Source organism: Bubalus kerabau, chromosome 14 (assembly GCF_029407905.1).
Source record: "Bubalus kerabau isolate K-KA32 ecotype Philippines breed swamp buffalo chromosome 14, PCC_UOA_SB_1v2, whole genome shotgun sequence".
Taxonomy (NCBI): Eukaryota; Metazoa; Chordata; class Mammalia; order Artiodactyla; family Bovidae; genus Bubalus; species Bubalus kerabau.
Window position 1 is genome coordinate 8458292 of NC_073637.1, and position 60948 is coordinate 8519239.

Here is a 60948-nt window from a genome sequence, read left to right on the forward strand (position 1 = left end):
TCCTTCAGGGCACAGTCCGGGCATCACTTCCTCCAAGAAGTCTTCCTCAAGCACAGTATTAGCTATCTATTGCTACATAATGGTATTACCACAAACTTAAGGGTAAACCAATATACACTGTATTGTCTGACAGCTCCTATGGGTCAGGAGCCCAACCATAGCTTAGCTGTGTTTTATATGAGGTTATCATTGAAGTATCTGCCAGGGCTGAGTTGTCATTCCAGCCACTGATGTGGTGGCTGGAAAAAATTCCTTACTGTATGCATCTCTCCAAAGGGCAGTTAACATGACCACTTCCTTCATCAAAGCCAGGCAGGTAGCAAGATGGGCATTCTACTCTTATTTAACGTAATTGAGTGTTATCGGTTACCTCTGATGTTTTCTACTGGAGAGACAGAAATCACAGGTCCTTTGTGGGGAGGTCATTACTCAAGGACATGAGCGCCAGACAGTGGGGAAAAGGAGAGGGACATCTCAGAGTTTATCTACTATAGCCAACAGGACTGAATTATGGATCCTCCTTGGCGTATGCACTGCCTCAGGCGTGCCTATACCTTTAGCTTTGCTATATAAACCTAATGATTTTCCGCTTATGTGCCTCCACTCCCCCAGTAACTTGTGAGATTTTTGCTGGATGGAAAAACTACCGTAAGTATCACAATGCCTGGCACATAGCAGACACTAAGTACACACTTGACAAACTCACTAATTGATGGCATGGATGCTAAATGGACAAGTCACAGGACAACCCGGACCAAAAGTATCTCCTAGGCTGCATCCATGTTCAGTCAAGCCTGGGAATACTAAACCCAGTTGTTACATTCCACAGTTAAACTACCAAATTGAAATTAGATGAATGAAATAATTAGAGGAAATTTCACTGCACTAAAGAGCACAGGCACTAATTGAGATTTTGTGACACCCCATCAAAGATTGGTTCTGGATGCAGCTGAGGTGAGCATTCTGATTGCAGAATTAAATGACCCAGCAACAAGCCCCTCCTCAGATGTGAGTTCTGGGGTCAGTATTGCTATATCATGATCATTAAAACAGAGAAAAAGCAAACACGAGAATAAAGAGGGGCTGGAAAGGAAGAGAGGGCAAAATTACTGGCAAGAACAAGGGAATGAATGTAAAAATATTAAAATTAAGATATTTAGGGTGCAGTAGCCAAAGACACTCCAAAGAAATGGATGGGGCTTATGGAGATAAAAAGATGCTGGAGGGTCAAACCCAACTTTTAAAAAAAAAGTGACTAAACCAGGGAGAACCTCAAACTCACATCTCTGCCTGGATTTAGGGTGTTTAGTCCTATGATACTCAAAACTTCCTGTTTATGAAATACCTATGATAGGGCAGGCTTGATGCTAGGAGCTATGGACACAGTGGTATCAAGACATACCTGGCCCCTGCACTCATAGAGTGTACACCCCACCATGGAGAAGACTGATTATAAAAAACATGTGAGTAAGTGACCACAACAATTTCAGCCTGGGACTGTCTACCCAGTAAATGGCTTTGGTGGCAATGGTAAAGGTTGTTCTCCATAATCACTAGTTTTACTAGCTCAGTTACTTAATCTGTGTGACCATCAGTGTCTTCATCTGTAAATTGTGGCTAACAATCTCTATCTGCCAAATCAGCACTGGTATTAAGTCAGTGGTTCAGATGGTAAAGAAGCCACCTGCAATGCAGGAGACCTGGATTGGGAAGACCCTGTGGAGAAGGGGAATGGCAACCCACTGCAGTATTCTTGCCTGGAAAATCCCACAAAGAGAGGAGCCTGGGGGGCTACAGTCTATAGCAGGTTGCAAAGAGTCAGACACATCCAAGCGACTAACACACACACACACACACACACACACACAGTCAGTTAATGAAAATATAAACCACATAGTACATGGCATTGAGAAGACCTTTAATGTCACTGCTATTACTATACAATTTAATTGTCCAGTTGCATTTCCAATTTAAGTCCTACCACTATGCTGGACTACTAGGAGATGCTTGGTTTATGTGGGTTGAGCTCTGAGACTGGGCTTTTTGACAGAGCACGCAGGCAGCATTGCTGTTTAGATACAGATGCGTGTTTTCATAAAGAAAACCATCATATTTCTTATTTTATGAGCCCAGGGAAGTTATTAAATTAAATAGTTCCCTTCCTGATTGTCAACCATACTATCACTACCCCCCAGCCAGTCATGCTAAAATTAGTAACAACCTTACTGATTCAGAAACCCAAACAGGTATACAGATAAATCAACAAAATAACATGTCTACATGATATTATGGTCCAAAAAGGAAAAAAAAACACCTGTCAGCAGACCTGGTTTCCAGTAATAATAATGTGCCATTGGCTCATCTATGATATTGAGAAAATCACTTTCCCTCTTTACGTCAAAGCACACTCCCTTCAAATTTAAATTAAGTAAATTAGAAGTCAGGCTCAGATATTTTCCTTTCTTTTTTTTTAACAGATAGTGTACAGAATTTTCAGAAAGATAGCTGGTAAGGTAAGAATCTCTAGGGTCTCTTGGCTCTTTGCTTGTAGACGTATGACGGGCTTGTTATCCCCATTCCTGATACAGTTAGATACCTTCTATGTGACTTGTTCTGACCTATGGATGTGAGTAGAAGTGACTTGTGTCACCACCAGTCATAAGGTTCAAGGTCTCACATGATTCACCCCAGTCTTTTTCTCCCTATGACATGGGTGATTTCCAACATTTGAGATGGTATTGTTCCATCAGCCTGGTCTCTGAATGCCCTCCATGCTGACCAATGAGATCACAGATGTGTTGTTACTGCACCATGACCCATCCTATCCCAATAGAGGGAACTGTGATGAGGGAGGGAAGGATAATCCAAGTCCAAAGAGAAGGAGTCTGGTCAGAGGAAGAACTAACAAAATCAAGAGCTGAAACTGTCCTTGAATGGCATTCAGGCCCAGCTATCAGAGCAGGTCACCTGAGAATTATCACTAGAACACACACAAACACCCTCTTTCCCCAGGGACTTTCAGACCTGGAATCATTGGTGATGTGGCTGGTGTTTGGGTGGGATCTGGGAAGAGCTGGTAGGTTATCAAGGTCAGCGGCTGTGGAGTGTCTAAATCATGTGTGTCTCCAGTCTACAGGGCGGCTGCCATTCTCCTGGCCATGCCAGGCAAAGGACAGACAGAGCTGACTGGTGACATCCTGGTGCGTTAAACAGAGAGCAGGACCATCTGGATTGGAGGTCTTGGTACACTTTTCTAATTCTGGCAGCTCATGAATCTGAGAGTCGTTTGTGCTGGAAAAATACAATGCAACCAAAGCTGCCTGTCCGGAGAACCCTCTAAATTATTGGTCCCCAACAGTTTTGGCATCAGGGATCAGCTTTATGGAAGACAATTCTTTCATGGAACCAGGGGGCAGGGTGGTGGTGGTTTTGGGATGATTCGAGTACATTACATTTATGTGCATTTCATTTCTATTATCATTACATCAGCTCCACCTCAGATCATCAGGCATCAGATCCTGGAGGCTGGGGACCACTGCTCTAAATAACAAACAACGCCAGTTAGAGAGGTGACTTTGCAACAAAGTAGGGAGTGACTGGGTGAGTTATTCATCTTTTCGTGAATAAGGCCGGTGCTGTGAGCCTGAAGGGGGTGGGCTTAATAAATGGCAGTGGGAGAAATGTAGGTTAACCCCAGAAGGAGGGCACGTCGGCGAGGGTTATGAAATACCAGGAGGAGTGACGGATGAGGTTGTGTCATCTGCTCTCCCTGAAGGTCCCCAGCAAGGAGATGGAAAGTTCTCCTCAAAGTCAGATGTTGAAGGACAAGTCCAGGCCCTGTCTAGTGGGAGGTGGGGTTGGGGTCTCGAATAAGGGGTAGGTTGCATTGTGGGGAAGTGATGATAATAAATTCCATTCCTATTTCCTACTCAGGCTCTCAACAGACTGAGAAATCAGATGACTAGCAAGGCAGAGGGAGGTCAGCCTATAACCTGGGAGTGAGGGTCACAGAGGTCTGTGCAATGCCCTGCATGAGCAGACCAACCAGCAGCGGCCCAGCAGCCCTCCAGCCACACACAGGGACAGAGGCCTGGAAGGGCCCCTTCCAAGGGTGTCTCTGCATGCACCCTGCTCTCTAAAGCAGAGTAAGGGCCGGACTGAGCTGAGCATGCCCCATGTGACCTTGTCCACTCTCCACTCCTGTGCCTGGGACAGAGGAAGAGGACAAGCAACGGGATCGTGTCCAGTGGGATCACTACTAGGGAAGGGGCTCCCAGGGGAACAGGAATACCCCCTCCCCAGTTCCAGTCACTTCCTGCCTCTCTCCACTGTATGATGTCCACGTGTTGTCCAGGACCTTCAAGTTCATTATTGCATTTAATCTCTTGACAACCCTGGGAGAAAGGTATCAACACCACACACAGCTCACAGACGAGCAGACTGAAGTGCTGAGAGGGTATCAGCCAGTGGAGACGGGCCAGGCTTCTGATCCCATTTTATCTGTCCCTTGTATTTTTTGTAATGCCTAAGAATGAAAGTGAAGTCGCTCAGGCGTGTCTGACTCTTTGCAACCCGATGGACTATAGCCTACCAGGCTTGTCCATCCATGGGATTTTCCAGGCACGGGCACTGGAGTGGGTTGCCATTTCCTTCTCCAGGGAAGTCCTGGCAAAGAGCAATCCTTTACTTTGGGAAAATCTTACCAATACCGCAGGCAGAAGTTAGATATCCATACCAATATTAAATTACTCTCCATCCCTAAAAGCCATTCTACCCATAAGACCAAAATGGTTTTATGGTTTTACAGGGAATGTTACCCAAAAGTGTCTGAGAGACACAAGAGGGGAAGAGAGGAAAGAATCTCTGATGCCCAGAGTTCAGATCCCATCATTTGAAAGACCAAAGACCTGCTGGGGAGAAAGGGGAGGTGGGTCAGGGAATCCAGCTGCTGAGTCTCAGAGCTGGGAGCTAAACGCCGTAACTGTGAATCCCAGTCTTTAATCCTCGCTGGCTTCCTCCACCAGGACACGGGCACCTGTGGACCCATATACACTCAAATCCACAAGGACATGGTCTGAGCCACAGCTTTATGGACCCGTCACTCTGTAACTTTAGGGAGGTCACCTAGACACTTGATTCTCAGTCCTTAGACCCAAGGAAGAAACCATCCTAATATCAGGTCCACCTGCTCACAAATTCTCTTGTGAGAGAATAACCAGGAGGAGTTATACAAGTAACTAAGATGGAAAATAAAAATTTTAAGTTGGGGCTGCTTCTGCAGAGGGCGGCACTTCCAAGGAAGGGAATGGTACTGATTCTGCGTAGTTACATCACCTCCTTTGCTCCGGACCAGGGCTGAAGGGACTTTCCCTCGACCCCCTGTGGCTTTGTCCAGGTTTAAGGCTTGAAAATTTCTTCTTAGTTCCTTATACTTACAATCTTTTCTATTTTGTGACCAAGATAACTCAAGCTTTAAATTCAGGCTGAGAGCTCTGGAAAGCACCTCCTCCCGCTGCCCATGGGAACAGCCCCAAGGCCTAGGATAACCCTAGAGACAGGATAAGGACTGGTTAGGACTGACCTACACTCTGTACCCACTTATTTTGAAAACTCATTTAAATCCATTTTAAGTTTAAAAAAAAATCCCCTCAAGGAAAGAAAGGTAGTGAAGCAAAGCATCCAAACAGCTCACAACTGAAACATTTTGTTGCAGAAAAATTTTCCCCCCAAATGTGGTGATAATGCAGCAAGAGGAAAGGAATATTCTTAAAGGTTATGTCACTTCTGTGAGCAGAAGTCGGGGTCATCCATCAGTGCTTGAAAATTATATAGATTCCCCTGCAAGCCAACAAATGTCAACCTACTGTGGGTGGAAACGGACATTGGGAGGCACAGGAATGGATAAGTGGGAGGGAGGTCAGCGATGCTTCCTGGTTGACAGCCTGGGTATCGAACAGAAGAAATCAACCAACTGTATGTATTTATAAAGACCCGTGAAAGGAAATGATCTCATCCAAGAGCTCACACATGACCCAGAGAACAAGCCCCACCTCACAAAGCACATCCTGTGGAATGAGATGGACCTCCACCAAGTGAGCAAATAATTTTGGTGAGTAACCAGTGCTAGGGCTTCCCTGGTTGCTCAGTGGTAAAAAAAAAAAAAAAAAAAATCCACCTGCCAGTGCAGGAGATGCAGGAGCCAGGAGTTCGATCCTGGGTGGGGAAGATTCCCCTGGAAAAGGGAACAGCAACCCACTCCAGTATTCTTGCCTGGGAAATCCCATGGACAGAAGAGCCTGGAGGGCTACAGTCCATGAGGTTGCAAAGAGTTGGACACGACTTAGCTGCTGAACAACAACAGTAGCAGCCAGTGCTATTGTAAAAATAAATCAAGTGAGTCTTTGAGGTACATGGGCTGAGAGGCTAGTGCTACGTAAAGTTAGCTTATTATCAGCATCCCTGGGCCTCAGTTTCCCCATTTGTCAAATGAGATACTGGACCAATTTCTGAGGGTGCTTTCAGTTCTGAGACTGTCAAACTAAAGAGGGGTCAAGGCAGCCCGCTTATTTTATAGGGTGTGTGCAATGGCACCTACAACTGGGAATGCATTAAACTGAGAAGACTAACATTCTCTTCTTGGCGATGGTTTAGTCACCGGGTCATGTCTGACTCTTGTGACCCCATGGACTATATATAGCCCGCCGATCTTCCTTTCTCAGGGATCGAACCCGGGTCTCCTGCATTGCAGGCAGATTCTTTACCACTGAGCCACCAGGAAAGCCAACTTTATATAGGGCTTTGCTATCTGTATGTTCACACACATTTTCCTATTGATTATTCATGCCTCACCCTCACCCTCAGGGCGACAAGGCTCCTCTCATTATCCTCATGTATGAACAAGGAAAACTGAGGATCAAGTAAGTCAATCAACTCGCCTAACAGCTTATAAGAAAGGGAGCCAGGACCTAACCCAGACAGTCTGACAAAATCGCCCCTCTTCCGGCTGCACAAGGCCCCCGACGCTTTGACTGGACCCCCAGGTCCATACCCTCAAAGTTAGAAATTGTTTCTTAGCCTTAGGCCAGATCACTTCTCTTAATAAAACAAAACCAGGTTCTTCGGTCTCTACAAATCAAGTTAATCTCTCATCACACAACATTGTTCTAAAGAGATTTCAAGGGGCTCGTGGAATTAAAAACAAACAAGCAAAAAAAAAAAAAATCAAACTTGTAGAAAAGTGGTTGGTTGCCAGGAGCTGAGGGGTGGGAAAACAAGGAGAGGTTGGTAAAAGGGTACACCTTCCAGCTATAAGACGAATAAAGTCTGAGGCTCTAACATATAATGTGGGGGTTAGGGTTGCTATACAACATGGTATTGTCTAGCTGAGACCTGCTAGGAGAGTAGAACTTAAATTTTCTCACTAAAAATAATACTAATAACAATAGAACACAGATTCACAGACATAGAGAACAAGCTTATGGTTGCCATAGGAAAAGATGGGGGGAAGGGACAGGCAGGGAGTTTGGGATGGACATGTACACACGGCTGTATCCGAAATGGATAACCAACAAGGACTTACTGTACAGCACAGGGAACTCTATTCCATGTTACACGCCTGCCTGGATGGGAAGGGAGTTTGGGAAAGACTGGATACATGTATATATACGGCCGAGGCGCTTTGATGTGCGCCTGAAACTATCGCACCGTTGTTAACTGGCTCTACTTTAATATAAAATAAAAAGTTTAAATAATAAACAAAAAAATCAATATGTGATGTGATGGATGTGAAAATTAACTAGATGAAAGGAACCCTGTCCTAATGTATATGAATACCAAATCATCATGATAAACATTTTAAATATCCTCCAATTTTGTCAATTATGTACCTCAATAAAACTGAAAAAAAAAAAAAGGCCAAGCAAACCTTGGGGAATAGTATCTGGGGGAAAAAATGAAGTCAACCGCTGGGAACCCACATTTTTCCCTCTGTGTCAGCATCTCAACAGTCCTAACACATCTGCAGGGCAGAGCTGATTAACCGAGCTCGGAGATGAGCACTCCTGGCACGGAGCATAATTTATTTCACTTCGGTTTCTTGTCTCCTGCAGATTGAGGCCTTCTTTGCATATTATATTTTGCACTTAAAAAAAAAATACACAGTGCGATGATATCTTTGGTAGAGACTTTTTCTTTTTTTCCATCAGGCTGATGTTGAGAAAACCAATCTGACTCCCTGCCCCTCTCCTCCTCGGCTGTGAAATCACAAATCAGGCATAATAATAGTGTTCTCCTTAAGGATGCACCCGAGCGTTGCCGCCAGCTTGGTGTACCAATAATGAAATTTGCATTGTGCTTACAGGACTGTTTTATTGATATAAATGGACTTTTGTACCCAAATGACCGAGCAGCTGGTTCCTCTGCCTTGGTGTGTATGGGGCCTCTTGTTCTCTTCCTGGGTCCCTGGAAAAGGCCAGTTGTGCGTGACCACAATAGCGTGAGTGGACGGAGACCACTGGTGATGCTGTCTGTTCCAGGGAGAGAGTCATCTGGCTCTGGCCATGTCCTTCTTCTGTCCCTCTCCTCAGAGTCCACATGCCTTGAGAACTGCACTTACTCGTGCTTCCCTGAGGACTGCCATGGGTGAGCAAGTGCAGAGATGGACTCCGGGGCCCGGGGCCAGCCACGGGGGATGGATGGGGATACAGTGTAGCCACAGTGCGTGTGCTAAGTTGCTCAGTCGTTCATTCAACCCTATGGACTACAGCTATAATCTGTCCAAGGGATTCTCCAGGCAAGAAGACTCGAGTGGGTTGCCATGCCCTCCTCCAGGGGATCCTCCCAATCCAGGGATCAAACCCATGTTTCTTATGTCTCCTGCATTGGCAGGTGGGTTCCTTACCACTAGTGCCATCTGGGGAGCCCAGCATAAGTGAAAGTGTTAGTCATTCGGTTGTGTCTGACTCTTTGAGACCCCAAGGACTGTAGCCCGCCAGGCTCCTCTGTCTATGGGATTCTCCAGGCAAGAATACTGGAGTGGGTTGCCATTTCCTTCTCCAGGGGATCTTTCCAACCCAGGGATTGCACCTGGGTCCTCCTGCATTGCAGGCAGATTCTTTACCATCTGAGCCACCAGGGAAGCCCAAGCATATGTCGTCAAATATTCAGATGCTTCAGTCAACAGGAAGCTCACAACTGTGAAGTCTAAAATGTCATGTGTGGCTGCCTTGACATCTTTGAGTCCCATGGAACTCCAAAGATGCAACCAGCTGTGCCCCCACCTGGCAGAACAGCTCCCCACCCAGCTTGTTCCCTTATTGGCTAGACCAACTGCTCACTACCCCGTCTTCCACCTAACAGCTTTCCCTCCTTGCCAGCTCAGGAAATCATTCCACCATGCCGGCCACATACTTCCGCAGGAACCAGTGGTCAACCCCACTCTTGTCACTAGAAAGTCTGCCTCCCACCACCCCTGCTGGCTCACTTTGTTCCCAAGGACAACCTCTGCGTGTCCCTGCCTGGCTCAAGGTATTCTCCCCTGGGCTCTGAGTACACATGATTCATAAATTGCTGCCAGTCTTCTCTATCTGGCATCCTGTGTTTGACCATCATGTATTGTTTAGGGCAGGAAATCCCTCCCTCTCCAGTGGTGTGAATAGGAGACAACAAAAACAACTTTTTCCAAGGACTTCCCTGGTGGCTCAGAGGCAAATTTGCCTGCCAATGCAGGAGACACAGGTTTGATCCTTGATCCGGGAAGATCCCACATGCTGCGGAGCAACTGAGCCCCTGTGCCACAACAGTTGAGCCTCTGATCCAGAGCCCAGGAGCCACAGCTACTGAGACCACATGCCCTAGAGCCTGTGCTCTGCAACAAGAGAGGCCACTGCGATGAGAAGCCCGCACACCACATCAAAGAGTACCCCCTGCTCTCTGCAACTAGCAAGCCAAAAATAAACAAAATTATTTTTAAAAACATCTTTTTCCAAATTAAAAAAAAAAATCCACAATTCCATTTTAGTTGCATTAATGGATGGAGAGGAAATGGGTAATCTGCCCTGCACTCCTCTCATCAGTGGACATCTGGAGCCCAGGTCAGCCCTAGGAAGCGCGTTTTTAGGCAAAAGAAAGAAAAGTGAAGTCACTCAGTCGTGTCCGACTCTGCGACCCCATGGACTGTAGCCTACCAGCATCCTCTGCCCATTGGATTTTCCAGGCAAGAGTACTGGAATGGGTTGCCATTTCCTTCTCCAGGGGATCTTCCTGAGCCAGGGACCGAACCCTGGTCTTCCGCATTGCAGGCAGACACTTTACCTTCTGAGCCACCAGGGAAGCCATTAGCAAACTGGAGCGTGCTCGGAAAACCCTGCTCAGCCGGACCACAGGGGACCAGGGCCCAGACCCAGATGGGACTCCTTCACTCAGCAGTGAGATGGGAGGGATGAAGCAAGACTGCAGATGAGCAAACTGAGACCCGTCCCACAGAGCACTGGGAGCAGAGGTTGGCAGTGCTCTGCCTGGTCCCTCCTGCCTCTGACACTCCTGCCCCAGCCCCCAGCCTCAGTGTGCTTCTTTCTAAACATCTCACTGTGAAACCTCATTGAAAAGATGACCCTTGTGGTCCTGGAACTACTTTCTTTAGGCACACTGGGAACCAAAGCTTATGACCACAGAGCCGTCCATCACCAGTGACTGGCTGGTACGAGGTTGTGGAGGAACCCCTGCCTCAAGGAGATGAACGATGCACAGTGTAACTTACACTCTAGAGCACCTCCCCTCAGGCCCAGCCCCGGTCAGGGACTCGCGGAAGCTGTACTGCTGTCCCGTCACCCGGCTTCTATACAGATGCTCCCAAAGCACTTCCCTCATAAATCACCTTTGCACAAGGCTTCATCTCACAGAGCCTGGGGGACCTGAATGAAGTCAGTATCCAAGGGTCAGACCTCAATCAGGTAAATAAATGATGCATCAGAGACTGCAGGTGGGTGTGGGTGGACAGAGAGGCAGAAATCAGGCAAAGTATGCCAGACAGGAAGAACGGACATGAGACAGTTCAAACGGGTCCATCACCAAGGATGTGTGGCCCAAGGAGCTGATGCATCGTCATCACAGAGAATTGGGGTATTGCAGGGCCACCAGGACCCCGGGCTAGGAAACAGGCAATGGCAAACAATGAGCCATCAAAATGAGAAGGTCATCGACTTGACTGGGTCAAATGTATTTCCTGGGAATCCAAGCTGAATATCTTAGAAAAGAAGCATGATAACCAACTTCAGATACTTGAATAACATCCATGATGAAGAAATCTGTATTGTTCTCTGGGATTCCATAGTGGTAATTTGGATCCATATATGGAATGAAGTAGAGATAGATTTGGGCTCAGTTTTAGGAAGATCATTCTAGGAGCCTAAAGGAAATCCTAAAAGAAATCAACCCTGAATATACACTGGAAGGACTGGTGCTGAAGCTCCAATACTTTGGCCGCCTGATGTCAAGAGCCAATTCACTGAAAAAGACCCTGATGCTGGGAAAGATTGAGGGGAAGAGGAGAAAGGAACAATAGAGGGTGAGATGGTTGGCTGGCATCACCGACTCAATAGACCTGAGTTTGAGCAAACTCTGAGAGACAGGTAAGCCTGGTGTGCTGCAGTTCACGGGGTCGCAAAGAGTCAGACACAACTCAGCGACTGAACAACAGCAGCAAATTCTAAAAGCCATAACTGTTCAAGGGTGGCATGGTCCTCCCAGGAGTTAGTGAGTATTTGGTCACTGGAAATGGACCACATTTTCTATGCACACAACTGAGCATGTGAAAGCATCTCTGAGAGAGGCTATGGAATTAGAGAACTCGTAAGGTCCAGCCAGAGCCCAATAAATTGCAGTTTCTTTCTCTACTCTCAGCCCCACAACAAGCTGGAACAAACAGACCAGGGCTTCCAGCTCCATTTATTTCCCTCTGCGTTTCTTCAGCACTTAGCAAAATTTCAGCAAGTTAAAAAAGAAAAAAAATCTCCAAAATGAACAATCAGTTCAGTTCAGTCCCTCAGTCACGTCCGACTCTTTGCGACCCCATGAATCGCAGCACACCAGGCCTCCCTGTCCATCACCAGCTCCCGGAGTTCACTCAGACTCACGTCCATCGAGTCAGTGATGCCATCCAGCCATCTCATCCTCTGTCGTCCCCTTCTCCTCCTGCCCCCAATCCCTCCCAGCATCAGAGTCTTTTCCAATGAGTCAACTCTTCGCATGAGGTGGCCAAAGTACTGGAGTTTCAGCTTTAGCATCATTCCTTCCAAAGAAATCCCAGGGCTGATCTCCTTCCTGAAAATGAACAATACCCTAAAACAATGGATATAACTACTATATATTTCAGATTTCTAACAAAAAATAATAGAATGATCAAGGTACAACAACTCATTATTTTGCTAGTACTTATCATTAAAAATAAAACCTAAAATCTATTTTTTTTAAAGTACTGCTTTTCCCCAAATAGGTAAGCTGGCAATATTACACTGGCCTATAGATGGTGAACAGGTGAAAACTTCATTACATACTAGTCTTGGTCCACAGGCCAGTATTTGGAACCTTTGCCCTGAAAATACATGTCCATTCGAGTCTCACCATATCTCTGTTTCTGGTTTTCATGATTTAGAGGATATATTTAGGTAATAAAAGATCTCTTTCAAGCTTCCATAACTGAATTCAACATTCCAGCAATAAGAGTTAAGACTGTTAGGATTCTTTGCTGTTTCATGTGACACCTCACAAATCACTAGAGCCTTGAGTTTGTAAAACAGTTTCACATCGTGATTTCATGCAGCAAGCAGCCCTATACTGGTGGGTAGCCCCATGCTGGTGTCCTTCCTGCTGGGAAACAGGCGCCTGGGGTCCAGGGTGGCTGTGAGCTGGGCACAGATGTGGGGCTGTGAGGAGGTGAGCCCCTCTGTTCTTACTCAGCTCCCTGAGCTGGAGCGTGGGGTGCACGCACCCTCAAGAAGTGCCTGGGGAGTGGGGGAGGGGAGAGGATGCTGGGGGTGGCGGGGAGGGGGTGCACTCCTGCTGTTCTAGGCAGAGGAAGGAGGGTTAAACCAGGTTAGCAACTGAGTAACTCCACCCTGATAGCTCCGTTGGTAAAGAATCCTCCTGCAAAGCGTGAAACCTGGGTTCGATCCCTGGGTCAGGAAGATGCCCTGGAGAAGGGAAAGGCTACCCACTCCAGTATTCTGGCCTGGAGAATTCCATGGTCTGTATAGTCCATGGGGTCACAAAGAGTCGGACACGACTGAGCGACTCTCACTTTCACCCTCCCATTGGTCGCTCTCGAAACACCACCACCTCTCACCCCTCACTTCTCTCTGTTGGGATTCGATCGCTCTCTGTGTCCTTCCTCCAGCTCCGGCACAAGCTCGGTTTGTTTGTCTGTGTATTCCCAGGGCTAAGCACAAACACTGGTACACTGTAGGAGTATAATTAAATGATTTTAATTAATCATAAAAATAAATAGAAAAATTAAGAAACGGATGATCAAGAAAGACAGGGACACTAAAGAGTTTGAAGGGTTCATGACTGAGGAGGAAGTGATGTAGAGTTTCAAGGGGGATCTGGTCAGCTTCGAAGTTGAGAATAGCAGGACCGGGGGTACACTGGCTTGGTGTGGAGAAAGGAGTCAGGGCTGTCAAGCTGCTACAGTGAACCAGGTGTTCACGACAGGGCAGCAGGCAGCCATTCCCTTCTCCAGGGGATCTCCCCGACCCAGGGATGGAACCTGAGTCTCCTGAATTAGCAGGCAGATTCTTCAGCCTTGGACCACCAGGGAGGCCATTCTAAGTATAACATAAATAGACTTATTATGAAGAATTGTCTCAGGTGATTATGGAGGCTGAGAAGTTCTACACTCTCCCATCTGCAAGCTGGAGGCCCAAGAAAGCCAGTGATATCAGTCAATCCTAGTCCAAAGGCCCGAGAACCAGGGGGAATAAGTCTCTGTTCCAGGGCAGGAGAAAGCCACTGTCAGGTTCCCACAGTCAGGCAGAAGGAGTAAATCTCCCTTCCTTCTGCCTTTTGTTCTCTGCAGACCCTCCGTGGACTGGCCAGGGCCCACCCACACTGGGGAAGGCCATATGCTTTTCTGAGTCACTTCTCTAAGAAACACTCTCACAGACACACCCATCAGTTCAATTCAATTCAGTTCAGTCACTCAGTCATGTCCAACTCTTTGCAACCCCATGAATCGCAGCACCCCAGGCCTCCCTGTCCATCACCAACACCCGGAGTTCACCCAAACTCATGTCCATCGAGTCGGTGATGCCATCCAGCCATCTCATCCTCTGTCGTCCCCTTCTCCTCCTGCCCCCAATCCCTCCCAGCATCAGAGTCTTTTCCAATGAGTCAACTCTTCACATGAGGTGGCCAAAGTATTGGAGTTTCATCTTTAGCATCAGTCCTTCCAAAGAACACCCAGGACTGATCTCCTTTAGAATGGACTGGTTGGATCTCCTTGCAGTCCAAGGGACTCTCAAGAGTCTTCTCCAACACCACAGTTCAAAAGCATCAATTCTGTGCTCAGCTTTCTTGATGTTTAACCAGATACTCAGGAAGTCCATAGCCTAAATCAATATGACATGAAATCCACCATCTCATGCCATAACAATCTCCTGGTTTCTGGCGGCTCCTGGCGATTCTCGGCATTTCAGGCCCTGCACACACACATCTCGAGTCACTGCCTCCACTCTCCTCCTGGTCTCTCTCCATTGTGTCTCTACATCCCAAACTTCCCTCTACCTTTCTCGTGTTACACACCACGTCACTGGACTTTGCACGAATGCCCATTCAGTAGTGTCCAACTCATGGCGACTCTGCACTGTAGCCCGCCAGGCTCCTCTGTCCACAGGGTTTCCCAGGCAAGAATACTGGAGTGGATTTCCATCCCCAGTCCAAGGGATCTTCCCAAACCAGGGATCAAACAGGAGTCTCTTGCATCTCCTGCATTGGCACATAGATTCTCTACCTCTAGCGCCTCCTAGGATCCAGTCACTGGACTTTGGGTCACCCTAAACCTAGAAAGCTCTTATCTCCAGATTCCTAACTTAATAACATTTGCAAAGACCTTTTTTTCAAATAAGATCACAGTCACAGTTACTGGGAGGCTAGGGCTTAGCATTGACTCATTGGAAAAGACCCTGACGCTGGGAAAGATTGAAGGCAGGAGGAGAAGGGGATGACAGAGGTTGAGATGGTTGGATGGCATCACCGACTCAACGGACAAGAGTTTGAGCAATGGTGAAGGACAGGGAAGTCTGGCGTGCTGCAGTCCATGGGGTCACAAAGATTCAGACACGACTGAGCAACTGAACAACAAAGTCTTAGGTGGATCTTTTGGGGCGGGGGGGGAGCACTGTTTAACTCACTACACAGGCAATATGGAAAGTGGGCTCTCATAGTCTGTTCTGCCACATCTTAAAGACACGAGAGGAAGAGCAAATGAATGGAGACACGTGGTTAGAACACCTCAGACGTCCTTAGCGACAGACGGGGTTCAGCAAAACCATCTCAGCGCCATTTAAAACACACGGATCTGCACTGGGCCCATCTCTTTCCCCTTTTCATTTCCCTCAACCACTTGATTTAAATACCCAGCTTTGGCATTAACTCACCAGAATAATTGACATCTCAATGTCTTCCTCTCTTTGTCACCTGTTACTAAATATATTCTCTTCACCAAAGTTTTCAGATTGACTGCTCCTGACAGACAACACAGATTTCAACATTTACACAGAAGTTGTCTGTCAAAAAAAAAAAAAAAAAAAGAAGAGGAAAAAAAATGCCCTATTTTAGGATGTCTCTTTGCTTAAAACGCAGGAGAGATGGGAGGGAGAAATCTCTCCTGGTGCAGAACAGCAATTTATGCCGGGATGCTCAGTCTGGCTGGAGAGGTTGCTAGGCAACTGCTTGGCAGCATGTCAGGGGGCAGAGGGAAATGGAAGGTAGAAAGGTACCCAGGTCTGGGCGCTGCAGGACACCGCCCAGGACACCCCCCTCGCCCCCTTCCCCAATGGCTTGGGTGATTGGAGGGGCGAATTTGAAGCTCTCTCTGTGGCCTTGAAGCCAATAAGATAGATTCCTCTCTCAAAGCCCAGCTTGAAACACAGCCATTGTTGCTGGCATGGTGTCTGCCATCTTTTGTGCAATGGAACAAGCTTGGGAGTCCAGCAAAGCTTGGTTTCTCCATCTGTGAGGTGGTGATTATAACTGTGCTACATCACAGTTTAGTGCTGAGAATTTACTGCACTTTCCAGGTGCCCAGACTTACCTTTCTGGCGAGTTACCGTCCACTGAGTTACGCTGAAAGCCTCTGTTCCTGTCTGTCTGTTACCTGTGGGACTGTGGAGACTGCGTTTTCCTCATCCATCATTGCCTGGTGACAAGGACACTGCCTGGAACACAACAAGGTGTCATTAAATAATTTTATTTTCTCTGATCTGAATCAGGGCCTCCTAGAGCATCTTATAAGACCATTCATGCTCCAGCTTCACTGACATCTCTGCCCGCATCACCAACTATCCCTGTGTCTTCAACCCATCCTCCCAACACCAGCTCAACCTTCATTTTATCAGCACACATACTTCTTGAATGAGCCAGGGCTTCTGAACCATAGTTCCCTCTCCCCTATTACCTTCTAGTCAACTCCTACCCGGGCTTCCCTTGTGGCTCAGCTGGTAAAGAATCCGTCTGCAAGGCGGAAGACCTGGGTTCGATACCTGGGTTGGAAAGAGCCCTTGGAGAAGGGAAAGGCCACCCTTTCGGTATTCTGGCCTGGAGAATTCCATGGACTATAGAGTCCATGGGGTTGCAAAGAGTCGGACAGGACTGAGCCACTTTCACTTTCACTTTCAACTCCTACTCATCCTCTGAAACCCAATTCAAGCATGGCCTCCTCCACGAAGGCCACATGAATTGACTTAAGCGTCTAAGCTACAGGTGGAGAATACAACGATATGGACAGAAGGGACTGTGGCATACCAGAAACCCATTCTGAGTTATTTATATGCAGATAGAGGAGAGAAGGGCTTCCCAGGTGAAGCAATGGTAAAGAATCTGCCTGCCAATGTGAGAGACTCAGGTTCGATCCCTAGGTCAGGAAGATCCCCTGGAGGAGGAAATGGCAACCCAATCTAGTATTCTTGCCTGAAGAATCCCATGGACAGAGATGCCAGGCCAGCCACAGTCCATAGGGTCACAAAGAGTTGGACACAACTGAGCAACTGAGCATGCAAGCACACATACACACACACAGACACACACACACACACACAGAGAAAGAGACAGAGAGAGAGAGCTGTCCTTTTATGACCTCTGCTTTTCCAAGTCTTGGGGTTGTTATCAATATCTGGCTTCCTGAAGATCATACAGAGAGTAACTGGTGGTCAGATCTAAGACAAAACCCAGTTCTATCTGGTCCCAAATATCCGGCTGCTGCTGCTGCTGCTGCTGCTAAGTCGCTTCAGTTGTGTCTGACTCTGTGCGACCCCATAGACGGCAGCCCACCAGGCTCCCCCATCCCTGGGATTCTCCAGGCAAGAACACTGGAGTGGGTTGTCATTTCCTTCTCCAATGCATGAAAGTGAAAGGTGAAAGTGAAGTTGCTCAGTCGTGTCCGACTCTTAGCGACCCCCTGGACTGCACATCCCTTTAAATAATAAACTGCCTGGTAGATGTAATGTAAACTATTCCTTCACTAATTCCAACATGTAATCATCATTTACTAAGCACATACTTTGGACTAGTTGTGCAGGCTGCCAAAATACTGAGTATCCATTTATTCATTCAATTCCATCATTCATGCTTTCATTCAGTACAAGGCACCACACTAGTCTCTGGACATTCAAAAATTAATTCCTCTGCTCCCAAGCTGCTCAAGCAAATGTGCATGTACGCTCAGTTGCTAAGCCATATCCGACTCTTTGTGACCCCATGGACTGCAGCCCCCTAGACTCCTCTCTCCATGAGATTTCCCAACCAAGAATATTGAAGTGCTTTGCCTTTTCCTTCTCCAGGACATCTTCTTGACCCAGGGATTGAGCCCAAGTCTCCTGCATCTCCTGTACCAGCAGGCAGATTCTTTACCACTGAGCCACCTAGGAAGCACTCAGGTGAACACTATAACACAATTCCAGGCTGGTTTGTTTCACGTATGTGATGGGTCTTATCTCCACACCTGGACGGTCAGCACCTTAATGGACTCCCAGGTCCATTATCCTGCCTTTGGGCAGCTGCTGACTTGGGGCTTAGGACAACAGGAGATGGTTAATATCTTCTTGTTGGTAGCAGTGGAGCTGCAGGTAGGTTTCCTTAATCTAATTTGTGAGACTTGATTCCACAAAGGCAGGGGTAAGGAAGTAGCAAGTATGAAGAACCCAACATGCACCTCATCCTGTGAGTCCCCTACATTTAATCCCTCAACAGCTCTTTGAAGTGGGGATCAGGATTCCTGTCTTCATCCACGAGAAAGCTGAGCTGGGGAGGTGGGGAATAAACAATGTGCCCACAGCAGGTCACTGGCAGAGCCAATGCTGAAGCCAGGACTCATCTCAAAAATCTCTGTCCCTTTGGTGACAACCATGCTGCGTCCCACAGGCCTCAGAAGATGGGTCAGATTTCCAGACATAGGCTAGGAACAGGGAGATGTCAGTGGAAGAACCAAGGGCAGAAGCATGAAGGTTCATCACATTAGGGAAATGTGGAGATCAGGAAGTGCCCAAAGATGGACACGGAGAAAGTGGCTGAGATGCAGGATGGAATGTGAAATGCCTTGAGAATCCTTGGTGTCTCATGGTTCATCCCCCCATGAGTCTTCACTGATCACAATTGTGTCTTTTCCCTGCGAAGGCCACAGGTGGATCTAGGAAAGCACATTTATTCTGCTGTGTTCATGAATGTTACCCTTATCTGGCCCACAGCAGAAGCTGCTTGGTTCTTACAGCCGTGATCTCACCACACCCTGATTGCTTTTCAATCCATCTCCCCTGATTGGTTGTGAGCTCTTGGAATGGAGATTTTATTTTGGATGTGTCTCTGTGAAGCCACTTCCTGGCAAGATGCTCACCCCATGACACAGGCTAACCTCGTGCTCTATTTTTTTATGAGAGAAACCATGCTTTATTTCCTTTTTACTGTGATGAAATAGACGTTAAAAATTTTGACATAGCATAAAATGTAACACTGTAAACATTTTTAAGTGTCATTGCCAGACCCTGTGCTATATTTTTTTTTGTCAGTTTTATATTTATTAAAAGGAATTTGTGCAGGAAGACATTTTCTTTTACTGTTTCCCATACCTCAGAGCTTCTCAGGTGGCTCAGTGGTAAAGAATCCACCTGCCATTCAAGAGACGCAGGTTCAATCCCTGGGTAGGGAAGATCCCCTGGAGAAGGAAATGACAACCCACTCCAGTATTCTTGCCTGGGAAATCCCATGGACAGAGGAGCCTGGAGGGCTACAGTCCATGGGGTCACAAAAGAGTCAGACACGACTGAATGACTCAACAACAAATACCTCAGAAAGAGCTTAGGTTTTATTTATCAAAGTTAAAACCAAAGTTATCCTTTTTTTTTTTTTCCTACCATTTGAGAATCTTAGAGCATATCCAATATTATAAGTCACCAAGAAGGAGAGAGTCAGGCTGTGTTCCGAATGGCAGAATCATCCTTTTACATGCCTCGGACACAATTTGTCTTTCTCAATGATCAAGGAATACGAGATCATAATGTGACGGATTGAATATTTCAATATGTCTGTCAACTTTCAGTTTGTACAACTAAAATACGATGATTGAGTCGATGAGACCTTTGAGTTGGGGGCACCGTGAAGTTTTATCTGTAGACACTATCTCTGGACCTGTGAGAGGGATCACAAAGATCCTTGCCAATGCAGTGACGCAATGATTTGAGACTCTGTACTCTTGTGCTGTTGTTTAGACACTAAGTCATGTCCAACTCCTTACAACCCCACGAACTGTAGTCTGCCAGGCTCCTCTGTCCATGGGACTTCCCATGGCAAGAATACTGGAGTGGGTAGCCATTTATTAATAAGCAAGACCCAGAATCAGTGACCAAGTGAAACAAACCATTTTTTTATTTGTGTGTAAATATGAGCAACTCAGGGCTTCCCAGGTGGTGCTAGTGGTAGGAAACATGAGAAATGTGGTTCAATCCCTGGGTCAGGGAGATACCCTGGAGGAGGGAAACCCACTCCAGTATGCTTGCCTAGAAAATCCCATGGACAGAGGAGCCTGGTGGGTTATAGTCCATAGGGTTGCAAAGAGTTGGACACCACTGACGTGGGTTAGTACGGACACACCAGCAACTCAGAATCTTGTGAGAAGGCTATCTTACACTTGAGGAAGTACTTAGTACATGGAACCCCCTTCGTACATGATGAACCCCCTTTGCAAATACATGACAGGGGATGTGGCAATAAAGTCCCGCTGAGCCTGCAGTGCGGTCTGATCTGGCTGCTCTGATGTGATGTCCACTCCAGACCTCAAGGCAGAGGGGTACCTTTGCCGGGCCTGGGGAGGGACAGACTCTGAGATCTGACTGCTAATCAGGCTGGTCTTAATTATAGCCATTCTTCATGCTGCAGAGTGGGAAGGGGAGGTAGGGAAATCGAGGGTTTTATTTTTAACAACTGCACTTTTTGTGAGAAGCGTGGCCCCCATTTACAGCAGCGCGTGGAAGCCATGCCAAGGAGATGGGCCTGAATTATTAAGTGCAAATAATTAGGCCCTTAGTTACTGGACTTGGGAAGAGGAACAGCACAGGGGTGGGGAGAGGACCATCCATTCTGAGTCTCTCATCATTTAGGATGATAATTAGTGAGAGATAATGTGCCTCTGTAGCCAATTTCGCCTCTGATTATTTACTTGAATATGGTAATTGTGTGGTTTTGTTTTGCACTCTCTCCGACAGGCTTCCTAAAGTCCTTGTGATGTTTTCGGGGCTGTGGGACTCATTATGATCTCTGAGAGTAACCATGGAAATATATAATTAGACATTATTCAGGGTAGAACGACCCAGGTAGCAGGAGTCTCCGCGGAACTGTGGATTTAACCGTGCGAGGACATGCCTGAGAGCAGCTGGGGTTTAATTTCCCGCCGACTCAACAGTCCCAGCGTGGAAGGCTAGAGAGGAGCCCACATCCAGGCCACGGGAGACTTGCTTTCTGGTCCCAGCTCTGCCCCTTTCGGCAAATGGTTTTAACCTCTCTGGAAACTGGGGCGAAGGGGCCCCTGAGTGATTTCAAATTCAGCACCAAGTACCTGCACATGTGCTGTTTTGTACTCTGTTTACTTCTTTCAAGCGGCGGGCCCTTGTCAAATTTCTTCTTCCCATTAGTACGGCTGAGTGCACCAAGAATAGGGGGAGGGGAAATTCTGTGTTTGTTAAAAGATAAATATTTATTCTGTGCATCATGGATACAGAAGGAGATGAAGAGGCACTTTAAAATGTGCTCTAGGGGCTTCCCCAGGGGCTAAGACTCAAGTTCCCAGTGCAGGGGGTCCAGGTTCAATCCCTGGTCAGGGAACCATATCCACATGCCCCAGCTACAAGATCCCCCATGACACAACTAAGAGCCAACGTGGCCAAATAAAGAAACACTTTTTTGTTGTTCAGTCACTCAGTCGTGTTGAACTCTTTGCAACCCCATGGATTATAGCACACCAGGCTTTCCTGTCCCTCACTGTCTCCTGGAGTTTGCTCCAACTCATGTCCGTTGAATCAATGATATCATCCAACCATCTCATCCTCTATCATCTTCTTCTCCTGCCCTCAATCTTTCCCAGCATCAGGGTCTTTTCCAATGAGTCAGTTCTTCACATCAGGTGGCCAAAGTATTGGAACTTCAGCTTCAGCATCAGTCTTTCCAATGAATATTCAGGACTGATTTCCTCTAGGATTGACTGGTTTGATCTCCTTGCAGTCCAAGGGATTCCCAAGAGTCTTGTCCAACACCACAGTTCAAAAGCATCAATTCTTCAGCACATAGCCTTCTTCATGGTACAGCTCTCACATCCGTATACAACTGCTAGAAAAACCATAACTTTGACTACATAGACCTTTATCAACAAAATGATGCCTTTGCTTTTTAATATGCTATCTAGGTTTGTCATAGTTTTTCTTCCAAGGAGCAAGTCTTTTAAGTTCATGGCTGCAGTCACTGTCTGCGGTGATTTTTGGACACCAAGAAAATAAAGTCTCTTGTGGAGGAGCCTGGTAGGCTGCAGTCCGGGGGGTCGCTAAGAGTCAGACATGACTGAGCAACTTCACTTTCACTTTTCACTTTCATGCCTTAGAGAAGGAAATGGCAACCCACTCCAGTGTTCTTGCCTGGAGAATCCCAGGGACGGTGGAGCCTGATGGGCTGCCGCCTATGGGGTCACACAGAGTTGGACACGACTGAAGCAACTTAGCAGCAGCAGCAGCAGCCAATGAGACTGGAAGCCATGATCTTAGTTTTCTGAATGCTGAGTTTTAAGCCAGCTTTTTCACTCTCCTCATTCACCTTCATCAAGAGGCTCTTTGGTTCCTCTTTGCTTTCAGCCATTAGTGTGGTATCATCTGCGTAGCTGAGGTTACTGATATTTCTCCTGGCAATCTTGATTGCAGCTTGTGCTTCATCCAGCCCAACATTTCTCATGATATACTCTGCGTGTAAGTTAAATAAGCAGGGTGGCAATACACAGCCTTGACATACTGTATTCCCAATTTGGAACCAGCCTGTTGTTCCATGCCTGGTTCTAACTGTTGCTTCTTGACCTGCATACAGGTTTCTCAGGAGGCAGGTCAGGCATTTCCATCTCTTTAAGAATTTTCCACAGTTTCATGCCAAAAGGAAAAATAAAAATGTTTTCTTGAATGTGGATGAAGTAAATTCAGAGACTCAGGTTTTAACAAAACTGCCTAGGTGTCTTTACTTCCCAGAATACTCCAAATACTAAGTGATGTGGTGGTTCCCAAGATGGGAACACAGTAAGAAAAATTCCCCAGCCTGTCTTCTCTGGCCCCACCAACCCAGCAGTGTGTGCGCCCCAGTGTCTGTATCACCTGTCAGAGGGCCTCCTGCAGCAGAGTGTGCGCAGGGGATATTCAAGTGCCCGTGGGAACAGGAAGCCTGGGAACAGGCAGGGTTGACACTTTGCCAAACCAAAAGCTTATACGATTTGAGAAATTACTTTAAGAATAGTACAGAAAAGTCCTGTGTGCATTTTACAAAAATATATGATTATGCGAATACATAAATAAAGACCCACTTTGAAATCAGGCCCAGGCTGCCCGACCACTTCTGTGTTCTCTGGAAAGACATTCCCACAGAAGTGCTCCCGATTTACTCAAGTTCAAGAGCTTCTGGAGGTAAGAACTATGCTTTTTTTTTTCAGCTCTCTGTAGCCACTGCTCTCTTCAGTAACCACTGTTTGTATCTGAGAAACATGCCAATATATACTAGGCACTCAATTAATGGCTGATTGATGAAACACTGGAAGGAATGGAAATCCCAGGGACAGAGGAGCCTGGTGGGCTACAGTCCATGGGGTTGTAAAGAGCTGGATATGACTTATTGGCTAAACAACAACGAGGTTGTAAGGATGGATGGATGGAAGAAAGGAACGGAACGAGGGAGGGAGGGAGGGAGGGGGGAACCTGACTTGGTTTATTCTCGAAGCAGTAGAATCTTTAGAGTTTCTCATCACAGGAAGTTCACTTAATGGCAGCACAGAAGATTTATGAAGAATTTCTCTTTTTAAATTAACCAGAGCACAGCATAAAGGTCAGGAGTGAGTTACGTTCTTCAAAACACTCTGATGTGCAACAGAGAATCCAGCTTCTCGTCTTGGATCTGTCAAATCCACTCTTTTCTGCCTGGACCTTCAGGAACCCATCACCTCCCAGGTTCCTGCCCTGTCACAGGAAGCTGGGGTGACTCCACGCTGGGGACTCACATCAGAGCCTGAAACAACACTACCCTGAATGTGAGTTACATCCGTGGATAATCCAACCCACGGGAGCCTAGCAGGGAAAACGTGGGACACAGAGTCAGTAGCTGCATACAGCTGAGTCACCTGGGACACTCATTAAAAACACGTCCTCAAGTCCCACTCCAGACCAATGAAATCATATTACCTGGCAGAGAGGCCCCAGCACAAGTGTGTTTTAAAAGCTCCTTATGAGAGTACAGTGTGCATCCATGTTGGAAAATTGCTGGGCTACAGAAGTGAACGCTGCTTCCAAGCTGCTGTGGTGGTTTAGTCACTCAGTCGTATCTACCTTTTTGTAATGCCACGTAGCCCACCAGGCTTCTCCGGGCATGGGATTTCCCAGGAAAAGATACCAGAGTGGGTTACCATTTCCTTCTCCAGGGGATCTTCCCAACCCAGGGACAGAGCCTGTGTCTCCTGCCTTGGCAGGTGGACCCTTTACCACTGAGCCCCCAGGGAAGCCCTTTCAAGAGCTGCCCTTAATTCCTTAGGCAAGCACAAGTAGGTTCATGACATTGTCTGGACCTCAGTTTTCTCATCTGTGAAATATGTGGGATGAACAACATCATTCCTAATGCCCTATTTAGAGAGAAAACGGTTAAATCTCCATACTTGGTGTATAACAGACACTTCTGTAGCTACCACAAAGGCAAGACTCTGGGGACTGCAAAGACACAGGTGTGGCAGTTTAGAAACAGTTCCAAATCCATTGGAGTAACAGGCAGAATGGCATCTGTTGGCTTGATGGATGGGTGGATAGATAGATAAAAGAGAGAGAAGAAGAGGAAGGAAGAGGAGAATAAAGGGAGGAGGAGGAAGACGAAGGAAGGAAGGAATAGATGTTTTCCTTCTGAAATACCCCACATATTATTGTGATTCCTTACCCCCTTCTAAATTGTAGCACTATCCTTATGTGAATCAGGAGAAAATAAAACACACTGTCATGGAGGTTACAGGAAGATGTAAATCAAAATTTTAGTCTTGTGTTGTTTACTTTATGGAACTAAAGCACACAAAAGTCATAATTCTTGGCTCAAGAAACGTGATCATCCATGGCCCAGTGAAGTGAAGTCGCTCAGTCACATCCAACTCTTTGCAACCCCACGGACTGTAGCCCACCAGGCTCCTCCATCCATGGAATTTTCCAGGCAAGAGTACTGGGGTGGGTTGCCATTTCCTTCTCCAGAGGATCTTCCTGACCCAGGGATCGAACCCAGGCCTCCCTCATTGCAGACAGATGCTTTACCATCTGAGCAACCAGGGAAGCCCCATACCTATGACCCATGCCTTCTATTATTTCATAGGATTTAGATAAAATCCTACCTACCTAATAGGTAAAGAGCATCCATCACCTAACCCATGAGTAAGTACATGACCATTTACTTGACCTATGACTCTTCTCATCCCATTCCCTTGCCTTCCCAAGTCCACTCACCCAGGTCCAGGAATGAAAATGACTTTAAGCTTTGTGTCTTCCAAACTTTCATTTTAGAAAAAAGGTTTCATCATAACACTAATGATTGCCAGGAAGAAGTCTAGAAGGGTCCATTGGAATTACCAAGGAAGCCCGTGTTGGAGCCCTTGGGATACGCCATGGCAGTGGAGCAGTGAGGGCCAGAGTCTGAACATCCCAGGTTGTACAGGGCACATTAGGTGAGGACGAGAAAAGAACGGCTGATAGAGACAGACACGCGAAAGAGGGGTAAGTAGAAGAAACGTGGGCTTATATAAATCATCTGTTTTAGAGATGCAGAGGCTAAGACTCTGTGCTCCCAACACAGGGGGCCTGGGTTCAATCCCTGGTCAGGGAACTAGATTCCACCTCCCACATGTGACAATTAAGATGGAAGATTCCACGTGCCAGAGGAGCCAAGTAAATAAATAAACATTAGAAATACTAACGATGCAGAGACTTAAACATATGAAGAGGCTGAAGAGAAGACGTTGGTGGAAAGAAATTTGAAAATATAAGAACTGCCTTTCCTTGACAGAATAAAACCCTTCTGAATGGGGAGAATTTACACCCTCTCCCCTTAAGCTGGAAGTTGGATAATCTTTTCTTGGAGTTCATTGGAAGTATCCTCAAGTCATCAGCCTATTCAAAGGAGTTATTCTAAATAATCAAGTATGATTTCTGAGCTTTTCAGATCCAATATTTGTAAGTTTTATTAATACAGTATCACCCATTATTTCATAGAGTCTGAGAATTAGAATCATATGGTGTCTGACCATCTCATTTTACTAAAGAGAAAACTGTCATCCTAGAACTTTATTCCACTTAGTCAAGGTGATAATAAATACTATAATAAATTAGTGATGGAAATAAACATGATTCCCAGACTTGTGAATTCCAGTTTAAAAACAGTCCATTCAGGGAGTTCATTGGTGGCCCTAACCACTTAACTGGTGGTTAGGATTCCAGGCTTTCACTGTCATGGCCCAGGTTCAAATCCTGGTTGGGAAACTGAGATCCCACAAGCCACATGGTATGGTCAATAAATAAGTAAAAATAAAAATAGTTCATTCACTCATTCAACATACACTGACCATACAAAACTCACACAAAATCCCTGTCTTTGTGGCTAACACAGGATGATTTCCACTAAACCAATCTGTCCTTACATGTTGATTTCAATGTCTCTTCGAAAAATAAAACAACAAATTCCCTGGACATTTTTAATAATGACTAGAGTCAATTCTTACCTCATTATGGCAGTGAAGTCTTTCAGCCTCCTTCGACTTCAGCAGTCTTAGCTTCCCAGGTGATGCTAGTCGTAAAGAATCTGCCTGCCAATGCAGGAGACAGAAGAAACTCGGGTTTGATCCCTGGGTTGGGAACATCCCCTGAATGAGGAAATGGCAACCCACTCCAATATTCTTGCCTGGAGAATCCCATGGACAGAGGAGCCTGTAGGGCTACAGTCCATGGGTTGCAAAGAGTTGGACACGACTTAGCGATGAAGCCACACATGAAGTAATCTAGGTTTTGTCCTGCCGACAATGGAAAGTTATCAAAGTTTTTCAAGAAGTGACATGATGAATCAGGGTTGGCACCAAATATGTGTAATAATTGGCAGGGACCAGGACTGGGGAAAGAGTTCGTGCCCTCCAGATGAGAGTCTCCATTTATCTGGTGAGCTCTATTTCTGAATTTAATAAACCTTGAAAATGTTAACTTTCAATAGACATGTTAAAATGATCAGAGTCCACCAAAAAGGCCAAGAGATGTATAAATTCAGTTTTCACAGTCCTGCCCCGGCTTCAGCAGGATCCTGAGTCCTTGAAAGCACTTGGTATGCATTGAGTTGATCAAAAAACATCAGGGAAAACATATTTCATCTGTGGACATCATTTTTCTTTGGTACAGAGTGACTTTCACTCCTAACCAAAAAAAAGGAAAAAATGAAAAGCAAAGTCTTCATATCAAAGCCTTATTGATTCTTTTCATTTACAAAAAAACTCAGTCATGCCTGTCTATTAAAAATAGAATGTCTAAGGGCCTGAACTTAATGTCGTGCCAAGAACCCAACTTTTCGCTGACTTCAAGGAGATTTTTTGGGTTGGAACAAAGCAGAAGAGGCCAAAAGAGGACTCAAAAGTCAAATCCCAGACCCAGGTCTTCTAAACCTTATTTTCTTATTCTCTCCCTACACTCCACACAGTGTGGAGTTGAAATATCACACAGGAGGTATCAAAGGGCTTCAAAAGAGATGCTGTGTTGTGAGTGACAGCAAGACAGTCAACAGATATTTGAGGACCTGTACTGTGCCGCATAACCCATGACTTTCAAACTACCTTTCCAGACTCATTGCCCATCACTCCCCCTACCTACACTATATGCCATCCAAAGTGCAACCTGCAGCCCAAACACAAACATGGCATTGACCGTAATATCATCAAACCTTTGCCTATTTACCACCTTGTCCTACCATGTCCAGCCCAAACCACCTGAGATCAGTCTGTGCACACAGAAATTATGTATACATGTCAGCTTTACCGTTTGAGCCACCAAGGAAGCCCTTCTTCCATAATAATGGAAACTAACTCCACAAAGACACCAGGCCTTATTCACTTTGTACTTCCAGTACTCATCAATTTCCTTGAAAAAAAAAATATATAATAGGTGTTTCAAAAAGAATGCAGATAAAGAAAGGATGAGGTAAGCACTTCCCTGGTAGTCCAGTGGCTAAGACTCTGTGCTTCCAATGCAGAAGCTGGGTTTGATGCCTGGCCAGGGAATTAGATCTCATATGCTGCAATGAAGATGGAAGATTCCTCAAGCAGCAACTAACACCCTGTGTGGCCAAATAAATACATTAAAAAAAAAAGAAAGGATGAGTTAAACATAGATTCTTCTATCAACAAAGTCTCAAAGAAGAAGTAGTAACAGAATAATATACACAGAAATCTTAAGCAAAGTGATAAGTGTGATGAGAGATGCTTAGAGAAAGTCTTTAGAAGCAGGGACTAAAAAGTAGCTACTGAGGGAGAAGAAGAGAAGTGTGGTCATGGAAAGCTTCATGGAGAAAGTGGCATGTGAACCAAAGCTTGGAGAATGTCTGGGGACTGAACCAATTAAACCAAGCAGGGCACCTGTAAGAGCTAAAGGCAGCATAAGCAAAACACCAGGTCCTTAGTGAGAGCTAAATAAATGGCAGCTAATGAAATAATAGCAGTATATGTGCTCAGTCACTAAGTCATGTCCGAAAATTTGTGACCGCATGGACCATAGCCTGCCTGGCTCCTCTGTCTATGGGATTCTCCAGGCAAGAATACTGGAGTGGGTTGTCACTTCCTGCTCCAGGGGATCTTCCCAACCCAGGGATTGAACCTGTGTCTCTTGCATTTGCAGACAGGTTCTTTACCACTTAGGCACCCGGGAAGCCAAGAATAGTCTAGCTAGTCTCAAATGGATATGTCAATGGTTAGTGCTTCCATTTCATTTCTTCTATACTTTATCTTGACTGGAGTCTCAGGCTGTATGAGTCTGAAATTGGTATGTCTCAACAGTGAAGAAGTCAACATGTTAACAGTTTTTGTACAGACAGTCATGTAGGATACTGAGCTCCTGGTTTGTTCAGCCTTGAGCTTTGCCTAGTTCCTAGAAGCTGGTTGAACTGGCAAGGCCATTGCTGTGCTCATACTCTACTCTTTACAGCCAATAGTCAGCTCAGATATTTATTCTCCCACCAAGGGGGCAGACATTCCTCCTTTCAACCAAATGCTCCTACCTCTAAATGAGGACCCCAAGACTCCCTTGCACTTTCATTTTGATGATCTTGATAATTAGCCAACAGGGACGCAGGGCTCTTGCTCTTCATATGAGATACACAACAGGGGTTCCACCTACTCCTAAAACGGCTGTGGCCTTTTTTCAACCCACATATGTTTACAAGGGAGCTGTATCTTTCTCAGCTGTGAATGCAGTTCCAGCAAACATGGACGCAGTTCTCCTGAAGGCTCCCTGCTCCTCCCTACAGTCCAGCCTCACGACACCGGCATGGTCTTGCTGACACCCAGACATCCTCAGGCCACTCCTCCGTTTCAAAGCCCTCTGGCATCCTGTCCTTTGCCGCAGCGGTGGGATCTACGGAGTCTTGGAAATCCCTTAGCCTATGAATAACTTCTTAGGGGGAGAAAAATGGAGGACAGAGCAGAGATACGGACTCTGAAATGACAGGTTTGCAGTTTAAAACCAGTTCAGTTCAGTTCAGTGGCTCAGTCGTGTCTCACTCTTTGCAACCCCATAGACTGCAGCACACCAGGCTTCCCTGTCCTTCACCAACTCCTGAAAACCAGTAGCCCACTGCTTAAAAAAAAAAAAAAAAAAAAAAGTCAATAAAACTCACTGAAGATCACTCAAGCCCTTTGCAACCTTGCTGCTCTTCCCTCACCCCCCTAACTCATGGCCATGCCCGTGTATGCACTTAATGCTTCTACGATCTATCCTATGTCTTAGAAGTACTTGCCCAGGCGCACATCAGTGACATCTGCTACATACACCCACCCGTACCCGACCCCACCCCTCCCCGGGACACTGATGTTCACGCTCTAACCCCCAGGCCACATGCCTTGTGCTCAGTCCATCATTCCTCAGCTCTCCCAGCAGAAATCCCCTGCTCCCTCCTCTCGACCTTCCCATTGACCTTCATACTCAGACAAGACAGAGCCTCCTCTGAGAACTTGATAGCTATTCTCCACAGTTACAAAGCTGAATAGAGAAGCCCAACGATCTTACAGAAATAATCATTATCAACTGTTTAAAAGAAAACAGTTCTTGTCACAACACGCGGCTCTATTCCTACCATCAGCTCTGGGTTCTTGTTGATTATCCCATGCCTGGCAGGCATCTCAAAAGGAAACTGTTTGCAAAATTAAATTGTAATTCTTACAAAGATACAGAATTCTGTGAGCTTAAAAAAAGTGATGTTAGGGAACTACTCAAAAGAATAGGATACCCATTGACAAACGATGATCTATTAATAACAGAGACAGTTGTCAAGCAAAAGGATAAAATCTGTAGCTAAAAAACAAGGGTTTACTGTATAGCACAGGTAACTACATTAAATATCTTGTAATAACCTAAAATGGAAAGGAATCTGAAACAGAATAGACATGTGTATGCATAACTAAATCACTTTTGCTATACACCGGAAGCCAATACAATATTGTATATCAACTATACATCACTTGAAAAAAATAAGAGGAAATCTGCAAACTCAACGGGCAGTTCACAAGAGATTTATATGAATACTGTAGAGTTAAAAGTAGCCATTGTTAAAATTGGGATTCCCTGGTAGCTCAGCTGGTAAAGAATCCGCCTGCAAGGCAGGAGACCCTGGTTTGATTCCTGGGTCAGGAAGATTCCCCTGGAGAAGAGACAGGCTACCCACTCCAGTATTCTTGGGTTTCCCTGGTAGCTCAGCTGGTAAAGAATCCACCTGCAATGCAGGAGACCTGGGTTTGATCCCTGGGTTGGGAAGATCCCCTGGAGAAGTGAAAGGCTTCCCACTCCATTATTCTGGCCTGGAGAATTCCATGGACTGTATAGTCTTGTGGGCTCACAAAGAGTCGGACATGACTGAGCAACTTTCACTTTCACTTTCCTTGTTAAAACTGGCAAATCACTTAGAAAGTGAGACACTTTAAATCCATAAAGATAGGCTAACTATTGTAACCTCATGCGAAGAGTTGACTCATTGGAAAGGACTCTGATGCTGGGAGGGATTGGGGGCAGGAGGAGAAGGGAACGACAGAGGATGAGATGGCTGGATGGCATCACCAACTCAATAGATGTGAGTCTGAGTGAACTCTGGGAGTTGGTGATGGACAGGGAGGCCTGGCGTGCTGCGATTCATGGGGTTGCAAAGAGTCGGACCTGACTGAGCAACTGAACTGAACTGAACTGAACTATTATAACAAACAACCTCAAGATTCTCAGGAGCTTTACATGAACACAAGTATGTTTCTCACTCAAGAGGTAGTCTAAGGTGAGAGGCCAGGGGTGAGATGGGATGGGAAGGAAGTCCTCCTCCAATCTGTTTCCATACATGTCTCCTAAGACCAGAGGTTGGCAAACTTTTCCTGTAAAAACTAGATAGTAAATCTTTTCAGCTTGCAGGTCACCTGGTCTCTGTCACAACTATTTAACTCTGCCATTGTAGCATAAGCATGGCCATAGACAATGCATAAATGAATGTATTTGGCTGTGTTCCAGCAAAACGAAATTTACAAAAATAAGCAGCGGGGGACTTCTGTGGTCGTCCAGTGGCTAAGATTCCACACTCCCAATTCAGGGAGCCTGGATTTGATTCGTGGTTGGAAAACTAGATCTCACATGCCACAACTAAGACCCAGTTCAGCCAAATAAATAAACAAATAAGTAAATGAACATGTTTTTAAAAAGCAGTAAGTCAGTTATGGACAACTGGCTATGGTTTACCGACTTCTGTTGTAGATCTTCTCTTTATTCAAAAGGTAGAGAGGAAAGACAAGACACATCTTATAAGGTTACTAGCACTTATACAGTCCATGCTAGAACATTAGCTCTAGAGATTTTTCCTGTCTTCATCACTGATCTAAAATACACAGAGGAATCCATGCAGGTAATTAATAAATATCTATTCAATGAAATTACTGAATATGTTTATGATAATAAGATTTTGAAAAGCAAAATGAAGATTTGATAATTTTGCTCATTCTAAAAATTAAAAATAGTAGCTAATGTTTATTGACTGTTTAACATATACCAGGTACTGTTCTAAATCAATTATGTGTAATATGCCATTAAGTTTCTCACCACCCTGAGAAGGAAGTTTCATTATTTTAACCTTTTTCTTTTTTTCAGATGAGAGAACTAAGTCACAGGAACAGTGGTCATAATTTCAATTATAACATAACTGAATCATTATAAGTAAAATGTACTTACTTTCAAAATTTTGAATTTTATGTTGCTAAATCAAAATAGCATTGAAAGCCTTTTTCTACCCAACTTACATTTTCTTCTAAAAGTAAATTCTCCTTGGGTGTCTTTCTCTTGGTACTAATTATTCTCCCTTACTGAATGCCTTCTATGATGGTTTATAAGTGTGTCTGCTATCAATTGATTGCCTCTTGAGTGCAAATTAATTCTTCAGTACCAATTCTGAAAAAAAAAAAAAAAAAAAGGAGGGGGCGGAGCTGAGCTCTTTTAACTATTTTTTCCCCCATTGTGAACTTGCCAACAGAGGGCGCTGAAGAGACCTTGCAGGAGGAAGGAACTCCTAAGCCAGCTCCATCTGCAAGGTGGCTTCCAGGCACCTCCCAGGGCTGTTCAAGGATGACTTAAAAGAAAAATGGAATGTAAAATACTGACATACAGTTCATGCACAAGCAACCTCGTATCCCTCTCTTAATAAGTAATTATTTCAATACTGATTTCAATACTGTGGAGGATTAGCAACAGAATGTGGGGATGAAAAGGACGTAGAAAGATTTTTTTTCTCTCCCCTCTGTTATTTTAGAAGGAAAAATACCATTGCCCCACAAAACAAATATTTATCTCCTTTACTAGGATCATAAATTTACAGGTCAATGAACAAACATTCCCTATGTAGTCCTTTTGTCTCCAGAGACAAATAGAATCAGAATCACGTATTCGAAACATTTTGTCCTGTAACCTTACTTTGCCAGACTTCCATTCATCTGGGAAAGAAGATTTGGAGGTTGAATGTTGTCTCATTTTTATCAGGAGACTGCTTTTATGGAATAAGAAAAACTAACGAGGTATTCAAAATGTGTGGCAATTATTTATCAAACTTGCAAAGCAAATCATTTCTGATCATCAAAGTAACAACAAAAGTTAAGAGGTATAATTCACACACGACAATGAGGAAATGTAGCTCAAAGAGTTTATGAAATTTACCCTATAGCACAAAGATTAACAGGGACACATCCAGGATTTGAACCCCAGATGCAATCGGCCCAGAACAGGCATTTTGCTCTCACACTGTCATACTTCTCTCACAAACTGTCAGTGACAATAACACTTGATGAAACCGGATTATAAACCCGGGTCTACCTGACTCCATAGCAAACACCTTCTCCATTATAAGCGGCAGAGGATGGGAGGTGGGGTGGGCAGGAAGTCAGAACCAAGCACAGACATTTATCAGGCACTAAGTCAAGAAGTTTGGCCACAAGTGACAGGATTCTAAGACCAATGAGCTCAGCAAGTTGCAATGAAGAGAATTTATTGACTCATGGCACTGGCAAGCCCTGGGACAAAGCTGCCTTCAGGCACAGCCCTGGATAAGGGTTCAGGAATGACCATAGCTCCCTTTCTGTCCACTCATGCCCATCCCTGCTTCCCTTTGGTGACTGGCTTTATTTTCTAATTATAGTCATGTTTTCTCCATGCAGTAGTCAAAACAGCCACCACCAGCCCCACGCCTCCATGTTTACTGCCCTTGATTCAAAAGAGAAAACTTCTCATCTACTGCCAATATGGAAAATTCCAGGAAGGTCCTCAACTGCTGAAAATCACTAGACTCTTCTAATCACTTGGGAGTAGAGGGAGGAGGGGTACCCTAAACCATGAAATGTTGACTAGAAGTTGTCACTACATCCCTAATACCCCCTGCGTCTGAGCCAGAATTACACCATAATTCTAATGTCCCAGAAATTGAATATTCTAAGTGATAAAACATGGAACATTTTAATAGAGCCAACAGACAAAATCAGCTAAATGACAATCACATTGTTTTGTTGTAGAAGTGACATCATAAATGTTTCATCCAATGAGAAATCAAACAAAATATGAAGTATTAACTGTGTCTCACTGAGAGTTCTACCATTTCTATATCAGGTTGAGCCTTGCCAATTGTGACTCCTTGGCTTGTTGTGTGAGCTTCAATATTATAAAGTGTGTGCAATATTGTGTGATGCTATTTTTGCCCAACTGTGATCATTTTGATCTTTTTTTTTTTTTTTACTGCCTCTGATGCATCATGAAATATTCCACTGTGAAATAGCAAACACAGACTCCCTCTTGGAGAAAATTCTTGAGAGTCCCTTGGACAGCAAGGAGATCAAACCAGTCAATTCTAAAGGAAATCAGTCCTGGATACTCATTGGAAGGACTGATGCTGAAGCTGAAACTCCAATACTTCGGCCACCTGATGGAAAGAACTGACTCATTGGGAAAAAACCCTGATGCTAAGAAAGATTGAAGACAGGAGGAGAAGGGGACAACAGAGGATGAGATGGTTCGATGGCATCACCGACTCGATGGGCATGAGTTTGAGCAAGCTCCAGGAGTTGGTGATGGACAGGGAAGCCTGGAGTGGACACAACTGAGTCGGACAAAGAGTCGGACATGACTGAGCGACTGAACTGAACTGACTGAAGCAAACACATGTGGACCATCAGTTCAGTTCAGTTCAGTCACTCAGTAATGGATATGGACCATAATAGATGCATATCAAGTTTAAATGGCCAAATTGCTATATTTAAGAATTACCTGAGCACAAGGACTTCCCAGGTGTCGCAGTGGTAAAGAGTCTGCCTGCCAATGCAGGAGACACAGGAAGTGGGAGTTTGATCCCTGAGTTGGGAAGATCCTCTGGAGTAGGAAATGGCAACCCATTCCAGTATTCTCGCCTGGAAAAGCCCATGGACAGAGGAGCCTGGCGAGCTATAGTCCATGAGGTCACAAAGAGTTGGACATGACTGAGCAACTAACACACAGCACATTTGGCTAATTCATCCAGGGGAGTAGTTAACGATACATGTCCTTTGAGGACTGATGTTCCTTTCCTCTGCACTTCTAATCCTCTGATTCTGTTACTATTAGATAATGCAGTACAGCATGGGGCTCGGGCTTCTCTGGTGGCTCTGACAGTAAAGAATCCTCCTGAAATGAGGGAGACCTGGGTTCAATCCCTGGGTTGGGAAGATCCCCTGGAGGAGGGCATGGCAACCCACTCCAACATTCTTGCCTGGAGAATCCCCATGGACAGAAGAGCCTGGCAGCTACAGTCCATGGGGCCACAAAGAGTCAGACTCGACTGAGCACTCACGCACACTCAGAGGACTTTGTTCCCATCCTGGGAAGCCAGTATGCCTTTAATGCTGGATGATTCTCACCTCACACGAACTGACATCTAAAAGGATATCCTAAGCTTGGATACATGCTTGTTTACATTAAACCAACACTTCCAAAAGCATGTTCATATTCTGTGGGGGCACACGCCCTCAAGATGATAAATCTAAAAAAGGTTCAACGACTAAAAGCATACCATAACCTTCTCTGAGATAATGATAACGTGAAATAGTAGATAAAAACTCTCTGAGAACTGTAATTAAGAGGAACTATTTAGCTTTTCTGAAACCATGTGTCTTCATTTGGATGTCCCCACAGGCAAAGTCTGAGACATAGATTTGCACAAAGAGTTAGAAAGGTGACCATAGGAATTGGGGTAGACAGAAAAGTAAGATTTGGATGGAGGCAAAGGTGATAAATGTTACATTATGGAAGTGGTTCCCACTACAGTTACCTGGGGGTTGGCCTCCGGAGGGCCCCCTACAAGGGATGGTGGGAAATGCCCTCAGAGTTTTCCATCCAAATTCAGGAAGCCAGTGTTTAACCACCACCTCCGATCCTCTATTGCTGAGGGTTGATGCCGTAAGCACTAACCCTCTTACACGCCTGGTGACCTTCACACAGGACAAGGGACCTGGGGCAGCGTGGTGGCGACCATGGGACCAAACCACAGAGGAGAAGCACAGCGCTCTACTCTACGGGCTGAAGGTCGGGCCCCAGGCATGGAACTGTGTACCGAGGCTGTGCTGAAACCAAAGGTGGAAAAGAGAAAAAACACAGATTTTTTTTAAAATCTGCTTACATATTATATTTCCCCAAATTTTTTGAGAGTAGAGTCCTTGCTGTATGAAGCATCTTTTAACATCACACACAGTTTGGAAAATGTTCATATCGACCATTATGTAGAAAAGAACCAATAAGGGTAGATTTCCAGAAGAGCAGAGAAAGAACCTCTGAAGATGTCCTCTTCCACAAAGCCAACAAGAGCACTGGCAAAAAAAAAAAAAAAAGGTCAAATCATAGGTTTCAAAATTCTTTAAATTAACAAATTTCTTATAATAATCCAAGGAGCATTTACTCAAGAAAAAAAACAGCTGAATCTTGGGAAGAATCGGGAATTTTGTGAGATTTTAACTTGCTCTATTTCCATCCTTTCTTCTCCGCTCCATAGGGACCTTGAAAACCAGCTGAGCAGTCTTGACAGCTGGGCAGACAAGCAGCCTCGCAGACACTGAGGGTCTGGGGCTCTTTGGCAGTCCCACCCCCATCACATTGCACGATTTCTCTTGTCCAGCAACTCCCTGGAAAAGCCCCATTATTTGACCTGAATCAGAGCTCATATAATGAGAAAAGTTCTATCCCCAGGGTATTTGTCAAAAACAATCAGTGGTCAAGAGGATGAGAAAACAAGCCAGACTCAGAGAAAATATTTGCCAAAAACATATCTGAAAAAGGACTGTTATTCAAAATATAAGAAGAATACTTAAAACACAACAATAAAAAATGAGTAACTGAATTAAAAATGGGCAAAATATTTGAGCCATCCAATAGCAAAGAATATGTACAGGTGGAACATGGAACTCTGCTCAATGTTATGTGGTAACCTGGATGGGAGGGGAGTTTGAGGGAGAACGGATACATGTGTATGTATAGCTGAGTCTCTGTGCTGTCCACCTGAAACTATCACGCTGTTCATCGGCTCTACTCCAACATGAAATAAAAAGTTTAAAATAAAATAAAATGGATAGCTTTTAACAAAAATTATTGCACCTCCAAAGAAAAGTGTCTCATACCCAGGAAAGAAAACAACCAATAGAAACTGTCCACCAAGCAGCATGGATATGCTTACTAGATCTTCCCGTCAGCTGTTTAAATCAGTTATTACAGTGTATTCAGTGTGCAGTGACGAGAAGCAGATCTGTGATTACTGGTGGAGGGGGAGGTGATGAAGAAGAACTCCAAGGGGCAGGAAGATGCTTGGGAAGTGGCGAATGTCTTCACATTGCTGATTGAGGTGGTAGACTCATGGACATCTATGTGCAATAGATTTTATGCATGGTAGGTCACTTCAGTCGTCAGACATGTGCAATAGATTTTATGTGTGCTAGATCACCTGATCGTGTCCGACTCTATGCAACTCCATGGACTATAGCCCACCAGGCTCCTCTGTCCATGACATTCTCCAGGCAAAAATATTGGAGTGGTTGCCATGCCCTCTTCCAGGAGATCTTTCTGACCCAGGGATCAAGCCCAGGTCTTATCTGTCTCCTACACTGGCAGGTATTTTATGTCTCCTACATTGAGAGCTCCAGGAAAACATCTGTTTCTGCTTTACTGACTATGCCAAAGCCTTTGACTATGTGGATCACAACAAACTGTGGAAAATTCTTAAAGAGATGGGAATACAAGGCCACCTGACTTGCCTCCTGAGAAATCTGTATTCAGGTCAGGAAACAACAGTTAGAACTGGACATGGAACAACAAACTGGTTCCAAATTGGGAAAGGAATACATCAAGGCTGTATGAGAAATACCGGGCTGGATGAAGCACAAGCTGGAATTAAGACTGCCGGGAGAAATATCAATTACCTCTAATATACAGATGACACCACCCTGAGGGCAGACAGCAAAGAAGGACTAAAAAGCCTCTTGATGAAAGTGAAAGAGGAGAGTGAAAAAGTTGGCTTAAAACTCAATATTCAGAAAACTAAGATCATGGCATCTGCTCCCATCACTTCATGGCAAATAGATGGAGAAACAGTGGAAACAGTGGCTGACTTTATTTTGGGGGGGTCTCCAAAATCACTGAAGATGATGACTGCAGCCATGAAATTAAAAGATGCTTACTCCTTGGAAGAAAAGCTAGGACCAACCTAGACAGCATACTAAAAAGCAGAGACATTACTTTGCCAACAAAGGTCCGTCTAGTCAAGGCTGTGGTTTTTCTGGTAGTCATGTATGGATGTTAGAATTGGACTATAAAGAAAGCTGAGCACCAAAGAATTGATGCTTTTGAACTGTGGTGTTGGAGAAGACTCTTGAGAGTCCTTTGGACTGCAAGGAGATCCAATCAGTCAATCCTAAAGGAAATCAGTCCTGAATATTCATTGGAAGGACTGATGCTGAAGCTGAAACTCTAATAATTTGGCCACCTGATGCGAAGAACTGACTCACTGGAAAAGACCCTGATGCTGGGAAAGACTGAAGGCAGGAGAAGGGGATGAAAGAGGATGAGATGGTTAGATGGCATCACCAACTCAATGGACATGAGTTTGAGTTAGCTCTGGAAGGTGGTGATGGACAGGAAAGCCTGGCATGCTACAGTCCATGGGGTCACAAAGAGTCAGACATGACTGAGTGACTGAACTGAACTGATATGGGAGCTGGTTTGGGCGGATACTACAGGATTTTTTTAATTATGAAAGTATGATAACACATTTACAGAAGTCCTGGAAAATACCGAATAAGGTTACATATAGTTCCACTGTATATTACAATTATTTTTTAGTATTAATAGATAAATTGAAATTTCTAGCTGGAGTTTCAATATCAAACTCTTCTATATTAATAGAATGAATATACAGAGAAGTAGAAGGATATAGTAGATCTGAAAGGCACTATGAATCAAATCAACAAAACTAAGATTTACACAATTGTTCACACAACAGTAGGATACAAAGTCTATTCAAGTTCCCATAGACTTATAAACCAGGAGGCACTGGAACATATCCAGGGACATAAAACAAGGTGCAAAAATGCTATGGTCTAAAGGATTAAGTCAAGATTCCGAGCCCCCAGAATGGATGAATCCAGGTAAGGAGTCCCCTGCAGAGCCCTGAGACACGGCCCTGTTTTGCCCTTTGTTGCCCTGCACGTGTGAACTTTCACTGGAAGGACTGATGCTGAAGGTGAAGCTCCAATACTTTGGCCTGTGATGCGAAGAACCGACTCATTGGAAAAGACCCTGATGCTGGGAAAGATTGAAGGCAGGAGGTGAAGGGGACAACAGAGTTGTTTGGCATCACCATGGTTGGATGGCATCACCGACTTGATGGACATGAGTTTGAGCAAACTCTGGGATACGGAGAAGGACAGGGAAGCCTGGTATGCTGCAGTCCACGGGGTCCCAAAGAGTCAGATAAGACTGAGGGACTGAACAGCAACACAGCTGGTTGCTGGACTGTTCAGATGAGTCTGAGATTCTGATACACTGCTCCTTCCTCCTGCCAATGGAGAACCAGCTGCTTTTGCAGCTCCAGGAGCTCCTGGGATACAGAGCCATGCCGCCTCCTGCCCACCCCACTGCCCTCCCCTTGATTCCCTGCAGCCAAGAATCCACTCTGCTGCCTCAGAAGCTCGAACTAAACATACCCCACGGCCTGGCTCTGGACTGTGAAACCCTGCCCCCAGGAGCTTCTATTACTTTCCTTGCTTTCTCTTGAAAAATAGGATTTGCCATTTTTCAGTTCTGCAGAGGCAGAAACGAGAAGACACTGGTGGAAGCTGTCACCTGGAGGATCTGAATAAGATGTAAGGTTTTGTCTCCCCGAGAGTGGCTAGATTCAGCACCTGTGTTCTCTGCTCCTGCGGTGAGCCAGGCTCTGGGAGGGACAGAGAGGTGAGCAGGGAGCCTTCCGGCCCCCAGGGAATGTGTAAAGTCGTGTCTGGAAAAATGTGTTGTTAAAAATGAAGGACAGAGGGGCTATATGTATACTGATGGCTGATTCACTGTTGTCGTACAGCACAAACTAACACAACATTGTAAAGCAATTATACTCCAATTAAAAAAGAAAAAACTGGGGGCAGAAGTAGTGCTTTGATGACCCAGAACAAGTCTGGAATATATTCGGGCCTTGCAGTCAAAAGCAGCCACTTCCTGAAACCCTGCAAGAATGGCAGGGAATTTTTTCTCTCTCGGTTTTTAGTTGGAGTATGGTTGCTTTACAATGCTGTGCTGGTTTCTGCTGTACAACAACGTGCATCAGCCATAAGGATACATGTATCCCCTCCCTCCTGAGCCTGCCTCCCACCCCCATCCCACCCACTAGGTCATCACAGAGCCCTGGGCAGAGTTCCCTGTGCTCCACGACTTCTTCCCACCAGCTGTCTATTTTAAACATGATGGTGTATACGTGTCAACGCTGCTCTCTCAATTCATCCCACCCACTCCTTCCCCTGTTTTGTCCACAAGTCCAGCCTTATGTCTACGTCTCGATTCCCACCCTGCAAATAGGTTCGTCAGTACCACCTTTCTAGATTCCATATATATGCATTACTGTATGATACTTCTGACTTCAGTCTGTAACAGGCTCTAGGTTCATCCACCTCAGTTCAATGTATTCAATGAAAACTTACGAAGACAAGGAGGTGAGAGGAGAGGACAGCAATGAGCGGGCGGACTAAACTTTAGACGATGGAAAGTCTTTTTACTAACCCACCCGGAGGGGCACCAGCGGGAAACATGCTGTGCTAACTGGGCATCCAAATTCTAGCCCCTTCTTTGCTTGATAAAGAAGCCAGTTTGGTTTGGAGCAGCAAAACGCAAGTCAAGGAATAATACTGGAGTGGGTTGCCCTTTCCTCCTCCAGGGGATCTTCTTAACTGAGGGATCGAACCCACGTCTCTTGCATCCTCTACACTGGCAGGCAAATTTTTTGTACTGAATCCCCAGAAAGCCCTAAACCCGTGATATGTGATTCCAATATTGCTTTCAAAATTTTGCATTTTCTAACATATATGCACATGCATAAACTTATACAAAGGTATGTATGTAATTATAGAAAGAAAATCTCAGAAAGTTCTATAGAGTTAAACACCCAACTGCTAACAATGGATATCTTTCAGCAGTTCTTGCAAGAAAAATTTTAGGCCATTATTTGTGTTTTCAAATATATCCTAAATTTCACTTTTATACTACTTTAATCATAATGAATCTTGTTATATAATCAAAAATAATACCTAAAAGTGGAAACAAACAATACATTTAAAACACTTACTACAGTGCTTAGGTGATAATGGGTATTCCTTGAAGGTCTGATCCTCTTATAGACATTTGAAGCAAGAACAGAGAACAAAATTAAGTGATTCATCTTCAGATCAAAGTTATGAACTTACTCCTATTCTCTCCATTCTCTGATTAACTTAACTTGAACCTACTGAAGAAAATACGTATTTTACTGACCTTTGAATCTCACGTAGCCCAGTATCTGGCCCACAGTCAGTACTGCATAAACACAGCAAGGAAAATGAATAAGTAAAGAAGTATCCGCATGTAGAAAGTAGTCTTCAGAGGAATCTGGAAAGCAAGGAAGGAAGGGCACCACTGTGCCCAGTGCTATTTCAAGGTGCTTCATTTACGTGTCCCATTTATCTCACATTTGCTGTCGTTACGTCCCTCTTACAGATGAGGAAATGGAGATCCAAGGTTAAGCTGCTTGCAGAAGTTCGTACAGACAGCCAGGGGTGGAGAAGAATGGACAGCAGCTCTGTCCAACTTTCACATCTGTTCTTTCCTCCACCCCCGAAACCTGGCCTGCAAATGCATGCAACTGCTGCTGCTGCTGTTTAGACACTAAGTCGTGTCTGACTCTTTTGTGACCCCATGGACTGTAGCCCACCAGGCTCCTCTATCCATGGGATTTCCCAGGCAAGAACACTGGAGTGAGTAGTCATTTCCTCCTCTAGGGAATGTTCCTGGCCCAGAGATCGAATCCGGATCTCCTGCATTAGCAGGCACATTTTTCACTACTAAGCCAACAGGGAAGCCAACGCATGCACTCATGGGGGTTAAAAGCCAGCCTAATCATTCAGTCTCTACTGTGGTCACAATACCAAGCAGTACAGATGTGGGTCCTGATGGTCCAGAGGCTCCCTGATCAGGAAGGAGCTTGCAGAGACACAACCTGCTCCCCCAGGAAATGGGGTGGAGCGGCAGCTCTGCTCCACTGAAGAAATTCAGTGAATTTCCATCCAATCCCTTAAAGTATCCTTTTCTCCTCTCAGAAAACTTGGCAATCAAAGAGACAATGCCAAGAGAAGCGATGGGCTTGGGAAGGTCAGTGGTGCTAAAAAGCCCAGAACCTTCCTCCATTAATGCCCTAATTGTTTTTATCACCTAGTTTTCACTCAAACATCAAACTTAATCTCTGCCTTTCTCCTCTCCCAGGTCACAGATGTTTAATATTCCTAACCAAGGCATAATGAAGCTTTTTATGTCACTGCAATATTTAGTCTCTTTGAAACATGATTAGCTCCATCCATTGTGCAATGCAAGGATGACCAGAAATTCTGGAGATGGGATTCTATTAGGCGGATATTATTACCAAGTCGAGCCGAAAGGGGAATTAAGCCAGGTGGCAAAGTTCAGTGGTGATAAACCGCCCTGCCAGCTTGAGGCTGACTGTCTGTGAAACTTGGGGGAAAAAAATAAGTAGAGGATTGGGGTATTAAGAACTTTGGGAAGTTATGATTTTACAATTTTTTGAAAGTCTGCTTCCCAAATGAATAAATACATATATATTCTTTAATGTTCTAGTCCGTCTGTGTTCTTCTGAACTGTAGTGTCCATTTTGAGTGGTTCATTTGGTAAAAATAAGTTCACAAATCAATGGATAGGCAATTGCTCATAAAACATCACTGAAAAATGTAAAGTGCATTCTTGCTTTTGTGCAAAAAAAGCATGAGGCTGCACCTACCATTTCTTTTTCTTATTTCTCAAAATAACATGCAGCCCCATGACCATGATAAAACACAGAATATCTTTAAAGCATATCAACAGACCATGCAAGGAAGAACTGATAAAACTGAGCTGAACACACTCCAGGGTTCTTTGTGGCAATTACTCCAATTTTAAACATTTCATCCCAGACTTGTCACTTCAGTCTTTACCTAGGAATTCACTTCTTTATTTTTGTCTCCCAGTTGTCCATTCCATCGATGACTTTAAGCTTGAAATAACCCCATGAAGAAGAATTAGGACTATATCTGACGTTTCTTCTGAATTACAAGTCAAAGGAAATGCTACAGAAATAAGGGGGCATACAGGGTCCATGAAGCATTTTTATAATTATCAAGGTGAAAACACTGGCTTCTGATTTTTGTCAACTTGCTAAAATAATAATTAAAATTCTAATAATTATATGAGCGTTGCTCAGCATCTACGATGATTATTTTAAGTTGTTTTCATTAGATATGTCAATATGTGAATTAAACATATTGCCTTATAGCATACCACTCTTGATTACTGGAATAAATGCCATATAGTCACGCTGTGATTTTTTTTTAATGTTTTGCTGAATGGTTTCTTAAAATTTTATTTAGGATTTTCTATTATCATGCATATGACTTCCCAGGTGGTACAGTGGTAGTAAAAAATCTGCCTGCCAATGCAGGAGACTCAGGTTCAATCCCTGGGTCGGGAAGGTCCCCTCGAGGAGGTAATGAAAACCCACTCCAGTATTCTTGCCTAGGAAATCCCATGGACAGAGGATCCTGGCGGGCTACAGTCCATGGGGTCACAATGAGTCATACATGACCGGGCAACTAAGCATGCACACATTATCATGTATGGCATAATTCATTGCTGGAGGATATAGGCACAGCTTGTGTGACACCACAGGAAAGGATTTTTGGACCTTTGCCCCTGGTTCCCTCTGAATTTTCCCTGAGTATCTTTTTCCTTTGCTGATTTTGCCTTGTGTCATTTTGCTGAGATCAATTACCCCAAGTACTTTGGAGGACTGGCTAAAGAGAGGTTAGCTGGGGATGTACTTAGTGGGGATTTGTTGAGATACATTTATTTGATTTGTTGTGCTGCCATTTATAGTTGAGTTATTGCTAACCATCCTGGTAGGGGAATAGCTCTCAGAAATCTTCACTGTGCCAATTACCCCACACAGCTGAAGATGCAGAGTGTGACCTGGAAGGAATCCATCCTCTAGTCCCTGGAACTGGATCTATGTGGCTGGTGGGAAAGAAACAAGGTTTGAAAAGTATACAGCCAGAAGCCAGAAGGTTCCAAGAGCTGAAGATATTTCCAGTCTTCAACTAAGTTTGTTTCTCCTTCTCAAGTCAAAACAGAAGTTCTCTCCATCAGCAATATGCCCAAAATCAGAGTAGTTATAATTATAAATGTACTCTACCTGTTTTTCTTTTGTGATGGGAATTGTACAAAATAGAATTTATCAAAATTCTTGTGTGTGTAATGTAGAAACCAGAATCAGAACCAGAAACAGAATAACAACCAGAACAAATCTGTCTGTATGAGAAGTTGTGTGTTTTGTGCATCCTAACATATTGGATTGTGTCTACCACATCCAATACATCTCGTCCTGAGGAAGTCTGCTGGTTCTAGATGAAAGAGAAGACAAAACTGTCAGTGACACAGCAGAGCAGCCTGGGGAAACAAGTGACGCTTCCCTACACGTTCATCAGTATGTCTGCTACTGGATGTCGCAGAAAGAATAATTGGATTACACTATTAAGTAGCTCAGTACAAAGTAAGAGGCAATTTTTAAAAGCATTTGAATTCCTCTTGTGTATGCTTTAATTTCAGATTAATTTTATACATTTTAAGAAGTATTGATCAAAGCAAAATGAAAATGTGATGGAAAATATCTTAGTAGAAGTAAAAAAAAATTAAACAAGCCAAGATGGGCAGAATCTTTATGTCAAAAACTCTATTATTATATCACAACAGAAATTAAAAATTCTGATGGACAGAGTCAGAAAGATGAAGAAAAGAATCCTAGTAACCAAAGGATAAAAATAAAATGACAACGGAAAAAATAACAAAAGTGTGAAAATCAGGACACCTCCAAAGAGAAAATTAGAAGGGAGAAGAAAATAAAAGTGAAATAAGACACAAGTTGTACAAGTGACAAAGCTGACATGAAGGTCACCCTGTCCTGTGAGCGTGCCCTTGTCTTGTTGGTCATACATCACGGTCCATTAAGAGAGGGAGTCAATGTTGTGCTTTTTTCATTTTTCATTTTTATATTTCACATATGAGTGGGAAAAAAATAAGTGAACAAATCAAACCAAAGATAAAGCCTTAGATACAAAAGGCATAGTGGTTACCAGAAGGGGAGGGGTTGGGGGAGGGCCGTATGGGTAAACCAAATGGTGAGAGGTTGACACTAAATTTTTGGTGGTGAAAACATGCTAGAAATATAATGCTGTACAGATGAAACATACAACGTAATAAATCAATACAACTGCAATTATAATTAATTAATAACATCCAGGTGGGGAAAAGAGAGATAAATCAAATAAACCATCCCCTAAATACTACTTCATTATTTGTAGGTTCCACTTGGGATGTGGGCTTCCCAGATGGTGCTAGTGGTAAAGAACCCGCCTGCCAGCGCAGGAGTTGTAAGAAACATAGGCTCAATCCCTGGGTCGGGAAGATCCCCTGGAGGAGGGCTTGTCCACCCACTCCAGTGTTCTCACCTGGAGACTCCCATGGCCAGAGGAGCCGGACAGGCTACAGAGGCAGACACAACTGAAGCAACTTAGCACACACACACTTGGATGTAACCAGCACTGAGATGTGACTGGTGTTATGTGTTGGTCTTCTAATAAAAACCCTATGAAAAATTTTAAATTTTTTGCCAACAACCTATGACTTCATTCAACCAAGTGAAACAAGTTTGAGGCCACTGTAGCCAGCCCTTGAATCTTATTCATGGTCAGTCACATGAAAACACGGCTACTAAGGAGAACAAAGGACTCTACGTGTGCTTTTAAAACATTTAAAAATAGCACAATGTGTGCATTGAGCATCTCACTGCCTTAAACCTATTGAAGAGAAAGCTGCCTCCATGGTACTGAGGTTGTTGATAGCTTTGGTATTCTGCTACATTAAATGTTTTCTTTTCAGGTTTGAATTGTAGATGTGTTATTTTATCCACACAAACCAACTTGGATTTTTCTTTAAAGATGTTAAGGGTGATAAAATGGCCTGGCTGTTATAAAGCTATTCTAGTCTTGCACATGGACATAAAGACATTAAAAGGACTCCGACATACATTTTTCAAGATTCAGAAGACAAACCTGAGCACAAAAAAAATGTTAAAAAAAAAAAAGTATTCAAAAGTTGATAAAGCTTCAATACACCATTTCCAATGCAATTTGAAAAGGCATTTTGGAATGTTTCAATAAAACATAAGAAATACAGGCACCTGAAATGATGTTTAGGAAGAGTACCTTCTTTTATCATCTTTATTTGTTAAGGAAATGAGAGGAAATGCAATTAAAAATTAATGAAAATAAAATGAAAAAATGAAGGAAAGAATGTGATAGAAATCAACCTGACATTTAGGAGTGAATTATAACAAATACAATGTTTCAGTTCAGTTCAGTCGCTCAGTCCAGTCTGACTCTTTGTGACCCCATGAATCGCAGCATGCCAGGCCTCCCTGTCCATCACCAACTCCCAATGTGGTTATCCACTAGATTGTTTGATATTTTGATCAATCTAAAGGATTTGATCATCTGAATAAGTTGGGAAGGTATTCAAATGTCTGGCTGCTCTGAAATAAAACACTCACATTAATCAAGGTTCTACAAAACTCAAAACAAACTATGACAGGAGGAAATCATTGACAAGCTACCTAATCAATCAGTCATTCAAAGATGATTTAGTATTTAGTTACACAAGGAAACTTACAATGCCTTTATATGTTACACCCCATCTAAGGAAGACATTGGATACAGTTCTTCCTGAAATTGATAGCAATCCTAAAAACCTACACGACAGGACTAGCAATCGATGCTCAATAAGCTGTAATAATTCTTAACATGATTTTTAGCGAACTATTCTCCTATGTAGCTCTCTCTTTCAACCATATTTTAAATGTCTTGGAAGGTCTGAGTCATCCATAGTTAGTTATCCTTCTTTTCTCAATGCTGAGCACAGTGCCTGGTTCCTGATACTTAAAAACACTTGTACAGTAAGGTCAAGTAAGCATTGGGAACACACAGAAAGTGGGGTTTTGCTGCACTATTTCCTCCCAACACAAATGCTTATCTGAAAATATCAAGGCTCTGTGTTTGGCCACAGACTTTGCAGAGAGCAAGCCTGAACAACAAGGTTTCTTCCAGCAGGACCAGCCTTCAGCTGGCCTCTCAGCAAATAAGGATACTCAGTTACTATGATTTAGTACTATCTGGTACACAGTCCAGGGAGGTGCATCTTCATCCAGGTGAGAGAGAAGACCCTGTGAGCCACACACACAGCACACCCTGAGGAAGTAGCCACAGCCAGTGGACAGGCCAGGACCGGCCAAACACCCAAGAGGGAGGCTCAGAGGGCACAAAGAATAAGAAACACTAACCGTGGCGGCCGGTAAGCCCCAGCACAGTGCCGGTGTACTCTATATTGGTTCTCATCTCTTAGTTTCCACGTTTCTCCCTGCGTGCTTCTCACTTACTTTGTTCACAGTCCATGGTGCTTTCCCATTATCTTGTTTCACAGGGCAGCCCTGAATGTTCTAAGCCGTGACCCCTGGTGACCTGACAGAGTTGGGCAGCGCAGGCGAGCCTCAGCCTCCAGCTGCCTGCAAACGCTGCGGCCGGAAAGTGGCGGGTGCACTGGACCCCCAGGAGGACAGCCGTGGGCACGCTCCCAGAGCTCTTCCATCCGCGTTGAAATCATGTATAACAGTTTCTGAACCTCAGCTCTGCCACTCTCCCAGCTGTGTGAACTCGGACTGCTTAACCTCCAACTCAGTCTCCTCATTTGAAAAATAGAGACAATAGCACCTACATCATTGAGTTGAAGAATTAAAACTATGGCTTATGAGTACTTCTCATTTGTCCTGCATTGTTCTAAATATTTCTAACACTTTAACCATTTAATTCTTATAACATCAACTATTAGTAGTCCCATTTTATAGATGGAGAAAGCAAGGCAGAGAGAGGATTCAGACCCCATGCATGAGATCGCACAGCTAGCAGTGAGTTAACCCCAGACAGGTGGTGCCAGAGCCCACACTACTAACTCATCTTCAGGACTCAGTGAGCTGCTGCTGCTGCTGCTGCTAAGTCGCTTCAGTCGTGTCCGACTCTGTGCAACCCCATAGACGGCAGCCCACCAGGCTCCCCTGTTCCTGGGATTCTCCAGGCAAGAACACTGGAGTGGGTTGCCATTTCCTTCTCCAATGCATGAAAGTGAAAAGTGAAAGTGAAGTCACTCAGTCTTATCCGACTCCCAGAGACCCCATGGACTGCAGCCTACCAGGCTCCTCCGTCCATAGGATTTTCCAGGTAAGAGTGCTGCAGTGGGGTGCCATTGCCTTCTCCGACTCAGTGAGCTAAGGATATGCAAAAAGCCTCGTAGGCATATAGCACATAGAATGTACCCTAAAAATAATGGTTATTATCTAATTCCCAAAGTTTTGTGCTCACTTGTTCAGTTGTGTCCAACTTTGACCCCATGGACTATAGCCCGCCAGGCTCCCCCATCCACGGGATTCTCCAGGCAAGAATACTGGAGTGGGTTGCCATTCCCTTCTTCAGGGGATCTTCCCAACCCAGGGATCAAACCCAGGTCTCCCACATTGCAGGGAGATACTTTACCATCTGAGCCACTAGGGAAGCCCCCTCAATTCTTAAGGCACATGATAAAAGAAAATTTACCCAGATTCAATTTGGGTAAATCTCCACTTGATGAATGAGTGACTGGAAACAGAAGATTTAACAACCTCTACCTTCTAGAGCTCTGGTTCTCAATGAGGGGTGTTTGCCCACAGTAAGGGACATCTGGCAATGCCTAGGGACATTTTGATTGTCCCAGCTGGGGTGGGGATCCTCCTGGCATCTAACCTGTGTGGACCAGGTAGCCTGCTAAACAATCTACAATGCGCAGGACAGTCTCTCACAATCTGTCATTAAAAGAAGAATTGTCTTTCCCCAAATGTCACTCGTACCAAAGCTGAGGAACTCCGTCCTCAAGCACTGAGTCTGGACTGTGTTCACTGATGTGGGCTAACTGCCCAGTACCCAGTCTTGCACAGAGTATGAATGAATAGATACATATTCTTCAGCTCCAAAATGCTGTCCACTGAACAATGTAATATCAACTTAATAGATGTGGTTCACAGAAAGGAAATAGCACCACAGAGTGCATACAAAGAGCACCACAAGATACATGCCAAGTCAAAAATGTTCAAGTGAATAGGAGGCGGGGGAGGTGTGCATCTTAGAATCAAGTAAACAGAGAATATTCCTTATGTTTAAAAATAAATGAAATCACAGAAGAAACAATCTTCCCAATATGGAAAGAACCACCAAAATATAACCCAAGATACCTACAGGGCCTTGTTCAGCCCCCAGACAGGCAACACATAGAAACCAGGATGGCAAACAGAAGTTATCTTGGGCTTCAAGTTATTGGTAGAGGGCTGGATTGAGAATAATGATGAGACAGTGCTAAATTCAACAGGATAGGCACCATGATTGATTAGTGATGTCTGTGGACACGGAGGGGAAGCAATGTTACGTATGACACCAACCTGCTGTCAAAAGAAATCTACTCTAGTCAAACCTACAAGTGGATTTTGAATCACACTGTCTAGATTTGAACCTCAGATCAGTCACAGAAGAGCTATTCCCTTCAGGAGATAGGTATGCTTCTCCGACAAATCTATCTATTCTTCTATCAAATGTGTATAATACATCTTAGTTCCATGACATGGTTGTTTGAATGAGATCCATTGAAAATACTAAGTATTACCATGAGATTAAAATGAGATCATCTATTCTGGTGCTTCGTAACCTAAAGTTCCCAGGTACTCTCTAGGAGATATTCCATTTTCTGCATAGATTAGATTATTTGAAGGTGGAACTTTAGGCCATTCTTTAGGCTCATTTATGCCCTTTTTTAATCTGGATGTCAAAACTGGGCATGCTTTATGTAAAGGAAGTTGATTGCAAAATAAATGACTGGTCTAATAAATGCCCTTTCCTGACTCATATTAGAGCCTTCCAGGGACAAAAGATAATCTGTCCACTGCTAAGGTGGATACACAAAGGAGCTATCATAACTAGTCTCCTTATGAGCCATGTCTCCCAGGCTTCACACTCTTGCATAATCTTTGCCCCTTGAACCTAGGCTGGTCCTTATGCTTTATCGACTAGAACATGGAGGCAGTGATACTACATGACTTCTCAGGCTGGGTTCAGAAGAACACTTGCAACTTCCTCCTTGACCTCCTGGTACATTCATTCTCAAGGAAATCAGATTCCACTGAGCAGCATGATAACCTTAACACTGACATGATGTGAGGAAGCCCAAGCCATCCAAGAGCAGCTAAATGAAGAGAGACCCAGCCAGCTCCCAGGAATTCTATCCACCCAACCAAGGCACCAGACACTGGTGAAGACATCACCTTGGTTGTCTAGCCCAGACAAGTCTTCAAATGACTCCACCCATGGCTGCCATCGACTTGAACTATATGGAAGACCAAGCAAGAACCATCCAGCAAAGACCTGCAACCCCACAGGACCTAGAGAGATTATAGTAAATGATCATCTTAAGTCACTACTTTTGGGGTCACTTGTTACTCAGTGTTAGCAGTCTGAACCAGGAGCCATCTTGGATGTGCAGATGTGAGAAAGACCACCATGATGAACTGCTTACCTTCTGCCCTGGAGTAAGGCCACATTTTGAGCTGAGGCTTAGAACGTCAATAGTTATTTCTTTTTTAGGACACAATTCAACACATAAAGTAGATACTCAGATTTTTTGTGGCTGGAGTATGATATCCACTAATTGCTTAATAGGCAATGAAGCTAGAAAGGTAAGTATGTGTCTGATCCTGAGTCTGATTCTGAGTCCATGCTAAGGACTTTAGACTTTACCATCAAAGAAACACAAAATGGGTTTAAGCAGAAAGGTCAGGTGATCAGACCTGACTTTTGAATAGATGACTGTGACTATACAAAAAAGTATGCTAATTCATAACCAGAAACTGGGGTGAGTACCAAGCAAGATGCCATTCAAAAGTCAAGGTGAACCTTGCAAAGTACATACAAATTTGACATGGTTCATAAACCTAAATGTGACACAGTGAAGCTTCTAGAATAAAACATAAGAGAATATCTTCATGCTGCTATAGCTGCTGCTAAGCTGCTTCAGTCGTGTCTGACTCTGTGCAACCCCATAGACGGCACCCCAGCAGGCTCGCCCGTCCCTGGGATTCTCCAGGCAAGAACACTAGAGTGGGTTGCCTTTTCCTTCTCCAATGCATGAAAGTGAGAAGTGAAAGTGAAGTCGCTCAGTCATGTCCGACTCTTAGCGACCCCATGGACTGCAGCCTACCAGGCTCCTCCGTCCATGGGATTCTCCAGGCAAGAGCACTGGAGTGGGGTGCCACTGCCTTCTCCTATATCTTCATGACCTTTGGGTAAAGATTTCTCAAATATGTCACCCAAAAAGCACTAGCCATAAAAAAAAATAGATTGATACATTGGACTTCATTAAAGTGAAGAACTTCTGTTCATCAAAAGATACTGTTAAGAGAGTGATAAAACAAGCCGTGGACCGGAGAAAAGATACTTGTCACATATATATATGAAAATAGACCCATATCCAAAATATATAATTCCTACAACACAAAGGCTGATAACTCAATTTTTTAATGGACCAAACACACACATGTGCACTTAAGTGTACACATACACAAGCCTAAATGCAATAACAGAGTGTTGATGAAGATATGGAATAGCTTCAACCCTCCTACATGGCTGGTGGGAATGTAAGCTGGTTCAACCACATTAGACAACTATTTGGCAAATCAACTAAAGCTAAATATACATATTGTATGACCTGGAAACTCTACTCTGGGCTTTGTCTCTAAGATAAACTAAAACTTTTTTCCACCAAAAAATAGGTGCAAGGATGTTTATAGAATTATTCATAATTTTAAAAGAATCTGGAAATTATCCATACTAAATGTCCATTAGAAGTAGAAAGGATAAATCATGCAGTATATATAAATTTTCTTCCTTAGAAGATGCTACAGACTGAATGCTTGTGTCACTCCAAAATGCATATGTTGGAAAATATACCCCAATGTGATCATATTAGGAGGTGGGGGTCATCGAAGGGGTGATTAGGAAATGAGAGTGAAACCTTCATGAATGGTATCAGTACTATTTATAAAAGAAACACCTTGCCCCTTCCATCACATGCTGCTGCTGCTAAGTTGCTTCAGTCACGTCCGACTCTGTGTGACCCCATAGTGAGGTCACAGCAAAAACACAAAAAGACAGCTATGCACCAGGAAACTGCACTTCACAAGACATTGAACTGCTGCAACCTTGACCTTGGACTTCCCAGTCCCCAGAATTGTGAGAAATACATTCCTGTTGTCTACAAGCCACAGAGGACTACAGCATGTCATATCATTAAAGCAACTCAAAAGAACAAAGACAGTGGAACCCTTCCTCTTCATGAAAAAATCTACTTTTTAACACAGTGAATAGGATTTATCTCACGGCCATAATAATGAGAAGAAAACAAACAGAAAAGCTAGATACAAAAATATATATTCTTTATGATTCATTTCGAAATTCAAGAACAGGTGAAAGTAACCTTGATAGAAGTGATTAGGATAATGTAGCCTTTGGTTACCACCAAGAGGGCTCAAGGGAGCTGCTGGCCTGCTGGCAATCTACATCTCAATCTAAGGTTCCACAGGTGTAGACATATGGAAAAAGTCACTGGAGGTACAGCTTGGGCTTGTGCACTTTGCTCATACAGGTAGCAGGTAACAGCTCAGTGATGGCTAAAGGAAGCTGGGGCTTCCTCGGTGGCTCAGGGGTATAGAATCCACCTGCCAATGCAGGAGACGCTGGTTCAATCCCTGGGTCCATAAGATCCCCTGAAGAAGGAAATGGGAACCCACTACAATATTCTTGCGTGGGAAATCCCATGGACAAGAGGGGCCTGGCGGGCTACAGTCCATAGGGTCACAAAAGAGATACAGCTTAGCGATTGAACAACAGCCGCAAAGGAAGCCCAGGAGAGCCGGGATGAGAGGCAAGCGGGGAGGGCAGCGCTGAGGATAGAGATAGGAAAGGCGCCTGACACCTAGGGGTGGCGATGGTGATGCCTGGAGAACCATTAGTCAAATCCATCTCCCCTGCCTTTCCGAATCAAAATCGTCTACAAAAGATGCGCGCCCGCCAAGCCGCACGTAGCCTAAACAAGAAGGTGCTCACCTGAGTTGCTGTCTTCCAGAAACTTGGATCAGCTTCATCCAGTTGGAGCAGAGCTCCTTCAGATTGGATGGGAATCACCCACCCTCCAACTGGGCATGCGCGGGTGTCCGCTGAGTGACCTTTGACGTCAGAGGGCCGAGAACTCCACCCTCTGCTCCTGTCCTGTTTTGACCTCGTGGATGCCCGTAGCTTGGATAAGCCTCCGCCGAACGAGGATCGCCATCACCGCATTTTTTCCAATCGCCGCCCCCCACCCACCAAACCTCCCCACGCTGGGACCACCCCGCTGCTTTAGTCTTCATCCCATAAATAGCCCAACCCCTGCCTTAGAGGTTTATTTCTGAGGTTTGTCCTTGCATCTCCTCTCTTGTCTTCCTCCTGAAAACAACCCTCTCATTGGCTGCAAACCTTGGCGTCTCAACGTTTTGGCTTGCTGAGCTGGGGGCTGAAACCAGGCTGGGTGGGACCCGCGGGAAAAGCAAGACTGGAAACCATTCTAGATGGAAAGCAGGGGAGATGAGAAGATTCCTCTCTTAGTCCTGACTCCAAGTGTCTACAGGAGTGAAGGGAAAAGCCAGGAGAGGCAGAAAGAAACCAGAGCCTCACCCGGGGCTCTCAAGAAGAAGCTGGATTTTGTTGGGGGGAACTGGTGTTTGGACAAGGGAACTGGCCCTGAAGGATGAAGTCCACGCACAAGGGCTGTTAGATGGGGGTGCTCACAGCCCATTTCCCCACTGCCAGGAGAATTTCTAAGATCTTGTGATACGGGTCATTTTTTTTTTTAATCATTGTTTTGCAAAAACATGGTAACAAAACCCTAGAGTAGAAAATCTGCAGTCAAATCCTCCTCCAAGATGGAAAATGGTTGGGGGTGGGAAGGAGGGACGATCGTATGGAAAACATTCAATGCTGCAGTCTTTCCAGAAAAACGCTTTCCGAATCTGAAGCTCACTTTATCACAATTGTCAAAACAGACACAGGCAGTACATAATTTATGACCCTGGGGTGGCAGCTGAGGGGAAGAAGCCTAAAAGATTGGTTTATTTTTCTTATTAATATTTATTGGCTAAGAAATAGCTCTGCCCCCACTAGACCGGAATGTGGGCTTAATTTGAAGGAGACACATTTGATTTGTGTTTCTGAGCCCCTGGGGCTGGTCCTCCGGGCTGCCTGGAGCGGTGACAGCTTGGAGACACTGCCCTCCTTCACTCTGCTGGCCACGTGGCAGTGGGCCCCTCTGACGGAGCCTGTCCACTGCAGGGACAGGTGTGGGGTGGGGGGTGGGCGTGGTGAGCCCCATGTGGGCAGAAAATGAAAGTGCCCAGCACAGAGCTTGGAAGATGCCTGGATGCCTGAGGCAGCCCAAGGGTGCAGAGGAAAGAGACCTGAGCTACAGTCTGAAGGGCCAGGCCTTCCGTGAGATATGGGGGAACGGTGCTCCAGGCAGAGGGAACAGCCCTTGCGAAGATCCAGCAGCATAAAGGACTGCATCTTTTCTGGGGAATGCTCTCCTTTTAGGAACAATAAATGGGGGGAAAAAAAAAAACAAAAACCTTACACCTATCATTGATAATGGCTTCCCTGGTGGCTCAGTGGTAAAGAATCTGCAATCTGCCTGCCAATGCAGGAGACACGGGTTCCATACCTGGGTGGGGAAGATCCCCTGGAGGAGGAAATGGCAACCCACTCCAGTACTCTTGCCTGGGAAATCCCATGAAGAGAGGAGCCTGGCGGGCTACAGTTCATGGGGTCACAGAGTCGGACACGACTGAGCAACTAAACAACCATCCTTGATATTGGGGTGGGTAAAGAAAACAGACGAGAAAAATTGATAACAGCCCCTTTCTAGAAAACCTAGAATGCTGAGTCAGGGGGAGGATCTGGACAACAGTCAGCAGATGGGAGCTTTTTCCAGCTAACTGGCCGTGGGCAAGGGGTACTGATGCCACCTGGATTTGAAGTGAGATGGGCAGCTCCAAGGCCTGCCACCTCACCTGTGGCAGCCTGCACGACCTCCCTGTTGCCCGAGAGGCGGCCGGGGTGGGTGGTCCTGTCACAAGGAAGGAAAAAGGGCCAGACAGGGGGGCACTGCCCGGGTCTCACTCTGCACAGAGTGTGGACTCGGACTCCAGGTTCCTGACTCTCCTGACTCAAAATCCAGCACTTTCTGCATGACACCACCTCTGTCCCATCTCTACTTCAATCCCAAGCATAAACCTGATTTTTCAGAGAAAGGAAACAGCTGAAGAAAAGGAGGGTAGATGGAAAAGGGGATGGAGGAGAGGACCAGCTTAAGGCGATCAGGGACTGGGCTAGATCCTGCCTTGCTGGGGGAGTTTGGACCAGTGACATAAAGTTTGTGAGAGGTGTTCAAATCTTTGGAAAAGGGGCCCATATCTGTTTCATCAAGTGCTCATGAAGTTAAGAGGTTGCAATAAATACAAAAGAGCCCATCTTATGTGCCAGGCACTGAGCTGGACCCTTGTGCAATTTTATTTACTCTCCAGACCATGCTGCAGAGCGAGTGTTACTACACCTGTCTTCTGGAAGAGGAGACTGGGGCCCGGAGGGACCACTGCAACTTGCCCAAAGCTAGTGGCACAGTGTCTAGACCCTAAAGTTAATAGTACTCTTCCTTTAAAGAATTAAAGGAGAAAATTCAAACCAGTCCAGACAAAAACAGGGGAGTGAAATCTCCAGGCCCCCCACCAGACATGCCCTGACCCCCCAAATCCAGCAGTTAGGATCCACTCTCTTAAATGCTTCTTTCTTGGTTTACACTACTTTGTCTTTTTTTTTTTCCTTTGCTAGGAGTCAAGATGTCTAAAGGGAAACCTTCTGTTTTTAGGTGTGGTTATTTTTATTTATTTATTTATTTTTGAGAAGAGCTTTTAGGCTGTTTAAAAAATCTTTTCTGGGAAAACTCACTCCCAGAGAAAAGCCTTTCCTCAGAGCACGAGAATTACAGGGAGGTAATGGATTCTGATCTCAACCTTCCTGGCCTGGCCCACTGATGGTCTCTCATCCCCTAAACCCCAAAAAGAACCCAGCATGCTGTGCTGTGGCTACCAGATTAATGGGATGTCTTTCCCAGTGGAGACTCACACAGGAAGACCCCAAAAGAAGTACTGAAGGGAGAATGAGGGTCAGACCTGCAGTGGTGCTGAGCTTCCCCAGTGGCTCGGTGGTCAAGAATCTGCCTGTGATGCAGAAGACCCAGAAGACCCAGAAGACATGAGTTCAATCCCAGGAAGATCCCCTGGAGGGGGGCACGTGGCAACCCACTCCAATATTCTTGCCCGGAGAATTCCATGGACAGAGGAGCCTGGCGGGCTACAGCCCACAGGGTCGCAAAGAGTCGGACACGACTGAAGTAGCTGAGCACACACTGGGGTGCTGCTGGAGAGAGGGGGCCGTCCAGAGGAGATTCTGGAGGGGGGTATGTCAGGGGAGGAAGGAGAGGGTGGGGGGAGGGCATCTTCATGATGACCCCCACATCAGTGGGTTGAACTGTCCCCAGAGAGGTAGGACCAAGGCCCAACTCCCTACCTGTGCATTCATCTTACTTGAAAATAGGGTCTTTGGGGAAGCTTTTTGAGATGAGATCATCCTGGATTTATGGCTTTAGGGAGGAGGGCATGGCAACCCACTTCAGTCTTCTTGCCTAGGAAATCCCATGGACAGAGGAGCCTGGCAGGCTATAGTCCATGGGGTCTCAAAGAGTCAGACAAGACTGAAGCAACGGAGCTCAATACACAGCATATCCTGGCTTGAAGGTGGGCCCAAAAGTCAAAGACCGATCCTTAGAAGACAAAGGACAGGGAGATGTGAGGCAGAGAGGGAGCCCACGTGAAGCTGGAGGCAGCGATGGCAGTGATGTGTCCACAGGCCAAGAGCACCAAGGCTTGACAGCGGCCCCCAGAAGCCAGGGAGAGGCTGGCCTGAGCCTCAGGGCCTCCAGAAGGGAATCAAGCCTGCGGGCACCTTGGTCTCAGACCGCTGGCCTCCGGGACTGCGAGAATGAGTGTCTGTGGTTCTAAGGCGCTCACTTGCTACATCTGCCCTGGGAAATGAATACACCCACCAAAGGGCCAGAGCCCTGAGGCTCCAGTTTGTCACTCATTTCTGACTGGTTTCAGGGGCCTCAGTCACGGGGAGCGGGTGATGAGGCAGCTGGATCCTCTAGTATTAAATTCTGCTCGTTGGCCCCACAGCTCCCTGTTTCATTGGGGGCTACAGGAATGCCGCACGAGGGCTCAGGAGCCAACACTCTGGGTCACATCTCTTCTCTGCTGGCAAAGACTTCCAAGGTTGAACCAGGCCCTGCTACTGATGTGAGAGCAGAACCCAGCCATACAGCCTCTCCTGCCCCTCCATCCGGGCTGGTGGCCTTCCAGCCCAGCTCCAGGCTCCTTTGGGGTCTGAAGAAAGACCAGGGCATCTCCCATCCTGCAGGACTCAGCCCTGAACCACAGCAGGGAAGAGAGACCTTGGTACCATCTTGAACCCCACCCCAGGCCTCTGTGCAAAGACCCCCCATCCCCTCCTCCTCCCCAAGCAAACTAGCTCCGGCAAGTCAAACGCCAGCAGGGCTGAGATCTCGTGGATTCAGCAAACACAACCAGACGCTGACTCCCAGCTCCCGCTCACTGTCCACAGGTCCCAGCACCACGTGCTTCCCCCTGTCGGGGCCTCCGAGCACCTTGTGGAGCGCACAGGAGCAGATGGACCAAGTGGGCAGGAGCGGATGGATTGAGCGGGCAGGAACGAATGGACCAAGTGGCAGTGGAGGGTCTTTAGTCATTCAGTCATATCTGACTCTGTGACCCCGGGGAATGTGTAGCCTGCCAGGCTCCTCTGTCCATAGGATTTCCCAGGCAAGAAAACTGGAGCAGGTTACCATTTCCTCCTCCAGGCGATCTTCCTGACCCAGGGATCGAACCCCCATCTCCTGCATTGGCAGGTGGATTCTTTACCACTGAGCCATCAGGGAAGCCCTTAGTCTCTCTTAATCTGTTTTAATGTTCCCTGAAGAGTGAGTCTCCAGAAAAGCTTCTGCCATCCAGCCTTTGTCTGTGCTGGTCCGTCAGTCTGAAGCACCCCCACCCCCATATTCACAGAAGTCCTTCAACATTAGCTCTGCTGCCCAGTTCCCTCCCTCTGTGCCCAGCGCTGGTTTCCGTGTCTCTTCTCTGTTCTTCCTGTTGGTGGAAAAGCCCGTCAGAATTCCAGGGGTCTTCGGTGGTCTAGTCTCACGTCTGTGTGTTTGTTTATCTGTAAACACATAAGTACTACAGATACCGGTGGCTTCACAGTCTGCTGACCCACAAGCCCGAAGTAAATAATTTTCTTAGCATTGGTCACCAGAGAAGGAAACTGTTGTGTGTGAAATATAAAATATATATATTTTTTACACCCTACAGGCAGGTTGAAACTGAGGTAGGACAAAGCAATGTGTGGCTCCTGTGTGGAAAATGCCAAAACAAATTAAAACAATAAATCTGGAACAATGGCAGAAGGCAACTTAATGTGCCTTCCAACAGAAGCAAATTCTGAGCAAGAACTCTTATCACCACCACCACGGTCCCCACCACCGCCGCCATCCGCACAGCTTCAGGAGGGCAGATGTGGGGTGGTGAGAGGCTGAGAACTCTGGGAGTTGGGATGGAGCTTCTGGTTTTCCTGGTTGCCTTATCCTAAGTCCATGAGATAATGTGTGGGTCGATATTCTGGCCTGTAAAATGGAGATAACAATTCCTTTGTAATTGTACCAAATAATTAGAAAATTTGGAAGGAACCCCATGGGAAAAGCATAAATCTTCTACAAATACTGGTGTCTTCATCAGCATCTAATCATTTTTATCAGAATTGAAATAACAACAATAATGAATCTGTTCATACTTAAACAATTTCTCTCGGGACTATAAAACCGCACTTTATGGGTGAAGTTGACGAAGCTCTAAATCACTGCAGCTCATCAGGGTCAGAGCTGCTGTACACAGCTGCATAGGTTGTACACTGCAGGACTCGAGGCTCTAGAGATGCCATTTTGGTTATCACAGTTTGATATCTCAGCAGAGGGCAGTGAGAAGGCTTGAGGAAGAGGCAACTTTTTTTTTTTTTTTTTTTTACAAAATGAGATAGATGAAATACCAGATACCAGACAGAGATACAAAATGAGACATGAGATAGCAGAGACTGCTTTGTGAGCAATCACCAAGGAATAGGGGTGGACAAGGCTCAGGAAGCCATTTGAGCAGATCGGGACAACACGCTCAGAGAGTGGGCCCTGATCCATGGGTGCTCCAAAGCCTGGACCAAGGGCAGCCACTCGAGGGCTGGCATCTGAGAAGCCTGGAAATCAGGTCTCAACCCCACAGGTATTGGTGGAGGAAACCTTACACCCACCTTGAGGGATGTGTCTGTAGGTCTTACATGGGAGGTGCTCTCAAAGGGCAGATTTCCCTCCAGCTGAAAAAGCACAGCACCCCAGTACACCACATGTGGATCCAACTTCTCATGGTGTGTCCCCCCCTCCATCACTTCTGGGGGCAAGTAGCCCAGCATCCCGGGCTTCCCAAGTGACTCAGTGGTAAAGAATCTGCCTCCCAAGCAGGAGACAAAGGTTTTGAAATAAAAGAAACCAGCTCAAATCCTGGTTCTACCCTGTTCTAGCCGGTGAGCAACAGCATCTACTGGGAAGATTCTGTCCCAGCAAGTGGGCCAGGCCAGTCCCTGCTGTATACTTACAAGGAGGGATGCTCAGCCAGGAGTCAAAAGGCACGGTCCTTCCCTCCCCTTAGTGGCCACTCGCTACAGGTAAACCCCTTAACCTCACCTAGCCTCAGCTTCCTCACCTAAAAACCAAGCAAGGGTAATGATGGTTAAATGAGAAAATTGATTTAAAAGCATTCAAACATTAACAGAAACACAGCTAGAGCTCAATAAGTACTGTTGTTATGGGATATGTGTAACAATAACACTCTTTGTAACTCTTTGTAACCCCACAGACTATAGCCCACCAGGGGATTTTCCAGGCAGGAACACTGGAGTGGGTTGCCATTTCTTCTCTAGGGGATCTTCCTGACTCAGGAATTAAACCTTTGTCTCCT

General features: G+C 45.2%; 1 long non-coding RNA gene across 1 annotated transcript; it reads right to left on the reverse strand.

Annotated features, from left to right (window-relative positions):
* Window positions 1–13365: 13365 nt before the first annotated feature.
* On the reverse strand, window positions 13366–53911 carry LOC129627178 (uncharacterized). The gene is made up of 5 exons (XR_008702458.1): window positions 53837–53911; window positions 26732–26815; window positions 16307–16430; window positions 15651–15779; window positions 13366–13453 (listed from the first exon to the last, which is right to left on the reverse strand). It is a non-coding gene; the product is annotated as an uncharacterized LOC129627178 (long non-coding RNA).
* Between the last annotated feature and the right edge of the window lie 7037 nt (window positions 53912–60948).